At 32.8% G+C, this 72,089-nt stretch overlaps 3 protein-coding genes across 3 annotated transcripts; all 3 read left to right on the top strand.

Annotated features, from left to right (window-relative positions):
• Positions 1-29,952: 29,952 nt before the first annotated feature.
• LOC133188954 (melanocortin receptor 5-like) lies at positions 29,953-49,085 on the top strand. Its single transcript, XM_061324425.1, has 2 exons — positions 29,953-30,008; positions 47,533-49,085. The coding sequence occupies exons 1-2, from the start codon at positions 29,994-29,996 to the stop codon at positions 48,442-48,444; spliced, it is 927 nt and encodes a 308-aa protein (XP_061180409.1). The 5' UTR covers positions 29,953-29,993; the 3' UTR covers positions 48,445-49,085.
• On the top strand, positions 36,108-38,207 carry LOC133188682 (uncharacterized). The gene is made up of 4 exons (XM_061324184.1): positions 36,108-36,152; positions 36,319-37,206; positions 37,321-37,710; positions 38,046-38,207. The coding sequence occupies exons 1-4, from the start codon at positions 36,108-36,110 to the stop codon at positions 38,187-38,189; spliced, it is 1,467 nt and encodes a 488-aa protein (XP_061180168.1). The 3' UTR covers positions 38,190-38,207.
• On the top strand, positions 44,378-45,242 carry LOC133188683 (uncharacterized). The gene is made up of 3 exons (XM_061324185.1): positions 44,378-44,622; positions 44,720-44,874; positions 45,049-45,242. Exons 1-3 carry the CDS (start codon positions 44,378-44,380, stop codon positions 45,240-45,242), a joined length of 594 nt encoding a protein of 197 aa, XP_061180169.1.
• Positions 49,086-72,089: the final 23,004 nt, after the last annotated feature.

A 72,089-nucleotide genomic window follows, 5' to 3' on the forward strand; every position in this document is an offset into this window, starting at 1 on the left:
CCCACAGTAGGATTCGAACCTTACAAGGATCAACTCCCTACTCCGCCACTCTATAGCAAACACTATAACCACTGCCCCACATGGGCGACAGTTTAAGGTTTAAACTCGAACAACTACTTTAGGTACGTATGCTGCGTAAATGGTATTAAAATCTTTACAATTAGAAAGAAATATTACAGGATCCAGTAAATGTTTATCCAAAGTCCTTTTCTTTACTGTTCACAAAATATTGACAGCAGTTGAGAAACTTATGCAATACTGTGCAATAACTTATTTGAGAAGTTATTCGTCAAACATATCTGAAAATAATCTCCAAAGAATTTCTAGAAAATTTAAAATCATAAAACTATGCCTAGACAATTACTTCTTCAATAAATGCTGTTAGTCCTAAATTATCAAATTTTGTCATTGCTTGGTCATCTACATGTAAAAACTTTGTTAAAAATCTATCTGATTTTGCTAAAAAGCAAAATGAAAATATGAAAAAAACCATGCCCATGTATATCATTGACAATATCTTTGTAGTCTTTGAAAACCAGGTTTTTCTCCATAATTTATGTTGAATATATATATATATATATATATATATATATATATATATATATATATATATATATATATATATATATATATATATATATATATATATATATATATATATATATCGGCTTGGCCAAGATCAGGTGCCCATGTTGGTTGCAGATTAACAAAAAAATGAAGTCAAATGAAATGTATTACAAGTATGTTCTATGTAACACTACATCCTTTTGGCAGGTTGTCTGAAATTTCTGTCCATTTCTGTCAAGCGGTTTAAAAGATTTCACTCTTACTATAGCAGAGACCAAAGTGGGCTACGGACTATACATATTCAGGCATAACATTTATTTTTATCATATTCAACTTAACAAAAAAGTATAATTCAAATACAAACTCTTCACAAAATATTGTCTGAGCAATAAATACCACATAATTCATTTCCATTTAAATGTTACCGTACATAAAGGACATGGGTAAATTTGTTAATCTTTGAGAGTTTTTTTACTCTTAATATTTGGACATTTGAAATAAAAATACATGAAAGTACTTTCAATTTTTCTAAAGATACTGTATATGGGGATGAAAATTTCAAACTTATTTGGTAATACTCAGAGAAAAACTGTGTCATATATTTTTTGATTGACTATTCTGAGACCTTGGGCTACGGACTATACATATAGTATTTTCATTTAATGAGAGACCATAGAAAAATAGTTGCCTTTTTCAGTAAATATTTGTTAAAATTATCATCTTGGAGTTCACATGTGTTTAATAAATCCTTTCATTCGGATATTAAATCAATTTATACAAAATACTGTGAAATTTAACAAAATAAAACAAAAACTTTATATAAATTTACAATAAGAGTAAAATATAAATAGTCAGAACAAAATAATACATGTCAGAATTACATGTAATTGGTGTTTTGATTATAAAATATTGTTTAAAACCATCTAAAGACCAAGAATGAGCTTTAATTTAGCATCTAAAAAGGATGAATTTCATGTGAGCATGGGGGCTACGGATTATACCGTCAAACATCTCTATTGTGGACAATCAACTTAAAGAAAATATAATTGTTTAATTAAATTTTGGGCATTTTTTTTTTATTAATTGGTTTTCTATATTAGTTCACACCACTTAGTTTGAGTATTTATAATTCCATACTTAAAAATCAATTCTCTTATGTACTATGTACTTTCAATGCCAAATGAAATTCCAGTTCAACTAATTAAAGCATAATTGGTGTTCAAACTATAATGAATAAAAGCAACAGGAGCTGAAATTAAATCAAGGCATGATTTGTGTATGTGTGTGTGTGGGGGGGGGGGGGGGGGGTGTTACGGACTATATTGCTTCATATTTTTTTTCTCGATTTAATGTAATGCGTATAACTGAAGATGGTCATTCAAAAGGTGTATCAGTATATAATTTATCATAATCATATGGTGTAATTTAAAAAAATATAAATTGCAAAACATGATTGACCATTTGCAGTAAAAAACATAATAGTACAATATTTACCCATAAAGAATCAATGCTTTTTTTAAATTAACAATTCAGTGACAAGTAGATTGGGTGGTGCAATTGTAAGAGTGAAAAGGCCTCACTTTGTACTAAATTGCAAAGTAAAGAGTTGATCCTTATGTTTTGGGATCAAATCCCACAATAGGATGTTAAGACTGGTCGATGAGAACTAATAAACCATTGAATCCCCATTTTGCAGTAGACACAAGTAGGAAAAAAATCTCTTGCTAATACAGAACTACGGTTATATGGTCTGTAAATTTGCTAAATTTATTTGTACAGTCCGTAGCCCTTTTGTAAGTAGGATTTGTGTGACTAAATATTCTTTTAAAAATATTCCAATGCTAATCATTGTAAATGGAATGATAGTATGTATCACAAGAAGGAAAACTTTATCATGTATATTTAGAAATATGTTGTGACCACAAAGATAACAGGACAGACTACAGAAGCAAGCCTTTAGTTAAAAAATTTTAATTTTCAGATATTTTATTTTTAATTACAGTGGTATTTGTATTTAAAAACATTGTATTTGTTCGAATAAACATATTTTTGTATTGTAGTTATTGTATCAATAATGTATATGACTTTTTCTGGAAGTTATTATATTGGGGCTACGGACTATACAGGGCTACGGACACGAATCATTCTTCTATAACTTCTTTTCGTGTTAGTGCAAAAGCTATTTCATTGCTGTTTTTTTACTTTACTGGTAACTGTGAAAATATTAAACAAGAGCATGATTAATTCTACATTCTTTTGTTGAACACAAACTATAATGAAATATGGGGCTACGGACTATACAAAATATTAGACCAGTGTGGAAAATAAAATACAAAATGCGCACACATTTTACAATAGAACCACTATATTTTTCTCATAGAACTTTTTTTCTAAAGTTAAATAAAAAGTTTTAAACAAATTACATTTGCTCTTTAGTGATAGAAATTATGCATTTATTCAAACATTGATAAATCTTAAATTATATAACAAAGATATATCTGCACACATTTATTCATAATTTCCACAATTTTTATCCTTTTTCTTTTCTGTAAAAAATAAACTTAACCAGAATGATTTCTCTATAATAAAGTACTTTTATTTTGGAATGTTTCATTCAAAATCATTTTAACTAACCATTATTTAAAATTTAAAAAATCAAGTGCAACAGCATAACGCTTCAAAAATTATGAATCTTTGACTTAATTTTGTTGTTTTTTCAAAAATGCAGATACTATATATATGATATTATATACCAATGGAAAGCTCTCATTCTGATCTTTGCAATGTAACAAAAGACATTTAGATTAGATGTAACTATAAAGAGTTACATCTATATAACATCATTTAGTTGGAAATGGGCACATGATCTTGGCCAAGCCGATATATATATATATATATATATATATATATATATATATATATATATATATATATATATATATATATATATACAAAATAACAACTATGTTACATGTCGTTTAAGAGAGATAACTCTAAGACTGAATGGATAAAGTATCACTATCATTTTTTTCAGGATAATTTTGCTTGGGCTTATTAAGTGTACCATACACGTGACGTTAATGATTTCTATTTTTCACTCGCTTCTGTTAGGATATTGTCATCGTCGCATTAACTTTCTATTTATTCAAAAGTATTTAAAAAATGTGAGAAAGGAGCTTTGTTTTTCATTGAAACTTTTATGAGTTGTAATGAGACACTCAAAAAAAAAAAAAGGAAAAAAATGAATATTTTTTTTTAATTGTTCTATTCGAGCAAGCACTCTTTTATTAATAATAATAATCTTCACATATATACTGTTTATTTGTTTTTTTTTTTTTTTTTTTGGCTTTAATTAAACTTTTTCCTCAAATTTTCCACATTGTTGACCTTCAAAAAGGAACTAGAGCGTCTGCTCTAGAGTCGCGAGGTAAGGAGTTGATCCTTACGTCGCGGGTTCGAATCCCACTGTGGGACGTGGAGACCGGTCCTTCGGATGAGACCGTATAAACCGAGGTCCCGTGTCGCAGTAGGTGTTGGCACGAAAAAGACCCCTCACTGCTCAATGGCCGTAAGTGCCGAGCATAGGACAAAATTTGCAGCTCTCCACCGGCAAGTGGTGGCGTCTCCATATGAGTGAAAAATTCTCGAGAGGGACGTTAAACAACAAACAAACAAACAAACAAAAAGGAACTAGTGATTGTTTTAACACATTCAACTACATTTTAGCTTATCCTTGACAATATTATACAATTATTGCTGTTTTTTGGGGTCAATACGATAATTAAGTCACCTGAGGATAGAATATTCACTGTGCACTTAAGGCGAGGTGATTTCAATGATTACATGATACAAAACTCATTAAGCAATCATGCAAACTTACAATGAAAGAAGCGGTGTTAAAATAAATATTATCAGTGGAACTGATTTGGAATTTTTATATCTATTTTAGGTTCAAAGTAAAATAAAATATCAGGCAGGTTTATAGGATCGATTCTGAAAAAGGGGGATTATAATGAAAAAAAAATTGACAACTTGCCTTTTCTTTGATTACCCCCCCCCCCACCCCAAGAGGAAAATTTTTCCAACTCCAAATTTTATTTCGGGGTGTTGGTGTTGATCCATTAGCCTGGAGGTCTTTCAATGAACATTTTACACTAAATTAAAAATAAAAAAAAAATGTTCAGGAAAAAGTGTGGGGAGGGGGGCAGACCCCTGTCTCTACCTACGCCCGTCCACCCAACCGTAGATTCTAAATGCCTTTATCTTATGTTCACCTTAGGGAACGTAGGGCGCAAGTGAAATAGCTTTCTTAAACTATTTGTAGAAATTTGGAAATTCTCAATGTATTTTTAGTCCAATGTAGAAAAAAAATCCTTTGTTCATCTGTAAGGCCACGTGCAGGTGAACACAATGTAGTATTTTTTCTACAATGTTGGATCTTAGTCAATCAGATAGATAGGAATTATTCAATCAAATATTAATCATATATTAAGTTTAATGTCAAGCCCTGGTTGCGATAGTTCCATGCCGATAAAGAATTTGTAGCAACTGTTCTATCGCCAAGCGCCAAGCGCGCTGCTCTATGAAGTGAAGTTGCGGGTCTTTCGTTTGAGACCTTAAAGAAGGCAGGCGTTGACACAAGAACCCAAAGATTCCAAAAATTTAATGGACCTGGGTGCTGAATAAAGGTCTAGGTTTGAAGCCCTTCACCGATATCCGACATTCAGAAACAATAAAAATGCTGTTAATATAAATGTCTGCATGCCAATATTAAATGCAAAAGTCTAAGTGAATTTTTATCAAATATGGACATTTTTCAATAATTATCAATTGGGAAAGAAGTTTGATTATTATGAAAACTTTCAGTTGCAAAAGATATTCGTCATTTTCGTACGATTTTCTTTTGAGAAGGCCTATTGTAAGTTATTTTAGGAATTGGGGATAAGGAAAACTTTCTTTTGCTGTTGAAATTAATTTTTTTTATACTGGTTGAAGCTGAAAGTAATTCGATAATTGTATTTTGAAGGCCTGTTACAAGTATATAATCTAAAATGTCAATAATTGGATTATGAATATTTAATTAAGGAAGTGTTCTCATAGTTGGGATTTTTTTTTTGTTTATTGGATAATAATAAACAACGTAACTGAATATATACACTAATGCCTCCTCTTTCCACTACCTACACCTCAAAATAAGACAAACCCATATGTGTATTGAAATAAGCTTATTTATAAAAATGTGATAATATACTGATCAAATATCATAATCACATACAAAATGTTGTTAATTGCAGTTATACAGTGTCTCAAAATGGATTTCACAATGTAAAATTTGTACAATACATTTACAGTATATCAAAATGCATTTCACTATGTAAATCACATTCTGGAATTAGTTTACACACATAAAATAGATAACAAGTACATTGTAGAATAATATTCAAATTACGGGAAAAGAAATGTATGCACCGTGTGCACAAAAATAAGTATGAATAAAACATGTATCAAAAATTTAAGAATAGGAGTATTTACACAAAACTGATCTGTGGAAGCCGGTTGGGGTCAAGAGCCCATCAGCTGAGAGGATTTACAAAATCATCGCAACATCCCCATTAATGTTCATTTAACATTAAAATACATAAAATTCATTTAATATACAGAATCACACGACGAATAATGATGTGCATGTACAGAACAGTTCATATGTGGTATCGCAGTCTTCTACAGGGAGGTTTTATATACGCTGTAGATGGATATGGTTTTGCAGTGATTTTAAACATAGAGAACAGAACACCTAAAATCAGACTGAATTATTAATCAGAGATTAAATATAGAAGTTGGTCATTACAGGAGTATTTTAAAACAGTAGATTGTTTTTAAGTTGTGATCATGACATAGAATTTTTGTTTTAATTATGTTTTAAACTGTTAACTTCAATATAATAGAATTCCATATTTAAAAATGTTATTATCACAGTTCATTATATTCAATTAGATTAATTTACTTTTGACCAAAAGGTGCAAGGAATAAGTTAACTTGGGGAACATTTTATCTAAAAGTCACTTTCATGCAGAGTAGCACTGGAAATAATTGACTAAAATGTCATGATCAATTTATATCCTGTGCATAAATTTTATGAGTGTAAGTTGTACAAATTTTTCAATCTGATTAACTTGTTGGTTTTTCAGAATAAAGTTTAACTGAACTTTAATATTTTCACTTCTGTGTGCGGTAAATTTGTTTTGGTTTTTCATTTTTCAAAAAAAAAGAAAGAAAAAAAATAGTATGAGATAAAAATTTAATGGAGTTTTATTACAGCTATGGTTACATCAGTTTTTCGCATAATTTTGTTGGTTTCCTGATGGGTTTTTCCAACATTATCATCCCTTGTGTATTAAAGTAAAATCTATACTTTTAGGAAAAAGATATCGATTTATTTTAATAGTTCATTTCCCTTACTATATTAGATACATTTCAAAATATTATACCCTAGGGTATTTTCCTTATTAGACATAACTCATTATGTCATTAATAAATGAGCAAAAGATCATATATGAATGAAATGTGCAGTTTCTCATATTTTTGTGACAATTTCTCGATCATTATGTTATACTAAATGCATGTACTTGTTTTGCTTTCCCATTAAAAATCCTTAGACATTTTTTGTGATATTCAGTTAATTATTAACGTCATATTTTTTCATTAATATTTTTGAAGTAACAATTTTTTTTTATAAAATATTTATTTTATATTTATAAAATCGGTTTTAGGTCTGTTTCCCAGACAAATATTTCAACAAATTATGGAAATCTGCTATCTATCTAGAAAGCCATAGAACAATAAATCACAATGACTGTAGAAGTGCTTGCAACTAAGACCTCCAATGCAGTGTGAATAGTTTCATATACATGTATAATATATTATTCTGACTGAAACTTATGATTTCGATGCATGTAATTCGTTTTCGAATTTATATTAATACTAAATTGTATATAAAATTACAAGGTCCAGAAAATCTGAAATTAAATTTTTATTCTTGTGATCTCGATGCATACAATTGTTTTCGAATTATTTCCTATATTGTATATAAAATTACAAGGACTGTCATTTTTTGAAATTAATTAAGTTTAACACACTTTTAAAACACGCATCTTCAAAACTCTAAAACATCAATTGTGAATGCAGACCAAGTGACAACACAGTCATTATTGTTCTCCCACTTTTCAGTTCTTTAAAATGAACAGAGCACACTAACCCGACCTAATAGAAAATAGGAAGAAATATAAAGAAAATGGTTAAAATATTTTACAACACTTTAGTAGTGAATCTCCCCTCTTTATTTTTTTTACTTCTAGATCTGTTCGTAAGAAATTGCAGCTAAATCTTAATCCTTTGTGTGTTTCCTTAATTAAATGTTTCACATTTTATTTTTAATTAATCATTCTTTTATTTAATTTTTCTAAATATAGATCTAGTAGAAATGTCAACGAGTACCAGGTTAACTGGGTAGTCGATCGAAAGTCCGAGTATCGGTTAATTGGATGTATACATGTATAATTTTTTACATTTCGAAGTACATATATTTATCAAAAACATCAAAATATATAAATAAAATATGCATTGTCGATGTCTACAGGCCAATAGCAACAGTTTCAAAAGTGTGTGTGTGGGGGGGGGGGGGGGGTAATACCCCCAAATAAAACCTAAATCACTGTCCATATCCTGGAATTTGCCAGTGATCGTCCATACAGCATCGAAATGTTGGGGAGGAGGGGGGGGGGGGGGCAACCAGCATCTAAAGGATAATTTACTATTATTAGCAAAATATTTTCTTCAGAAAAAGTGGGGCTTTTTCAAGTTCAATATTCAAATATGAAACAGATGTGTCAGACTCTGAGGTACATTTTATTTTAAGCTCACTGGGATATATCGAGTCGACATAATTATGAATGGAAGTAACGTCGTCAAAAAATCAAAAGCTCAAAACCTTGCTACTGCCAGACTCAATAATAATTTAGTCACTGGCAATAATGGATTCTTTATCAATTGCCCAGAAATTACTTGGCATTCAAAGGAAATGTTTAGTAGTGACGAAGTTTATATCTCATACGTCGGTATAGTTTCTTGCTATTAAACTTACAGAGAACACCTCAAAGAAAATGGTTTACTTTAAAATGGTAACTATGTAGACTGAGCTTCATAATGTGGTCACGTCTACACTTATAGTTTATAGTATCTCGCACAGTGATCGGAAGGTCGTGAGTTCGAATCTCGGCGGCGACTGACCTAAGTCGTTAAAAATGGGTAGCAACTGTTCCTTCGCCATGCGCTCGGCACTCTGAAGTGAAAGTTGCTGGTCCTTCGGACCTTAAAAACCGAGGCCCCTTGTCACGGCAGTTGTTGACACGATAAAGATCCCCCACTGCTCAATGGCCCTGAGTGAAGAGTAATGGTCTAAATTTGAAGCCCTCAACCGGTATATGGTGATGCCTTTATATGAGTGAAAAATTCCCGAAAGGGAGATAAAGCAACATACAGTCAATCAATCAATATTCTTCCGTAAACAATCGCATTGTTACATGCATTAGTGTGTTGTTGTTGGTTTTTTTTCAAGATGAAAATGTCATGTTTTTTCACGGTTAATACTTATTCTTCCTTTCTATTTTGTACATGCATTGTTATTATAACATTTAGAGTCATTTTTTGTTTGTTCATGAGATCCGTTGAAATATATATAATGGATATGAAATTGGGCCTATTAAAATTGATAAGGAAAAATATTTCGACCAATAGACTAAAGACCCTCTCTACACTGCACACTAATATAATTTTAGGATATTTTCATCTGTCGTTCGGCATTTCTGATCTTCTATGCATTAATATTTGACACTAATTCTTGTAGCTTTAACATAGTCACAGCTTCCCAGCAAATATCAATTTCATTATTTTCTTTTTTTCATTACTTATTTAATTTTAATTTAAAACAATGTAAAAAAATAAATAATCAATATCATGTCATATTAACTTATTTCAAATTCAGAGGGCTTCTGCGGAAGTTTTGCCTCGATATTTTTCTGAATGCTATTGAAAATAAATATATTGAAAAAAAAAAACTTATTTCAAATGTTATCGACATGCATGTACATTCCACTTACATGCATTCCTGTTGTTTGAGATACAAACAATAAAATATTTGTGTACATGAATTTTGTTCGCATTCCAATAGTTTCCATTCTTCTGATGAGTCGCAAACTATGATGTTTTGTACAAAATCTTCAAAATAAATGGTATTGAAATAGTTCGACCTCCCCACCAAATAAACAAATAAATTGAAACGAAACGTTTATCAATTATCATGCTTGTACCTTCTATAGATATGGATTACTTTAGTCAGACAAGGTTTTTTTGAAGAAGTAATATCCGTTTTATTTCATATTATATGGTTGAATCAGTCTAACTACACAAAAATATAAGTATCTTCCAGGACGCCGACGATTTTACACACGGAAAATTTTTAAGCGATTTTAATTCACCTCCATTCCTCAATCTTCCTTTTATTATGGATAACCATTTCAATTTGTTTCCATATTGCGGTTTTAGACCACAAGAAATAGATGTTTTGGAAGTTATGTAATCACATCATTAATTAGATGATTTATGGGAATTATTGATAAATATTGATTTTAAATATTAATGGGGTAAATAATCAAATATTTATAATTGTATATCAATTTTTAATAAGGTTTTTATTACAAAACCATTTAATGTGATCTACGTAATTATATGTAATCTAAATTTGGGATAATTAATAAAGTCACAGTGGTGGCAAAGTGCAACATAACCTGTTCTTTCTGTGTTATGTATTAATATGTATAAGATGGAGGGCTCAGGTGGTTAAAGGACATTTAGTTACACGAGTGGAGGAAAATCATACAATTGGAATATGCATCGAATTATGCTTTACTAAGAATCTGGGGGATTCGAACATTATCAATTATGGATAAAAGTATTTATTATACAATTTGCAATAATTTAAAGAAATGAATATCTTTACGATGACTGATTTGTAGCTTGTACTTTTTTGCATGATAATTTTACAAATAATTTTAATATCAGAATTTTGAAGAGAAATAACAATGTTTTCAAAAACTTAATAAATAAGAAGTTAGCTAGGACATAAATAGATGTACACGGTAAAATTGAATGAAATAGTAATCACAATGTTGTGTGGTAGGTGCATGGCAAAATGTTTTACACAAGAGAAGTTGGCCAAATATTGATAATCCAGGATAAAAAAGGCACAAAAGGATGACTGCACTTAAGGACATGCGAAAATTGCGACAAAATAAACTTTCAAAACAAGCATTTTTCTTTTCATTGCAAGAATGGCCAACATCCAATCTGCAACTTTATGTAATTACGTTTAATAAAAGTGTGTATTTACGAAGTTCGAATCTGTTTTCAAAGGCAGGGGTCATCACAATTTCTTGAATCTCCGTACGATAATGAGGACGCCCACTTTTTTACTGACTTTATACATAGTCAGCGCATGTTTGTCTATTGTTCTCCGTTTCACAGCAGTTGTATATTTGCATAAATAATAATGTGTCAAAAGGAGATTAATAGACAAACATGCGCTCATGGTTAAAAAGAGAAAAAAACTGCTTCTTCTTACATTCGCTCTCTGTGTTGTAACCAAGGATTGTGACATGTTGAATATTATAATTAACCGCGTGATGTCCTACCTCAGGTAACTTTGTGAATACTAAATTCCGTCACGTGACTTGTAAGGTAGCATGTTTTGTGCTAACTAGGACATTGTGTTCGAACACGTTAAGTCATCTGGCATGGATATACAATGCTTTAATTACATTGACGTGCTCATATTGTTAGTTTCGTTTTGAAACCTTTGTCAGAAGTCTATTTGTGCCATATGGAATGGAGAGGGAGATTGGAAAGAGTGATCACGTTCTTTTTTCAAACATGTCATTGTTATTTATCAAGTCTAATTTTAGACCCATATTTACAATGTTAGCTCCACCTCTCATGCATATCTAATGTTCAATCAAGGGCAGGTAAGTGTAAATTCACTATATTTGGAAAGCACTAAGGACAAAAAACATTGAATCATTTTATTGTATCACAGTCTAAAATCATTTTGAGATTTAAATTTGGTTCCAAATTGGCAGGATTCTTTCATAAACATACAAAAGTGAATTAAGGTTTAGATATAAAAGCAACAGAAGCAACCGAAAAAGACCCAAAAACAGGCGTTAAGTGCAGTCATCCTTTCTCTTGTTGAAATGGATGTTAATATTGAAAATATATATCTAAAGACAAAATTTTCATTTATTGTCTTGGAATGAAAAGAAAAACTATAAATCAAATTTATGTGTCCTATCTTTAGAAAAATACTATGTAACAATTGTAAATACACATAAACTTCAAGAAATACTATTCTATTGTCTAAAACAGTGCAGCCTTAACGAAACTGCTTTGAAAAAGGAAGTCTAACTGGCCAACACTCATACATTTAATGCGTTTAAATGTTTAAAAAATACAAGAGATGTTAAGATGCTTGAAGAGCATATAAACTGCTTATAGCTGCATGCAAAGTTGTAAGAGTGCAAAGTAATTTGCACCTCCTATATATTGTGTAATCTACAGACAAAATTCTTGAAACAAGGCGATACATCAGAATGAAAATATGGATGTACACAATCCTCATTGTTCATTTATTTTATTACTTAAAGTGTACAATTGACTTTCTGAAATGTCATCACCTAAAAACAAATGAATTTTCAAGAATATCTTAGTGCATGTCACTGCAATGTCATTTATAATGTACATATTCAAAAAAAAAAAAGAAAAAGAAAATGAACTAAGGAAAACTTCGTAAATTTGCTTTACTTTTACTTGCCCATTAAGGTGAAGTTATTGAAGTAATCAAAAATAGTTTTAACCCAACAAAGGGTATATTATCTAAGATATATAAAGGGAGAGAACGAGAAGTCATTTAAGAAATGAATAACAAGTTTAAAAACTTCACTGGAAAATGAATTGGGTCGGTCACCTGATCAAATTCTGTGAAGGCCGAAGGTCTTCTCGGTAAATTTGATCACGTATTGACCCACTTAATTTCTCAGTGAAGATTTTGAACTTCTTATTTATAACTTATATATACATTTTAGATGGTTAATCGTATACAAATTATTGCAATAACTGTCCGTTGTAAGTTTTGAGAAAATTGTTCTAGGTGTAAATTGGCTTGAAAAGCAATCATAATTTGCTTTGTTCCATCTGGCGAAGGGTTCTGTTCTGAAGTGAATATTATGTAAAAGGCTGTTTGTGATCAATAATAGTGAGCACATTATTGTCTGGGATTTTTTTTGTTTTTGTTGTTGAAAAGACACAAGAAACTTGTCCGATGTTTGAGAATAAAAAGTTGGAGGAATTTCAACAGGAAAGGTGAGAAGACACTGGGCCGGGCCAGTTAATTAAAATCAAACATAAATTTATGAAGTTCGACCAAAATCATTATATGTGTATGTAAGATTTCAATAAGGTATATTTATTATGATGAAGACAGATAGACACTGGTGACAGCTTACATTGTTACGACAACGCTCTTGATGATGGACTAGGACGTGTTTACAATGGCTGTACTGCCCCCGTAATGACCACAAAACTCGGCAGCTAGTTAACGGACTTTATTTTCATCAATAAGATCGCCGTAAGAACTACAACAAACAAGAAACGCTAATAAGCACTAGCATACACACATACACTAACACACACAGACTCAATAATTGATTTATGTGGCGAGGCTCAGAGTTACAAACTACAGAAAATACCAAAACAAAGGCTGAGGAAATTCGAAATGACTACGAATACAGGCTTTAAAATAATCAACTTTGCGTAGGCATCTCATATCAATATGCCTAACTTTAGCAAACAATAAGTAACATGATTATACACTTACAACAAGGTGCTTGACCAACTTTCTCCGACGCAGTGTGCTCAATCACATGTTGGAACAAAAACAAGCGTGCATTCTTTGCGCCATTTCCACACAACGAACGATAACTCTAACTCAGGATGTAGAATTACAAAATAGATAACTCGTTCCACTACAATGGCAGATTTGCAAATTTATCATGAGTGAAATTAAATGAAGAAAAATATATTGAATACAATTCAAAGTTTAGGATGATGATTAAATTAAAGGTTTATGTACAGGCAAAATAAGGAAAATAGTTGAGACTATGCAGCTGACATAAAACTGCATAACATCCCAAGTCAAAATGAACAGCTTTTATTTAGCCATTATTTAACCTTCTTAGTTCTCATTTAACAGTTGTTCTTTAGCTGTTCCTTAACATTCAAGTTCGCTCACTTTATGCAAATTAGCTACATGTATTTGCATACACAAATTTCAATAGCAGTTAATAGTTGTTATTTAGCATTCCAAGTTCTTTAGCTGTCGTATAGGTCGAAATATTTTAATGAGCTCTGTGGAAACAGCTGTCCAATATGAATATTAATAAGAATTGCTTCAAAAACTGCTATAAGCTAATTTACATTCAGGGGAACTGCTAATAAGCATTTCCTTATATGGATCTTTAAATGGCTTAAAACTGCTAGGAACTGCTATAAAACTGCTAGGAACTGCTACATGATGCATACATACATAATTATTTACAACACCATTAACAATGTGTATAATTATATATAATTTATTATATAAGAAGCAAAAAAAAAATTAAACTAGATGCTGTCATGAGACAGTAATACCCGCACTAAGGTGTTTGCCTCTAAATGCACACTCCTTCATATTGGGCTTACCAAGGAAAAAGTCCAAATAATTCTATAATTTACACAGTACATGTATTCGTCAAATCGAGCATAAAATGCTCAGGTGACCATGTGACCCATGAACCTCTTATACGCATTTCATAATACTTAATTCATTACCAGTCTGAAATATCAGAATTTAATTAATGTTGTAAATTAGGTTTTAATAAAAAGGGGGGGGGATATAAATTTTTGGCCCATAATTGGAACTTTTTTAAATTTATCTTCTCAACAACAAATAATATTATTTTAGTACAAAGCGTTTTTGATGAATTTATCAAAATGTGCAAACTTTTTTTAGTATTTGATTAGGCAAAAACCTCCTTGAAAAGCCATACCCAATCAATTTATATGTGTCCCCCCCCCCCAATACACACATACACACACAATTTGCCTGTTTTTGGAAATAGGCCTAGATGGCAAAGTTATGTTAAAACATCGTTTGTTATGATAATTTAAAATTTGTTCTTGTACTGTACATGTATGTGAACACCTTTTTGAAAATTTCTACATCACATCAGGCTTGCGTCACCCTACCAGTACTAGTACTAGTTTTACCATTATCATTTTTAGATTGCACATGCCATGTGACATGGTGCAGCGTTACATGTATATCAGTGGAAATTAATTCATTTTGTGTTTTAATTGGATTATATTTCATGAAGTTGACAGGACCTATGACAGTCGGTAAGTACAAGTTTAAGTATAGATTGGGGTAAAATAAACCGAAATGCAAATAGTTAGGTTAAAGTTTAAAAAGGATCAAAGATCATCGGCAATCTCCTATGCAGAGTTGTCGTTCGTTTCTCTCTCAGACACTGAATGTATGAGCCGATCGTAGAGAGTGGATCATCGATGCCACAATAGACGAATTTCACATTCTGAAGAGTTATCTCCCGTTGTCGACATTACATTCAGTTACAGGCATAGATCCGGGAATTTTTTTCCGGGGGGGGGGGGGGGGTCCACACCTCGGTCCAAAAAAATTCCAGCCCAGAATTTCCTGAGGAGTAAAAAAAAAAAAACAAACAAACAAACAAACAAAGAAAATAAAAACAATGATGGTGGGGTCCATGTTTTTAAAGGGGGAGGGCATCCAAAGTCATTTTTTATTTGCTTCTGTAAATCAGTATATAGTCCTATTTAAATAACTCTGCAAATTCCAGGGGGGGGGGGGGGTTCCAATCTCCCTAGCCGCTCCCTGTCCCTGAAATGACAAATGATCATGCGACTCCTAAATAGTAGAAAATTTTTCCATTTGACTATACATAATTCTGTTTCTTGTGTTATTATGTTATGTACATCTAATGGTTTAAGGTTATGAACCCTTGAGGTCATCCCCACTCTCTTGTTCATAATATGACTACATCAAATTAAATAGAAGTGCATCAATGATAAGATTACTTGACATTTCATTCATGAATTTGGGTCAACCTAGAATTAGGAATGAAAATCATTCAAAGAGATGGACCATTAAACTATTTGTATGTATTCACATTTTTTTTATGTCAAACCAAAGTATTAGACTAGTTTGCATACATGAACAAACTGGGGTCTGGGAAGGGGAAGGGGCAAGGGGAAGGAGTTATCTCTTTACGTCTTAATTAATTGTTGAAAATTCCTAAAATGAATGTTAACCTCAAATCCAACTTGTACGTCTTCATTATTTTTAAGTGGTGGTGTCTCCGTATGAGTGAAAAATTCCCAAGAGGGACATTTAACAACAAACATTAATGACTTAAAAAACACAATATACCTGTACATGTTTATTAGTCAATGGATATACTTCTGATCATATCTCTAGTTCTCCCTTGAATCAGAAATGATGATATAAATATTTTAAGAATGATTAAGAGTTGAAAAGGTTGTGCATTTTAAAATTCACTAAGCTCTGTGGTTGAACTAGCTATACCAGTTTAGCTTATTTTGCTACTCAAAGCACCTTGATTAACTATTTTTAATCATACTGTTTTCTGAAATGTGAAGTTTTTTCAACATGGATACAAGTCATACCTTTTCAGCTTCTGAAAACAATTAATGCATGAAAAAAAAAACTGCTTTTCAAATACTGTAACTCTTTCCAAGTACTAAATGTGATCATCAGTTTTTAGCTCACTTGAATTTTTCTGGTTTTCTGATCACATTTTGTTTGTCATCCATCTGTCCGCCTGTAAACTTTTCACATTTTTGTCTTCTTCACTAGAACTGCCGGGCCAATTTCAACCAACCCAGCCACAAAGCATCTTTGGGTAAAGGGGATTCAAGTTTGTTCAAGTGAAGGGTCACACCCTCTTTCAAGGGGGGATAATCAAGAATTAGTGAAAATTTGGTGGTATCATTTTAAAAAAGTCTTATCAAGAACCACTGACTGGGCCCAAAAAGTTGAAACTTTCTTTACATAGACAGTGTAGCTTCAAATTTGTTAAAATTATGACCCACTGGGGTAGGATGGGGCCACATATGGGGATCTAATGATTTACATAGAAAAATGCAGGGGATTTTTTCCATCATAAATCTTCTTCTCATGAATAGCAAGGGCATTATTGTCGTCCGTTTTCACAAAAGGGACCTAGGGGACATTAAATCTCATTTGTCTGTCAGTCTGTCCGTTTGTCAGTCTGTCCATCTGTCACAATAAATTTAACCTTGGTCATAACTTCTGAATAATAAGAGATAGGGATTTCATATTTCACATGTACATTACCTACAAGAACTTTCTAAACATACCATGATTTTTGAACCCATGACCTTGACCTTGAAGTTTGACCTACTTTTCAAAAAATTTAACATTATTTCAAATGATCATTTTGAAAGAGAAAAGATAGGGCGTTCATATTATACATGTATATTACCTGTGACAAGACCTTTCTAAATATATCATGACTTTTGACTCTGTGACATTGACCTTGAAGTTTAACCTACTTTTCAAAAATGTTATATTTCCTTATAACTTTTGATTGAGAAGAGATAGGACTTTTATATTTGACATGTACATTACCTGTAACAAGATGTTTCCAAGCATGCTATGACTTTTTACCCCTTGACCTTGATGTTTTACCTAATTTTCAAAAATTTTAACTTTGGTGATTACTTTTGAATGACATATGATAGGGCGTGCATATTTGAAACAATATGTCATAAATAATGGCATCCCATCCACTAGGACAAGGAAAGCAGGGGACCACAATTCTTTGAATTTGCTTGTTAGTCATTTTGATATGGAAACATCCTCATATAGTGTAGATTCAAGTTTTTTATGCCCTGCCATGAATATGGCCGAGGCATATAGTGTTTGTCATGTCCGACTTCAATAAAACGTCATATGCTGATACATACTGATGTAAGCTTTTCAACTGCATCAAAATTTTTGACCTTGAATTTTCCTTTGACCTTGACCTTACTTTTCTTAAATTAGTGTCTAGATCAGTTTTGAATAAACAATTCAAGATATATTTATCAAACTTCATATGCTGATATAATTATACTGCTGAGAGATATCAATTGCATCAACTTTTTTGACCTTGACTTTTCCTTTGACCTTGACCTCACTTTTTTAAATTAGTGTTTAGGCCAAACAAAAAAATATGTGTGGTTCCGGTTACACTTCCAAAAAAATTAGGGTAGGTAGGTAGGGATTTTTATTTTTTTTTTATTTTTTTTTTATTTTTTTTTTTTTTAACAAAATGATTTTCTTAATTTTTTTTCTAAATAATACCTATCACTGCTTTGCAAATGGCATTTAGATGTGGTGTGATAATATACTAGTCAATATTGGTAGGGGACATCTACATGCTAGCTTGCTTTGGATTTAACACTATTAAACACTTGCACTATGTTTTGCAAAGAGGCCGTCATTGCTGAAACTAAAACTTAAACTGGAGCCATTGATGGAAATTGGGGGAAATTCCGGAAAAATATGAAAATTGCCAAAAAAAAGTTTAGGGTCGGGGGTATAAAATAGGGAAGGTCGGGTAACCCGAACCACACATATTTTTTGATTTGGCCTTATCTACATTTTAAATAAACCATTTCTGATATATTTGTTGAACTTCTATGCTAATAGTAAATACATACTGATATAAGTTTTTCAACTGCATCAACATTTTGACCTCAACCTTTCCGTTGACCTTGACCTCTCTTTTCTCAAATAAGTGTTAAGCTCAGTTTTAAATAAATCATTCAAGATATTTTTATCAAACCTAATATGCTGATATTTATTAGTGAGAGCTCTTCCACTGCATCAAAAACTTGAAAATGAAAATTCCGAAACCTTACTGCACATCAACATGACACCACCAACCATCTCCCAAAAGACGATTAGGCTACTGTGTAAAATGTAAGAAGAGTTCTGGGAACCAGGGGTTTTTTGCATAAAAAACGTCATATTTCGACCCTCATTTGACCCTCAGGGTGAAAATTAAAATTCCAAAACCTTACTGCACATCTATAGGACACCACCAACCATCTCCCAGAAGACGATTAGGCTACTGTGTAAAATGTAAGAGGAGTTCAGGGAACCAGGGGCTTTTTGCTTAAAAAACGTCATTTTTTGACCCCCATTTGACCCCCAGGGTGAAAATGAAAATTCCGAAACCTTACTGCACATCTGCAGGACACCACTAACCATCCCCCAAAAGATGATTAGGCTACTGTGTAAAATGTAAGAGGAGTTCAGGGAACCAGGGGCTTTTTGCATAAAAAACGTCATTTTTCGACCCCCATTTGACCCCCAGGGTGAAAATGAAAATTCCGAAACCTTACTGCACATCTACAGGACACCACCAACCATCTCCCAAAAGATGATTAGGCTACTGTGTAAAATGTAAGAGGAGTTCAGGGAACCAGGGGCTTTTTGCATAAAAAACGTCATTTTTCGACCCCCATTTGACCCCCAGGGTGAAAATGAAAATTCCGAAACCTTACTGCACATCTACATGACACCACCAACCATCTCCCAAAAGACGATTAGGCTACTGTGTAAAATGTAAGAGGAGTTCAGGGAACCAGGGGCTTTTTGCTTAAAAAACGTCATTTTTCAACCCCCATTTGACCCCCAGGGTGAAAATGAAAATTCCGAAACCTTACTGCACATCTACAGGACACCACCAACCATCTCCCAAAAGATGATTAGGCTACTGTGTAAAATGTAAGAGGAGTTCAGGGAACCAGGGGCTTTTTGCATAAAAAACGTCATTTTTCGACCCCCATTTGACCCCCAGGGTGAAAATGAAAATTCCGAAACTTTACTGCACATCTACATGACACCACCAAACACCTCCCAAAAGATGATTAGGCTACTGTGTAAAATGTAAGAGGAGTTTGAGAAATAAGAGTGTGACAGACGGACGGACGGACGGACGGACGGACAGACGGACGGACGGACGGACGGACGGACAGACATGAGTAACAACAATATACCAGAACTTTCTTTAGAAAGTGCGGGTATAATGATTGAAAAAATGTGCACAATCTGTCATTATGTTCAAGACATGACCAATGTATTGGATCCTATCTTTTGTCAAACAAACAGATGAGCATATTGTAATAGTTTAAACTCTTCACCCACAAATTTATCATGAAAAAATAAAAATGTGGCATTTTCAGATAATAAATAAAATGGAAATCTATTCATTCTATAAGCAAAAAAGGCAGTAAAAATACAACACTATTAGATATTGGGAAAAATAAAGATATTTGACGTAGTAATATGAATATTTACTAAGATCATGTAGACTTTTTTATCAATCTTGATTACATTACAAACACTTTACAATATATATATATGTAAACGACAGCTACAATAATAAATCATTAGAAAGAACATATTATGGTATCGGTCTTTGCCATTTTCTACCTGCTTGCATTCGTGATTCATTTCTCGCAATTCAATTTATATCCTAAGGCTGTGCTTCACACCCATCTGTCCAATGAAAATTTTCTTGACTTCTTCGTAACTTGTAAGGTCACTGCTTGTTTAATGTCTGACAGCAGCTCTGGGTCAATTGGCAAATCCTATCAGTTTAAAAAAGAAAAAAAAAACTTTTACTTTAACGGTGCAATAAAAATAAAATTTAAAATAATTGCTCACCTTTTGTAATCTTTTTATATATACAATTTTGGGTTCTTTAATTTTATCAATTTGTTCAAAATAAATAATGACAATCATAGCTATTTGATTTACAGTGTTTTAATTAACAGTTTTCTCTAATAATTAAACCTTTCCCTAAAAAAAATTACCTCATACATAAACATCCCTGGATCAGCTTAAATTAAGCCTGTTTAAATCACAATAACCACTAATTCTTTATCATCAGAAAATCTTCTGTACATATGCTAAAAATGTATGGTATATCAGTGTAAGAGATTAACCCCCCCCACCCCTTAAAACACTTTTAATTGTGCTAAACCATGAGTTCTATGAGCTGACTGAATGTTGCTGAAAGGTAGCAGAGAGAGCACTTAATTTCTATTTATTAACAGAAAACATGTATAAAAAATATGATACCTACCGTATATGAAATATCTGCATCTTTTAAGAGATATAGCAATTCCATCTCGGGCATCCTGGTTAGCAATCCCCCTCTTCAAGACATTCTCTTTCCTTCTGTCCAACATGGAAGCCAACATTAAATTTTGGCGGTCTGTTTAAATTAATTGATCAATGAGCCCGACATTTCAAAAGTTCTCTTGATCCCGATCAAATTGTTCATAACAGCTAAGAGAAACAGAGAATTGTTGTTAACTTCAAAACAGTTTGTAAGCCTGTTATGAGATGAACAGCTGAAGAACAGCTTAAAAACAGCTAATCTTACTGCTCTTGAAACAGTTTTGAAAACAGCTATGAAATGAACAGCTGAGAACTGCTCAATAACAGCTGAAAATTTGAAGAACTGGTAAGAAACTTCTAAATGGTATTTTCTATATAACAGTATTGGATATTATACTTGAAGTGCTGATATAAAAATTTTGGTGTTTATATTTTTTAAAAAGACATTTTGCAAATAGTTTCAAAATCACAAAATCATAAGAATTATGTATTTGGTGCGATACGAAGAAATACTTAATCTGATATTCAAAGAACGTCTCGTCTGAACTTAAAATGATATTTCTCCTTCGGACTGACATTTAATAGAATATTTTTCCGAAAAAATAACAAAACTTGTATTTGGATGATAAAGGCATATATATAAAAACCACAATTATTAAAGCTGCTTTAATAATTGTTTCAATGACAAATGTCAGACAAGCATTTAACAATCATTGGGTGCCACACACCTAAATTGGTAACGGGCGTTATGGCATCTCATTTTCTAGGGTAATCTATAGCAAGGCGTAACAATATGTATTAATCGACTCCTAGGGTACCCCTTAGCGATTCAGCTGGGATATCAAAGTAATTGCCTCCTAGGGAATTCTTAGCGAGGCTACTACCTGTTATACGGAACAGGTAAGCCCACTATACCGAGTATGGCAAATAAAAACCACCCGTTATACCGAACGGGGTAAGAGGTTACTGTTATACCAAACAGATCCCTCACACAAGCCCCTAGTGCACTCCATAGCAAACTTGTATTGGCTCATAGGGAAACCGTAGCGAGCCACCACCTGCAGTGTAAAATAGATAATACTAACCCAGTTTTCACTGGTTACAAACCTGAAAGTTGCAAAGGCCAGTGTTAGGATTCTATGCCCCCCCCCCCCCTCCAAGATGGCAGTCAAGGGACATAACTTTTGATAGATTGATTGTATATTGTTTTAAGTCCCATTCTGGAATTTTACATATATATAAATACATCACCATGCATTGGTGAAGGGCTTCAAATTTAGACCTATACTCGGCACTCTACGCCATGAGAAGTGAGAATTCTTTATCGTATCAACGCCTATCATGATAGGGGACCTCAGTTTTTAAGGTTTAATCCAAAAGACTCTTGAAGTTCACTTGTTATGCCGGGTGCTTGGCAAAGAAACAGTCACTTCCTAGGTTTACATCGTAGGTTTGACGCGGTGTGGCGAATGTAAATCGATCCCAACCTCCCGATCACGAAGCAAACGATCTATCAGTAGACGTACAGATTTATATAACTTTGATTATATCTTAGCTTCTGAATCTTGCTTTGCTTAAGGGATTTTACATTGGAATGTTAAGTTTAAAAAGCTTTCAAAACTTCCCAAGAATAATGCAAAAGATATTAATTTGGAAACAACTTGATCTTATTTAGAATCAGGGTTCTTCAGCCAATTATTGTGGGTTTGGAGTGCATATTTGACAAAAGAACATACACGTATGAGGAAAAATGTCTTAAATATTTTGACAACAACATTTGGACTTATTTTTTTTAAGCACTTTCATGTTGAGTAGATTCAACTGAACAAGGCTTCGAGCAGTCAAACTAGCTAGTATAAAATAATTCCTGAGTTGCTGAAGTCATGTCCCTTTAAGCCAGGGAGACAACTGTCGAGTATTATATTTAAGTATTTAGTATTTTTTGTCTTTTCTTAGGCTGTCTCGTATATATGTTCGGTGCATCACTGTTATTAAACATGGTAGTCATTTTTGCTCCGTAACGACACTTCTTCAACGGTACCAATCCTGTTCGAGATAAAGTGATTCTCTCGAGGCCAGTGTCGTTTACAAATTATTGAATTTTTTGAAATTCATAAAATGAGCGCATAACAATAAAGTAATGCATTTCTAGCTCGGCCTATGGCGCTTCTTCTCTATTGATTCGTTTTTGATGAGGGGAAACCGATTTACTTCCGACAGAAATAAAGATGTTAAAACAACTTTTAATACTTTCTAGATGAAATATGTGGAGATAACAAACAGTATTCGAGCTCAAAAGTCCATTAAACATAACAAAATAGGAGCAGAGCAAACACGGACCTCTAAGACATCAGAGATTGGATCAGGATCAATAGAGGAGTGAGCATCAGGTGCCATAGAGGAGTTAGCATCCCTCGCCGTGTGCTCGTTGTCATGATAGGGAAATAACAAATATATACAATATATATATAGTCGAACATACAATTATCTTATGTCTACATTGGTAGTTGTTATTATATACATTACCGTCTGTGCTTACATTGTGTTACGAATACACGTACTGTGTACTTTGAGTACTCTGAGTAAATATCAAAAATACCATAATGCCTTTTCTCAATCTATATCTGAAACATCTAGCTTTCCTATAAACAGAGGGAAGGTTCTCTTTCCACAAGATCAAGTGACGTCAACCAAATGCAATCCCATCCATTTTTGTATTAATTTCTACGCCAGTCCAACAGATGCCATACGGCCAAACACCATTAATTCCAGGACACCAACAGGTTGTTCTTAGAGAAGATGATGTGCTGCGGAATGCTGCTGACGTAAAGCAGGCGTTATAAATCTCTCAGATGGAGCAAAACCTGTGGAATCTCTTGATAACAAGATAACCAATTTGGAACAAGAAAATAAAAACCTGATCCTATAGTTGAACTGTTGAGAGCTGGAAGGCATAGCTTGGCGATTGTGAGAATAAAAACTTGTAAACATGAATTTTAACAATAATTGAAGAAACTTTGGCAGTTTTAGTCTCTGTCAGGATGGTTTATTTATTCTTTCTTATAACGCGTCAGGGAGTATTTTTCTTTATAGCACTTTTCATGAAGGAAGGAAAATCTCGAGTTTTGCTACCTTTCTGATTTTTTTTCACATTTTTTTTACTACATTTTACTAGAAAAAGACGTTAATGGTAATCTAACAACCAAGCTTTATGATAAACATGATGACTTTAACTTTTCAATCTTCAACTTCCCTTACTTATGCAGCAATTGATATACCCTTGTCACCTGCATATGGGGTTGATTCGATAGCAAGAGCATGCTCTACGTACGTACGAAAAATTTCTAAAACGAGGTAAGTTATTCACAAACAAGTTGATTAGACAAGAATATCAACAGTCTCGTTTAAAGTCATCATTTCGTAAGTTCTATGGTTGATACAATGACCTTGTCAGCAAATACAATATATCATTAAGTGAAATGCTGACTGACGTTTTTCAAAATAATTGTTAGGCCATTATTTACACAATAAATAACGGATTTTTCCGTTATTTATCGATCATGACAAGGAGCACACGGCGCGAGTGATCGGTCGGCAGGGGATGCTCACTCCTCCATGGCACCTGATCCCACCTCTGTTTTTGGAGGTCCGTGTTTGCTCTACTCCCGATTTGTACTGTTTTAATAGACTTTGAGCTTGAAAACTGTTCGTTATCTCCATATTTCACTATATCAAAATATCACACACTGTGACATAATATCACTCTTATTCAATAAATAAATTATAGTATTTCACTTTTGAAAATGTAATAATTCTTATTATCTGATTTCCGAACTTTTTTCAAAAAGCTTAAAACATAAATAAACTAAACTCTATACAGTTACTTGATATGGGAGCATTTTCATCTGCTTACAGTTCATGTGTAGCGTGTTAAATTATTAAAGATGACACTTAATATTTTGTTTTGAATTTACAATAACGGTAGGGCAATATGTTTTCATTTTAATAAATTCTTCAACACGAGATAGTATGAAGTATAATAAAGTAATTAATTTGGTTTGCTGCCCCAAGTCCAAGATTATACATCATGAAAAGATGAACAGAAAGTTAATTTCTTAATTCATACCTTATATTCTTGATATAGCTCTCATGTACAGATACGAAATATTTCATGTGCTTCTTAAGTGAGTATGAGATAAATTTTATTTCCCAAACGTAAGGAACACAATATATTCCTAAGAAAAGATATTACATGTATATATAACTCATTACCAGGTTTAAATCATGTGATCTGGAAGCTAAAGCAGAGAATGTCACCATCAGTTAATGATGATTATCATTTTTTTTTTTTTTTTTTTTTTTTTTTACATTTTTCTGCAATGAATTTCATGATATTTTGAAAAGTTGAAAAATTGGACTCGAATTTAAAATGATTACATCAATAGGCAAGTTCGTATTCAATACACTAAATGTTCTAACTGAGCGAGCCACTGGTACAGTAGTTTTTGAAGCTCGGTAACTAGGCCTACAGTATAATATTATTGATTCTCCCGTCATTAATTAGAGGATATATCTCTATTTTAACTAGCAGTGGTATATAATACCAGGTAAAAATAATATCTATCAGATCATTATCATGTATTTACTTCCTAAAATGGTCCGAAAATATTGTATATTGCCATAAAGATTTCAATATCCAAGTTTGACCCTAGAGGTTCGTAATCAAATTGTTAAAATGAATCTTACGTCGCAAGCTAACTATCATATGGAATGTTTACAATTTGAAAGCTTTCCTAACTTTTTTGTATTATATTGAATGGAATGTATTTCTTGACTATAATTAGTTTACATTAAAAACATTGGATTACTTGGTTATACTTGTAACACTCAAGTTTACATTAAGTTTACATTAAGATTTATTGAAAATATATAAATAAACTATAGAAGATAACTTAAGCCTTAATACTACTATTTATTTTCATCTGATAGAAAAACTTGTTTCGATGTAAATCTTATACGTGTTACGATGTGATTATGCCTTCCAAGAAAACACTCGTCACTACATGTTTATGGTTCTTTATTCATGAATTTCCAAAAAGTAACATTTAACTCGCTAAAACTCTACTCTAAGATTCAAAACTAACATACACAAAAATCCATCTCTTTTCCCCAAACTCCTCCCACATTTCTAAAGATATAACCAAAGAAATGGAATAAAACTGAAAATGTAACATCCAAAGAAAGATGGTTGACATTAATTTAGGCAGAATTCTCAAGAAGGAAATGTTTAACCTTTTATCTCTACGCTGGAAGTAAAACTTACAATACTGTCATTGATACCGTTGATCAGGAGGGGGCAGAGATGTCAAATTGATAAATATAACACAGATGCTGAAACATCAAAGTAAAGTAAATAAATTCACTCCTTGACATACAGTACCAATTTAAAATTAAATACATATCCGTATTCAAACAAAAGTACCGAAAACAATGAATAATCCATGTTGACATTAAAATCCGCCATGACAGATAGGGGAATCCATTTATATGATGAGTAAGGCGTGCCCTCATGAAACGTCATATTATTTATACAATTGTTGATGTTTTCGTAAGCTTCATGAGGAAGCAGAGCATTCTATTTTGATGCTTGTTATTATAGCTTGGAATTTTCATTTTTTACCCCCTGGAAACTAAGATTCATATCAAATGATTTCATCTGATTTACTTTTATTAAGCTTTGAATATTTTTTCCTGGAAACCCAGACAGCCCCTCTATGTTGGCACCGTGTAATTCATGGACTGGAAGCATGGAATGGAGTTATGGAGTGGAGTTTGGAGTCAAATTTTGGAGTCTAATATTTTTTTAAAACATGAATGGAAAAAGATGTCCAGGAAATTGCATTAGTATGAAAGACTTTAATTCTTTTTTGAACATTTGTTTGCCGTTTCTTATCTTGTAAATAAACAGATTGACAATTCATAGGTAATATGACTTAAATAAAATTTCTAAGTTTCTGAAACTTAAGTAAGTAAGTAATTAAGTTTGTATTTGTAACTTTAGAAAATTAGAACTTTAGAAAATTACATCAGTATTGAATAGACAGACATGATACTGACAAGATAACCCCTGTTATTTAAAAATAGTTCAATTCAAGTGAAATGTTGATAATAATAATAATAATAACAATGTGTTTACTCCAGTTTATCTTTATTAAACATTGAATAAATTGTCAGTTTTCTAATTGATAGTGAAAGCTATGTAAGAATACACTGGCTCATATAGAGAAAAGCCAGAATCCTCAAACCCAGTTTCAGAGATGCTGATTAAACTGTGAACGATGACCATTTAATTTTGGAGTATGTGATCTAGTGTTGAATTAACTGTATGCATTAAAATTATTGCATTCTTTAGGAGTTTATATAAATATCATTATCCCTTAACTAGCATCACAGTGCATTCCTTCCCATTACCTTCTTAATTGATAAAAATTGTGAGGCACCAATGTATTGTATTCATATTACAATGTACAGTATCATAATATTATTTAATTATTTAAGTAAATGTATGTGAATTATTGATAATCTTTTTTTTTAAAATTCACATGTTAAGATACAAAATTGATGGTTTTAAATCTACAGTAAATTATATAGGTAGAAAAATCATCAATCTTATTCTACAAACAACCTTGTAACAATATATTAACCTACATTGTTCAGCTGTGTGGTCAAAAACCTATAAAATTTTTAGTAGACATAACAAAGATGTGACAGAAAGCTAAAATTTAGTTCAAAAGGTTTTATCACCTTCCAATTATGTGCTGAAAGCTATGGTGATCATTATATGTAACAGTTAAATTTGATTAAAACATAGAATAAACTGTCCATGTTTTTTGACATTGAAAGTGAAATTAATACCCACGACCTTATCTGAAAGAATTTGCGGGAATTTGATGCAGCCACTGTATGTCCCACATAATATGTCAAGAGTTATTTATACAAGAGCATGCAGGCAGTGTTAGGCAATTATAACAGACTCATTTATTCACATCAGTGTGCTATTCATCAAAGTACAATATTTATGGGTAATTCATTTTCGAAAAAAAAAAATTAGCTTCAAGAGTTGGACCAGAAGATTAATCTGTCTAAATAAAATTCAACATTAATATAATATCAATCCTGAGATTTAGGTAATAGATTATGTGATCTTCGACTGACTTGTTCTAACAATCAATATCTTAAATGAATATTTGTTATTATCTCAAATCCTAGAACATAAGCTTTCAAATATGGCTGATACAATGTCTTTCATAAGTATAAATTTGGTCGTAAAAAAAACCTCTAATTGATTTTACTAAGAATTTGATTAATGATTATTATGAAAAATCGTCAAAATTGATATTTTTTAATAATTCAAATAATTAAACATTTAAAAAGCATACAGCTAGTCTACTTCATAATATTTTTTTATGTCCCGCCATGAATATGGCCGGGGCATATAGAGTTTGTCCTGTGTGTCTTCCGTCGTTCTTTCCATCCGTCAAGCTTTGCATTTAGATCAGTTCAAAGCTCAGTTTCAAAGATATTTTTCAAGATATTTTTTTTTATAAAACTTCATATGTTGATAGATATTGGTGAGAGCTTTTCAATTGTGCAAACATTTTTTGACTTTGACCTTTCCTTTGACCTACTTTTCTTAAATTAGTGTTTAGCTCAATTTTAAAGAAACCATTCAAGATAGTGTAATAAAAAAATTCTGTTAACATTTTTTTGACCTTGACCTTTCTTTTGACCTTGACCTCACTTTTCTTATAAATAATGTTCAGCTCAATTTTAAAGAATTCAAGATATTTTCATCAAATTTCATATGCTAATACATACTGATAAGAGCTATCAACTGCATCAACATTTTTTCACCTTGACCTCACTTTCTTAAATCAGTATTTACCTCAGTTTTAAATAAATCATTCAAGATTTGTTTATCAAACTTAATATACTGATACTTATTAGTGAGGGCTATTCAACAGCATGAAATCTTTTAGCCTTAGGCTTTCTGTGACCTTGACCTCACTTTTTTTAATTTGCATTTTGCTTAGTTTAAAAAAAACATTTCAGATATTTCTATGTAAGCTTATGGACTTATACATAATTTGGTGAGAATTTATCATCTATATCCATTTTTTTAGATTTCAGTTTCAATTTTAAAGAAACTATTCAAGATATTCGCATCAAACTTCATACACTAATACAAATTTTCATGTTGCATTACTAATATACACCGTACGGGCATTCATGTCCTATGGAAATATTTCTAGTTTTAAACTACAGATATATAAACTAAAATGTTCATCTACACTTTTCCAAGGAACACACGCATCACTTCTACATGTAATAGCAACACGGGAATATAATAAAACGAAAGAGTTGTCACCTGAAGAATTTTGTATCTTTATTCTATACATCAGTAAGACAAATTAAATCTGATATTCATACCAAGATTGATCAATGTAAAGTTCACATTCAGTAAGTCTTATTTTGGGGGTATTGCAAGAAAGAATATATTTGCTTAAACAATCGGAAAATTTCAGGCAAAGAAGCAGAAAAATACCTTAAAATGGATTACGGAGTATCAAACTGGCATGAATGACACCATCTAAAAAAGTAGCAAGAAACATTATTTGTCTGTTTTTGAGCAGATTTTAAGGTGATTCAACAAGATACTCGTAACCTAATTTTAGTAAAAGGAGTTTTGTTAAACATTGCAATAGCTGGTGCTTTTGCTAACATGGGAATAAAATCAAATTTGAAAAAAAAAACCAGACTCCAAAATTTGACTCCAAACTCCATTCCGTAACTCCACTCCATGCCTACAGTCCATGAATTACACGGTGCCCTCTACGTTGCATCCTCCAGTATTTATAAAGGAACCGTTTATAAATATAACTCACTTTTCCGTGTGAGCTTGTGTGTCGAGCAGATAGTGATTGCATCAGGCCATTATTCTAGTGGTTACATTATTTTTGAAAGCATGATGTATAACAGGGTAAGATTTATTTGTAAAATAGATTTATGGCTACTATTTTGATGAACTACATACTTTAAAATCATACCTGTATTTGTATTTTAACGTTGAAATAGAGTAAAAAATGATAAATATTGAGATCCGATTGGCAAGGATAGCTTAAACCCGAGTTTTGCCTGACGAAATGCTTTGAACGAATTTTACTGCATATGCATATCTGAATTACCGAACAAAAATGCATTCATATTAACCCTTTCGACGCCAAAGCGACATTAATGCCGTTTACTGTGTCAACGCCAAACCGACACAAATGTCGTTTTTCAATAAATATTTTAATTTTTTTATTAACCATATACCTTAGGTGTAGTTAAACACAATAATATCTATTTTTTGACGCAACCATAGGTCATTATTTTTTACATAGGTACTGGTTTAAATATGACGTTTAATTATGACGTCAGTTTAGGAGTACGCTAGCATTGTAAATAAAGTATTAGCATTTTTATGGTTCATTGTTGCCGGAAAGTTTTACACTTGTTTTCCCCGGTAATACATACATTTACATGCATATATTTTTTTTTTCAGAGAGAGAGAGAGAGAGAGAGAAAGCTCTTTGCACATACATAAGCATTTTTTATTTTATAAGTGGTTTTTTTTATTCTGAATAACACCTTATGAAATGTTTTGACCATTTTTATTCTAATCCCTAGCTAATCATATTGTTATACTCGATTAGACAGTCTCGGGGTGTATAGCGTCGATTTCCAAATGGGTGTTGGTTGGGGGAGGGTGGCATGCAGAGATAATTGACAAGCAAAAAAAAAATCTCCCAATGAAAAGGCAACCAGTAAAAGTTCAAAATTAAAAAGAGACCCCATCTTTGTTTGAATTCCGGTAACATGGGATGCTTGAATCAACGCACGGTTAAACATTAAACAACAACAAATTAAAGAGGAGGGGGGGGGGGGCACACAGCTATACTTAATTAACACACAATAAAACGGAGGAGGGGACACAATTTTTTGCAAAAACCTAAATTTTGCTTAAATAAAAAATTGAAATAATCGATAAAATGCAAAGAAAAATAGTAATCCCTGAAAGTAATATGAAATTGTTCTGATAAAAGCCAATTGAAATGAACTTGTAACTTGTTTAGGAAGTGAATGTGGACTGAAATAGAACAAACAATAGAATTAAATTGTAGATTAGGCTGTAAAGAAATCATTATTGAAATTCTGATAAATGTTTATATGGAAACATAGATTGAGAATAAATCAGTGATAGAAGAAAAATATACTATTACATGTAACAAGTGGTTATGGATGTCATTCAGAATTGTGAAAAAGTTCAAAATCATAACCCAAACACTATTATGGAGTCTGTACATTATGGAAAAGATAAAAATAAAAGCAAGGGTGGTGTTTTGAGCAAAAACAAAAACAAAGAACAATAAACAAACAAATCACCAAACAAACGAACGATCAAAAGAAAAATGGAGATTCGTGCAAAACTTTGATGACTGTGAAAAATGTACAAGGAATCATCTTTTTAATTGACTATTGAATTCGTGTATGTAATGATTGTAGCCATGTTTAGCATTGAAATCTGGAACGTCAAGTTTCAACTCTGATATCTCGACACCCCGGATATCTCGACATTTTCTGAAAGTTAAGTTGAATTGTACATGACTTTGAGGAAAAAAAGGACATACACACACACACCTTTCTGCCTTTAAAGGAAAAAGTTTTTAATCCTGTCCTGTGGTAACAGACAAAAATACCAGTCATGTTCTGTAATTTCAAGATTCCACTTTGCCTATGAAGAGAGTTGAGTAGAGCGGTAGAGTTTCAAACATTAAATGGATATTGCTTACCTGCATCGCCTTATACAAAATATTATAAACATTTTTGGACGTATTATTCAATTATTGCTTGAGACATAATTATACATGTACATTTCATTGCATCGAAGTATGAAAAGCTTTAAGATGTCAGATAAGCTGGTGTCACGGAGGAGGATTACTGCGTTAAGATACATGTATATTCAAGTCTTCCAAAATATTCAGTTTCAATTTTAGATTTCGTCGAAATTGTAATGCAGCTGTATTTCACTTTTCTCAGAAAAGCCCAGCTGCGATAATTATGCATATGTAGAAAAGAGCCAAGATCAGTGCAATCATCTCTTTGATCAAACTATTATACTTAGAAAAATTCAATTATAGAACTTTTCTTAAAGCTGAGTTGGAAACCAGACAAACATTGTAAACATATTAGTAATTTATCTCTCGCGAGATTTTTTTAATTCCAGGAATCCAGAAAGGTCATTATTTCAGATCAAGCGCAATGCTGAAAGGAATTCTTTTTTTCCTAGGATTGAAATCTCGAACTTTAGTAAGCATAAACTGACACGTGACTGACGGCTATATTCTATGTCAAGCAGGTGATAGTTAGTATCTGGCAATATGATCGCGAATTTCCTATTCATTCTGACATTATTAACTGTCAAGATTGGAAATATGCAGCTTACGTCATTTTTATCTATTAGAGTCAAAACATTTGAGCGGGTTTGCGATTTTCAGGCAAAAAACGGTGAAAATTTTATCTTGACTTCTTTAATGTATCTTTATTTCTTGGCAAAGACTGTTGAGTGAATGTGTAAAATTTATTTTAAAAATATAAATTGAGACCTATATTTAATATTTCTAGCATATCATAACGGAAAATTTTCTCTAAGTAAAAATATTTGGTGCTATAGTTCCAAGACATTAAATTTAACAAATGTAGAGATTTGAAGAATTTTCTTTTAAATATCCTTCCACCACAAGAAATAGTCCCTCATAAATCTTGCTTCTTTATGAATTTCTGAGCAGTTTTTTCATTGAATGTTGATTAATTTGCATTGTTTGATTTAAATATGTTATAAAAATTGAATTGTTGAAAATAGTTTTGAAGTTAAGGGTTCTGACTGAACTTTTCTAAAAAGCTGACGAGTGACATACCTTAAATTCACCTCAGCTACTCTTAAACGCACAGTGTTAGTGATAGATCCAAAAGACAAATAATGTCAATTTCGGAATAGTTTGACATTTATATATAATTCAGAGTTTTCTGTCCAATGTTTTTGTTTAAAAGAAATAATAAGAGGACGAACATTTGATTCCGGAAAGGGGAGGGGGGGGGTAGATCTTAGAAATAAGCAGAAAGTTTTTGAGTTTGGACAGCCCATATCAGTGTCGATCATAAAATATTTTAACTGTAACAGATGGATATGACGTAAGCTGTATATTTCCAATCTTGCCAGTTAATGTCCTGCGGTCTTTAAAATATATTTTAACGAAACCAATTTCCTTAACGTTTCATTTGAGATGACAGTTTCGGCCCTTTAAAGAAATGTTATACGATTGTTGTGTCCAAGTGATAAGCGTCGAGAGCACTGGTTAAAAAAAAGAAGACCACTTTTGATATAACCTGATTTACTTGGGAAAAACTAAAAAAAATTTACTTAAAGTTTCAATTTTCTTGTATGAAATAAACTGTCACAATACAATCCTGTTACATGTACATCATTATGTGCCTCTTTTTATGTTTGTATTCCATACGTAAGAAAGGCAAAGAAATTGGTTTGTATGAACAACATGGCCGTAGGAACACCCCTCCCCCCCCAATAATTTTGTCGATATTATAGTGCCCCCAAATGAAAATGTATGCCCCCCCCCCTTCAAAAAAAAAAAAAAAAAAAAAAAAAAAAAAAAAAAAAACTGATATTGCTTATTACGGCCCTGATTAATAAAAACTTATTTAAAAATATTCAACGTATTTTCAAAGAATATTAAATTTAAAAAATCCGCTTTGAAGTAGGAAAACAGACCTTTTTTTTTTTTTTTTTTTTTAAATTTATGACTTTATGAACTATATCAACTTTAAAAAAAAAAGGATGATACAGAAAATACTTGGAGTGTTATTATCTTCTCTTTTAAACAAAGTTAAAGGGGAAAAAGTAACGCACTTGTGGGTGTGAGTGAGTGGGTGGGTGGTGGGGTGAATGCGTGCTTTTATCTGAAAGTATTTAATTTGTTTTAAATATCGAGATCGATTTGCTTTTTTGCGAGGGGATGGTCCGTTTTACGCGCTGTCCCCTCGTTTGGGTTGGGATTCTTTTTTTTCTCTATGGGGCATCTGCGATTTTTTTTTTTTTGGAGGGGGGAGGGGGTTATATTTCAAGTGATTTCTATCCTTTATTAGTTGAGCTAGATTATTTTAAATATAAAAAGGAATACCTTCTGTGAAATTGTGGATATTCAATGTTTTGTAGATGAATATGGAATTTATTTCACGAGTGGGACAGGATTTGTTGATATTTTCACGAGTGCGAAGCACGAGTGAAAATATCAAAAAATCCTGCCTCACGAGTGAAATAAATTCCATATTCAATTACAAAACATTGAATTTTCTATTTATTACATTTTCTGTGATTTTCCCTTTGCCTCTGTCTTTTCTTAACACAGTGTCGTAGGCTTGACGTCATAGTTGAGCGGTTGAGACGTCATAGCTTAGAAGTTGTGTGTCAGATTTAAAACATTACATAGCATGGATTTTAGCAACATATTTAGGAAGAAATTTGCAGCTTTAGCTCTATCAAGATACTTAGTTACTATCTCTATCTTATGACAGGCCAGAAATTATTTTTTACTTACTTTGATATCCTTTCACACTGTGAGCGAATATCATTTTTGGTATTCTTTCACACTGTGAGAGAATATCACTTTTATTCAATAAATAAATCACAGTATTTCACTGTTGAAAATGTAATAAAAACCGTTCTCAGATCCTAAATGTCTACATCCCCTCCTCCTCAATTAATGGATCTCTCCAGAAGTATGAAGTAAGGCGTCTTTTCTTAGGAATAATTAAATACTAGTAGCTTAGAAAAAAAAAATGAAATATTTTCTCAAGTTTTTATGAGTCAAACGATTAGGATTAGTTAGATAATTTTAAGAATGTTTAGAAACTGATATTGCTATTTGGGACATCAGTACGTTTTCAGTGAGCAACGTCAGCGCTGTTTTAAAGTGCCTTACTGAAATGCTTATAAAATAATGAAAAAAAAAAGATTTTTCAAAAGTTATATATATATATTTGCATTCAGAAAGGGTCAAGCTATTTAAGGGCCCTTTTCTCGTGACGGCAATCATACATTTGAAATATTATTTGAAAAAGTTTAAACGTCTCTTTTGTTATACATGTACTTAAAGAATTCCCTTGTGTATTCTAGCTACATGTTACAGCAAATTTAACATTACACAAAACATTTTTTCCGGATTTAGCTTGAATGTAAGATTTTTCCGGATTTAGCTTGAATGTTAGATTTTTCCGGATTTGGTTTGAATGTTAGATTTTTCCGGATTTGGTTCCAATATTACAATTTTCGCGGGTGCACGAGATTTTTACAACTTTAGAAATTGTTTACCAGTGTTTACTAGTCACTGTGCTGATTATCATGTTTGTCTTCACTTTTCCCATGAGAGAAAACTTCTAAGTTGGTAAGTTAAACATAAAATCTATTTGTATATCGTTTCATAAGAAATTTTAACGTGCATAATTGTTATCAATTATATGTTTACAAAGATGTTCAATGTTCAATGTTATGGTGTAATTTGTAGTGACATGTTAGAAAGTCCGCATGAAAGATTTATGATTTGATGACTATGTGCAGAAAATTTATGTCATAATAGGTTGATATTTATAATGTGATATTGAAAGTTAAAGATTTGCTGTGATTTCTGCGTGAAATTATTTGGTGCATGTGCACTCTACAATAATCATATATTTTGTTTGAGCATTTTCTAGTAACGGTAATTTATTTGAAACTGTGTGGTTTGATAGTAATATGAATTTCATATGTGCTAATTTACTAGGGTACATGTGCAATATTTCTTGTAAAAATGTTGTTTACAAAGAACATAGTGTTTTTATTTAATAATCAGAGTAATGTTAATTTGTCAATCGCAGAGTGTGTGGTTTATGTGTCATATCAAATACTTGTATATCTGTTTTCTATGTATTTACAGTAAATCACATCACATCACATCATATCGCTGTCACTGGAAGTAAACAATAAAGGATGTGTATTTACAAGGGAGTTAACTTCTCTGTGAAATTGATGATAGTCAGTACAACATTTACAACTTAGAAGATCTTGTCTGTAGAAGTCCAAGAAAGAGGCGTCATGGCAGATGGTGCTACAGGAGGAGAGACAAGACCTCTAACCTTTACAGAAAAAAGGCTTGGAATATCAGCGTGAGAGAAAATTTAAGCATTGACACACATGTGAGTGTAAACTTGTAGCTTTGAGTGATAGTATTCAAGAGTTATTGACTACATCAACAGATGCAAATGAAGTGAAAGAACTCCACAAGAAATGGCTGAAAGCTTATGATGAACTGTTGTTTTCTCATGAAAGTTTTCAGGATCTCTTGAAACTTTCTTCTGAAGATGGAGAAAAAGATGACAAAGAATTCCAGGAAAGGAATGTGAGATTTCAGAAAGTGAAAGATTCTGTGGAACAGTGGTTCGCAAAACATTCAAAACAGCATTCACCAAGTCAAGTATCTTTTGATGTCAAATCTTTGAAATCGAGACTGTCACATACGTCTAAAGCTTCGAGCCAAATTTTCTTGGAGAAATTAAAGGAAGGTCAACGAAAAGCAGAATTGTTAGCCAAAGCATCAGCATTAGATGAACAACGAAAGTTGGAAGCAGCTAAACTAGAACTGAAAATGAAAGAAGAAGAACTGAAAATTAAAACTGAGCTTAAGATAAGTGATGCAAGAACCAGATTACTGGAAGAACTTGAAAGAAGTGAACTGCATGACCAACAACTAGAAAACTTTCTCATCAATGAAAATGTAGACAGAAATGTAACTTTTCATCTTGATCCTATGAATGCTCTTGCAAGTGAGAACTCTACTCCGAATATTATTCATCGACCTGTGCAACATATTGTTGATCCAGCATTGCTAACAACCATACAGGATTCCAAACCTGAATCAAATAGTGGAATACAGACTGTAGCTCGTGAATTGAACAAACCAAAGGCTGACATACAAAAGTATGATGGAAATCCTATGAATTACACAAAATTTTGGAGACAATTCAATGCTAGAATTTGTTCCAACACTGAATCATATGAAGAACGTTTGAACTTTTTATTACAGTTTACTGTTGGTGAAGCGCAAAGATTGTGACTGGTTATTCATATTTAGATGCTGAACGTGGCTACAAAGCAGCACTGGAAGAGTTAAAGGATCGTTATGGAGACCCTGACATCTGTAAAGAAAGCTCTCAACTGGCCTCTAGTGAAACAAGACAGTGCAAAAGCTTTAGATCAGTTTGCTATATTCCTACGAGAGTGTCAATATGCAGTCGAAAACATTGATGCGGGTCGTGTGCTGGAATATTCAGAAAATTTGAAACTGTTGGTCAAAAACTTACCATTTTACCTTCATGATAAACGGCGCAATTGTGTGTATGAATTGAAAGAAAAGAAACTATCTGTGAAATTTCACCATCTCGTTGACTTTGTTCGTAAGGAAGCCAAAAAAGCAACTGATCCCATATATGGAAGAGAAATGATGAGTACTCCAAGTTCAGCCAACAAACGCTTACAAGACCACAAGAAATCAGAAACGCATAAAAACTTTACTGTGAAAACTGACTCAAGATCTGTATGTAATAACAGTGCTACTCAGATGAAAACATTTTCAAAACATTGTATATTCTGTAAGGGAGCTCATTCATTGGATATGTGTTTGAGTATTACTATCTTACCTCTTAGAGACAGATATGCATTCTTGAAAACAAATGGACTGTGTTTTGCTTGCTTAAAATCTGGACATTTGAAAACTAGTTGTCGTGTGCTCACGGTTACAAGTCTCATCCATCCATTCTTCACGTTGATCCAAGACAGAATGAAGAATCAAATACTGCTTCAAGAGAATATAAAAATAGTGAAACTCCGTTGTCAGCTACGCCATCTTCTGTTCATATGGGGGCTGGTTAGCAAGCACTACCAATTGTGCCTGTCCGAGTCAAGTTAAAGTTCAGTGACAAGTACGTAGAAACTTATGCTTTCCTTGACTCCGGAAGTAATGCAACATTCTGTTTGGAGAACATTGTTAGATCATTAAAAGTGGAAAGAAAATGAACCTTAACCTCACAACAATGGGACAGCAGCATACAAAGACTTGTTATGTCATTTCTGGATTAGAAATATGTGACATCAGTGGTATGAATGTGTTGGAACTTCCACCAGTCTACACGCAACCTGTTTTACCTGTGTCAAGGACATGTGATTTCACCAGAGGATCTTAAGAACTATCCATATCTCAGTAATATTGAACTTCCTCTAATTTATGGAGATGTTGGACTTCTAATAGGAGTCAATGTGCCGAAGGCATTGGAACCTTGGGATGTTATACCCAGTATTGATAATGGACCGTTTGCCGTAAAAACTTTGCTAGGCTGGGTGATAAATGGACCTCTAGAAATTCATCCGAATTCGAGTAATAGATTTGTATCTGTTAATCGTGTTGATGCGAAACTCATGATCAACTTGGAGGAACAGGTTTGTGATCAGTTCAACCATGACTTTAATGAAAGGACTATTGATGATAAGTGTGAGCCCTCAAAAGAGGATAGAAGATTTCTAGAATGTGTGTCAAACTCGATTCATTTCGAGGATGGACATTACATAATTAGCCTTCCGTTTAAGTCAGAAAATGTGTGTTTACCTAATAATAGGAAACAAGTTGAACAGAGACTGTTGTCACTTCAGAAACGATTTAGTCGTGATGAAAATTTTCATGAAGAGTACTGTGTGTTCATGAAAAAGATTCTTGATGAAGGATATGCTGTGAAAGTGCCAGATGAGAAACTTAATCAGGCTGATGGACGGGTGTGGTACTTGCCTCATCACGGAGTATACCATCCTAAGAAAAGGAAGCTGAGAGTTGTATTCGATTGTGCAGCTCGATACCAGGGAACTTCATTGAATGATCAGTTGTTACAAGGACCGAATCTAACAAATACTCTGATTGGGACACTCTTCTTAGATTCAGACAGGATGAAATTGTGATTATGGGACACATTGACAGTATGTTTCATCAAGTTAGAGTTCCAGACCAGGATGCAAGTTTCCTTAGATTCCTTTGGTGGGAAGACGGAGATCCAAGTAAACATGTCATTGAATATCAAATGATAGTGCACTTATTTGGTGCGACATCATTACCAAGTTGTGCAAACTATGCTTTGAGGAAAACAGCACAGGATTACAGAGGACTTTACACCGAAGTCATTAACACTGTTCTCAAAAACTTTTATGTGGATGACTGTTTGAAATCAGTGAAAACCGTGTCTGACGCAACTTCTCTTTTGTTTGACTTACAAAATCTGCTAATGAAAGGAGGATTTCATATTTATAAATGGATTAGCAATAGCAGAGAAGTAATAAACTGCATTCCATTTTTTGAGAGAGCTAAGGAAGTTAAAGACTTGGATTTGGACAATGACACCCTTCCCATTGATCGAGCCCTTGGGATTCAGTGGTGTGTAGAGAATGATGTTTTCTGTTTCAAGATGGACATTAAAGACCAACCCTTGAAGAGGAGAGGTATCTTATCCATGTTGAGCAGTGTATTTGATCCCCTAGGATTTTTGGCCCCATTCACCCGAAAGGCTAAGTGTTTACTTCAAGAACTCTGTAAACTTCAGCTAGGATGGGATGAAAGGATACCAGAACATCTCGTACTACAATGGAATGAATGGATACAAGATCTTGAAAAACTCTCTGACTTTAAATGAAAAGATGGTTTAAACCTGTGGAATTTGGAGAAATAAAATCTGCACAGCTACATCATTTTGCAGATACCAGTGAACGTGGATATGGAACTGTGTCATATTTGAGACTAGAGAACTTAGATGGTGCAGTGCATTGCTCATTCATTATTGGCAAGTCTCGTGTTGCCCCTTTGAAACAAATAACCACACCTCGACTAGAATTGACTGTGGCTACCGTTGCAGTTCGCACTGATAAGATGTTGAAGTCCGAGTTAGATGTGTTGATAGACAAAACTGTGTTTTGGACGGACAGCATGGCAGTCATACGGTACATAAGAAACACCGCAACTAGATTTCACACTTTTGTTGCAAACAGACTTGCAGTAATTCATGAAGGCTCCTTACCGGATGAATGGCGATACATCAATACCAAATTAAACCCTGCTGATCTTGCATCAAGAGGCCTGTCTGCAAATGATATACTTCAAGGGAAACATTGGATTATGGCACCAGAAATTTTGTTGACAAAAGAAGAAAATTGGCCTGAAACACCAACAGAACTTTCTGACGAGATCCTTGATGATGATCCAGAGGTCAAAAAGGTTACAGTGAGGGCTGTTATTAAAAGTGAATCAAGTTTATGAACTGAAACATAGTGGTAGAAATCATATGCTTTCTATGTTAAGACAGAAGTATTGGTTAATACATGCACCTTCCTCTATCAGGAAGTTGATTTCGAAATGTGTAGTATGTCGTCGACAAAGATCCAAAGTTGGAGAGCAGAAAATGGCTCAATTACCAGAGGATAGCTTGGTACCTGATGATCCGCCGTTCACTAGAGTTGGTGTGGATTATTTTGGCCTTTTTGAGGTGAAGTTGAAGAGAAGCCACGTCAAACGTTAAGGAGTTATATTCACTTGTCTTGCCAGTCGTGCTGTGCATTTAGAAGTTGCTTCCTCTTTGACTACAGATTCGTACATCAATGCTCTACGTCGTTTCATCGCAAGTAGAGGTCAAGTGAAGAAAATCCGGTCGGACAATGGGACCAACTTTGTTGGAGCAGATCGTGAGTTGCGAAACACAATTAAAGACTGGAATGAATCGCAGATTCATGAAGCAATGCTACAGAGAAACATTGATTTGCAATTCAATTCCCCGGCAGGATCCCATCACGGAGGTATTTGGGAGAGAATCATCGGGACTGTAAGAAAAGTGATGAACAGTGTTCTTAGAGAGAAGATTTTGGATGATGAAGGACTCAATACGCTCATGTGTGAAATAGAGTCAATTCTCAATGACAGACCTATAACCAAGAGTTCGGATCATTATGATGACCTGGAGGTATTGACACCAAATCATCTCTTGTTGATGAGAAGACAGCCAAATTTACCACCTGGTGTATTTACAAAAACAGACAACTACTGCAGACGTCGTTGGAGGCAAGTTCAGTATATGGCCAATCTCTTTTGGAATCGATGGGAGAAAGAATATTTACCATTACTACAAGAACGTCAAAAGTGGCATGAGTTAAAGAGGAACCTGAAAGTCGGTGATGTGGTCTTAGTTGTGATTCATACGCTCCTCGTAATTCGTGGCCCATAGGAGTGGTTCTTGAGACTATTCCTGATCGTTTTGGACTTGTACGACAAGTTAAAGTAAAGACCGCAACAAACATTTTGACACGTCCAATAGATAAACTTTGTCTCATTCTGGAGATGGATGAACCTTGATTGTGAAATTATTTTCATTATTGTTAGAAACTTTTGCACTATTTATTAGTACTCTTATTGAAACTTTTGTACGTAATTGTGTCACATAATGTTCCACAATTAGGGGGCTGGATTGTTACAGCAAATTTAACATTACACAAAACATTTTTTCCGGATTTAGCTTGAATGTTAGATTTTTCCGGATTTAGCTTGAATGTTAGATTTTTCCGGATTTGTTTGAATGTTAGATTTTTCCGGATTTGGTTCCAATATTACAATTTTCGCAGGTGCACGAGCTTTTTACAACTTTAGAAATTGTTTACCAGTGCTTACTAGTCACCGTGCTGATTATCATGTTTGTCTTCACTTTTCCCATGAGAGAAAACTTCTAAATTGGTAAGTTAAACATAAAATCTATTTGTATATCGTTTCATAAGAAATTTTAACGTGCATAATTGTTATCAATTATATGTTTACAAAGATGTTCAATGTCCACCTGTAATGGTGTAATTTTTAGTGACATGTTAGAAAGTTCGCATGAAAGATTTATGATTTGATGACTATGTGCAGAAAATTTATGTCATAATAGGTTGATATTTATAATGTGATATTGAAAGTTAAAGATTTGCTGTGATTTTTGCGTGAAATTGTTTGGTGCATGTGCACTCTACAATAATCATATATTTTGTTTGAGCATTTTCTAGTAACGGTAATTCATTTGAAACTGTGTGGTTTGATAGTAATATGAATTTCATATGTGCTAATTTACTAGGGTACATGTGCAATATTTCTTGTAAAAATGTTGTTTACAAAGAACATAGAGTATTTATTTAATAATCAGAGTAATGTTAATTTGTCAATCGCAGAGTGTGTGGTTTATGTGTAATATCAAATACTTGTATATCTGTTTTCTATGTATTTACAGTAAATCACATCACATCATATCGCTGTCACTGGAAGTAAACAATAAAGGATGTGTATTTACAAGGGAGTTAACTTCTCTGTGAAATTGATGATAGTCAGTACACTACAGGATAAATATTTGCTAAATTTACTTAATGGCGATAAATTATTGGAACAAATATGACTATATTATACGATTTTCCTTGAAAACTATGAACACCCTATTACGTTGTTTAAACAGGTGCTTTTTTCATTATCAGTTTGTCGTTTTTTTTTCTGAAGCAAATTATTTCACGTCTCAGGTGACGTCATAGTACGGCACCCATGACGTTATTGGCGTAACTATATTCGGCGTCGAAAGGGTTAACGTAATCTTTCAAACCGTTACTTCGTTTCAAGATACTTTTCTTTTCTTCTAAGTATCCATTCAGAGTAAGATGGATAAATAGAGATATATCTCCTCTTGAAAATTCGAGTCTGTTTTACCAATGTGTAACAAAAAATTTCTCTGACAAGTTTTTCATGCATTAATATATAGAGAGCTTTAGTTACAAGTTTATTGCGACCTTGTACGTATGACGTCATCAGAATGTGTGTACTTTGAAATTCCTTCGCGTTCTTGTGACGTGTAGTTACCCGTATTGAACGTGTGGCGTTTGATTTACACGTAAGTAAATAATTTGTAATTTTATTTCAAGTCTAAGCAATTTTCTGAGAGTTTTAACAAATGATGTTTATATAAATGATTAAATAAGCATATATAACATAAGAATCATATACATTTTCATTCACAAAGGGACCAAATTCTGTCTGTAATGCACTGACACTCGCTATCATGCAAAACTTGAAAGTAGAGAAAAACCTGAAATTGAGGAAAGTCGGTTGGCTCAATGAAAATTTATATGATAATGTATGCAATAAGATTTTTTTCATAACTTTCGTAGCTGCTATTTAATACGAAACTGTATGTGTCATTAGATCTATGTGTTGGTCCAGTTGTTTGTATGTGTGTGTTGGGGGGGGGGGGGGGGCTGGCAGATTTCAATTTTGGAACTAAGTAATGTTGAAAATAAATAATATGTCTTCCATCTTTAACAAAATAAACAGTATCACATTGACTGATGCAAAATATGATGTGTTGAAGAAAGAAGTTTCATTGTTTGTTTGTTTTGTTTTGTGCGTGTTTTTTGGGGGTGGGGGGGGGGGGGTGGGGGGGGTGGGAAGCTTCTGTATCTGCTCATCTTGGGCATAATTAATAAATAATCTTTCTTGACAAAATTTGCCAACCAACCCACCCCCTTCCCCCATTTTCCCATCAGAATCAACTCGTCGTCCCCTTTATACCTAGATGTTTTTTAAAAACAGTTATAAAGATTTATAAAGCCTAAGTTCCCAGTGTCAAAGAAAACATTACAATCTAAATCAATCATATATTTTTTGCTTACACATCCAAAGCAGAAGCAATTAACCGTGTGTAGCACCGACTCCGCATTTAAATATCAGACATAGTTTAAAGTCAATTTAACAATAGAAACATGGGGTTATTCAAACTCAAAATCGGTGAAAATTTTAATTTGAACGTAAATAACAATTTATCATGTTCACTCAATCTCGTATTTTTATTTTTTTAGCTCAGATACGCCATATATAGCTTTAACTTTAAAAAATAAAACGAACAATCTGCATTTCCAGGTTGGACTACATCAGACAAATATTATTTTTTTTTATTGTTGGCCTAAACATTGTGTTTTTAAACATGCAGAAATAAAAAAAAATCTACAATACATTAATTTATTTCTATGATATAATAATAATAATAACCCGCTTTCATTAGTTAAGACTATGCATACCTATTTAGTCTTAGAAAATTAAAAATATGATAAAATAATAAAAATAAGTCTTCAAAATATTTAATGCAACAGATTTCAATGCAGGTCCTTGACACATGGCAGCAGCTGAAACTCCAAGGAAGAAGATGTTTCGCTTCTCTGTGAAGCATGACATTGACCTCCTTATATGTGTGACTGCTGTAAATCCTTATGCAGGTGATGCTGCTAATAAGTGGTCTGAAATAGCAGAGAGTTTTATGGAGATATATGACGGTGTCGCCATAGATGGGAGAAGATGCAGGGAACGGACCTCTCTTTTATTGTCCTACTTTAAATCAGAAGACCGGGGAAAACTCTACCGGTATGAATTGTTGCATTCGGCTTTGATAAACTTTCTTTTAATATATATTAAGGAATTAAAGTTGAAAGATTTTTAAAATTGTCTTTACTACACACAGATCCGGTTGCGATGAAGATTACAGTAAAAAGGAGCAATTATTGCAGGAAGTTCTGGAGCTGTCAGAGTCACAACATCAGCAAAAGAAAGAGAAACAGAAGGAGAATGAGAAGGGGATGCTGATTCGGAAAAAAGCTATGGAAAATATGACTGCATGTATGTATGTCTGATGGATTTTGATTTAATTAAAATGTTCTTACAGTAATTCACTACGAAAGTAAAAACAAATTAGGCAATTTCTTTAGGTATTTATGGAGTCCGACATACATAGATTCATAAATCATGTCATACTAAAAATAATTCTAAATTACCCTTTGAATTTCATTCTAGCAACTGCCAGTTTGACTACAGATCCTCGTGAGGACGATGAACTCCCTGCTTTGAAAAGAAAAAGATCCACTAATAGTGCTACTAGTATGATTGAGTTTCTGCAGAAGAAGACTGATTCGGAGAACCAGTTAAGCAAAGAAAAGATAGAATTAGAAAAGAAACGGGTAGAAGTTGAGGAGAAAAGACAGGTTTAGACCAAGAGAGGTTTGCGTTGGAGAAGGAAGAAAGGAAAGCAATGATTGATCTGTTCAAAGAACTCATTAACAAAGTAAACAAGTGATTTCTGTTGTAAAAATCTTTTATTGATGTTGTTATGATGTTGATGTCATAAATATTAGAATTAAATAATTACAATTATGACTATCAATGGGTCTTATCTGGTGTTCAAGTTAAATCAATACATAAGAACAACAATGATTTGGGAAGGGGGGGGGGGTAATTGAAAATTTCATCAATTTTTTTCTTTAATCAATTTGAATCTACAAGTTATTAACGTACTCCTCTAATGATGGGGGTACTACTCCAAAATAGTCAGTCGTGACACTTCCATACAGGCACGTATGACAATTTGTCAAGAAAGCCCCAACCAAGTAATACTTCCCTACTGGTTGCAGGTACAGTTTTAGATTCTTTTTGAAGTCTAAAAATGCAAGTAACTTAGAAACTTTATTAAATCCCCATTCAGCACATTGTCGAACGGACGACATTTGTCTGTTGAATTCCAATTCCTGTGCTGTAAGGTTGATTCCTTTGAAGGGACCGAGAAGATGTCGGTTGATGGGGTATGCAGCATCGCCATATAGGCAGAAAGGTTCGCCATTCGGGGAATTCATGTTACGTAAGAGATCATTTGCAAGGTTGCTTTCTCTAAAAATTCCTGCATCATGGCGTTTTCCTTCGTATGGTCCTGACAAATTGGCAATCAGACCATTTGGTGCCATTACCGATTGAAATTTCAACCCATGTGTCCGCTTGTGCCCTGTATTTTAAGAAGATAAGTGTTGATATATTTAAAAAACTAAATTTAATTAAAATGAGTAGTGCATGTTTTCATACATACACGTCTAGTATGACTGGCACGTGAACTGCATCATTTGGAAATTATAAATGGCTTTTCATTTTTAGTTTTAGAGTTCTGTTTTTGTTCTGAAATACCTCGGTATTCTTGAAATGAGTAAGCAAGTATTTGTATATGTACCTGAGTAAATAGTTTCTTGATACTGAGATGGTCGTGATACTGGACGAAGTGTCCCATCAATAATCCCCAACAATTTTGTTGAGGACAAAGCCTATCCACTGAATTCATCAAAGTCTGCAAATCTCTTTGTATCCATCTTTGATTTAGAGACGTCAGTTTATCTCCATGCACATTGTAAATGAAATCCAATGTCTATAAAATAAGTACTTTATTTATTTATACTTAATCCATTGTTAAAATCGTTTATTTTTGTCCTTAATGTTTTTTTTTTAAAGTTCACTTTACACTTTAGATTGATTGAATATCCGTTTACGTTTTAGCCATGAAAAAATATTTATAGGGAATATATGTATTAAAAAAAAAAATAGAAATTACGGAATTAAAGATCAAGCTCATCTCGGGCTCACTTCTTCCAAATATGGGAACAAGATCAGCCAATCTGTTAGGGTACGCTAGTCTGCGCAAAAGTATACAAAGTGCTTCCAGGCTACTGGAAACCGATTTGTTTTTGCAAATTATTTTCTCTGGGATACCCAAAGTAGTCCGTAAACGCAATACATCATCTTTGCCAAACCTATAAATAAATGATATGTCTGCTGATACCTTTCTATTCTAATTTTCAGTTCGTCATTTCCAAGAATTCACAGCAGTCGATCCAGATTTCAAGAAAAAGCAACCCCCCCCTAAAAAAAACAAAAAAAAAAACCATTTTGTTTATAAAATTTATCTACCCTTTACTATGATTTTGATGTTAAGGCCTTTATTAGTTATTACACATGTAACTGAACATCGAAAAACTTTGTTCATCTGTTAGTGCATCAAAATTTAATCTAGGACCATCAGGAGCAAGCTGGGGAGATCGGCAATTAAAAGATGACCATAAAATAAATAATTCTTCTTGATCTATGATCCTCTCATCAAGCATGAACAGCAAGTCGTCATTGCTAAAAGTTTGTAAAATTGAATTTAAACCTGTGTGGATTTTTATTAACAATTAAAAAAAACACTTGAATTTCTTTAAACTTTGTCTTTTTCATTTCTCTTTGTGTTTCTACTTACCTTAATTCACACATGTTTGTGTATGTTTACAGTGTTTACGTCTGCTACAAGTACTTCCGGTCGTACGCGTAACTTAACGCAAATGCATAAAAAGTTGCCGTGATGTACGTGTACGTGTAGGCTACACGTACACCTTCGGAGTATTCGAGTAACTAAAGCTCTCTATTGTTAGAAACTTTCCAGGATCTAAGTTGCCCTTTGAAATTAACTAGTATTTAAACTTTCAGAGAACGGACGATTTTATGCTCAACAATTCTATTGCAACAACATCATCATCAGCATTAGTACAAAAGCCATTTACTGATGAAGATACCCAGTTCATTATACCTGTTCACTTGGAGGCGGAAAATACGTCTTGGCTGCTAATATTTGTTTTCATAGCAGCGTTTGGAGTACTTGCAAACATGACAACAATCGGATATATTCTCCATGTGAAACACTTTCATTATCCTACCTACATGGTCATAGGAGCTCTAGCAATAGCAGATATAGTGTCTCTGTTCCAATATCTATGTCATCTGATTCTTGCAAAGACCAACAAAAACTTTGTCGATAACAATAGTGACATTATAATGACGACAATTTATATAACAGCACATGCATCGGCATCACATGTATTGCTGTTGCTTGGACAGCAATATTATTTGATAGCTGTGCCTCTTAGATTAGTGACGATCAGAAAACGATATGTATTGACATTATCAATTTTAATGTGGATTTCCAGTGTGATGTTTGGAGTTATTTATTATTCTGCAAGATTTCATGTTGCCAAAACCAAGATCGCTATTGTCGTCCTGATATTCAGGGGCTATCTTGTCCTGGTTCCATGTATCTTTATGTTAGCTTTTCACGTGGCAAAAATATATAAATTGAGGACGTCTATTAGTAGATTCAGAACTAGTCAGTACGTTCGAAGGATGTCCGCAATGATTTTGATGATTATGGCCATTTACATTTTTTCTGCTATCATATTCCCTATTACATTTTCTTTAAACTTTTTCAAAGTGCTCAGCGAACGTGAAAGCAAAGTGATTCAAATTTTTGGACGAGTCGTATGGTTATTTAACCTTTCGGTCAACCCCATCATTTATTTCCTTTACAATCCACAGGTCAGACGCCATATGCATGAACTGTGGTAGTCTGACCTAAAGATGCGTAGATCAAGTCAACATTCACCATGCAGTTTATGCGGCAGTACATTTTAACAACAAAAATTCTTTTGAATTGATATCTAGACATTTGTGCAAGATATTTTCGTGTGCTAATCCCCTTTGTATGATACGTCTTTAAAAAAAAAACAACAACAACATTTTCATTTTTATTTTTACATGAACTAATCTGAAAATCAAAGAAAATTATGCTTGAAAACGCTTATCTAAATATATTTATTTAGAATGAATGAATGTGCTACATTCATGCAAAACACTGAAGGAACGACTAAAAAGCACACTAATTGGTATAGAGGACACACGTGCCTTTGCTCTATACCAATTAATTACAGAAACAAATGCCTGTGAAAGGGAGCCTTTTAGACACACATTACTTTTGCAACTGAAAGGAAAAGCTTGAATTTTATAACAATTTTGATTAAAAAAAATTGCTTAAGAAATCATATGTTTTGGTATCACATTACATGTGTTTTATTTCAAATCCTAAATCCAATGACACAAATTATCCTTTAGGAGCCCAAACTTTTATCTAGTTCAGATATATAAATCAATACATTGTACAAGTGGGAAAAAGTCTTTATTATTCTGGCAAGAATAAAAATAAATCTCATGCTTTCTTATGTTGCAGACCCTCTGCTTGAGAGTTGAGCCTTGTTTTTTCATAACAGCTACAATTCTTGACACTGTGTCACAATATCATTTTGATATTCGTTCATACTGTTACAGAATGTCACTTTTATTTAATAAATAAATTACAGTATTTCGCTGTTCAAAATGTAATAAATCCATGTACTTCCAACTGTCTTTATTCCACTTCTGAGGAATATCCGTGTTATAGGTCTAAGGAAATATTGACAAGTTGACCTTGTAGGGATTAGGTTGTAAAAAGTGTGATTCCTTGTTATACCTAGTTATATACTAAGTAATTAGTTACCTATAGATCTGTGCAGAAGAAATGACCCCTTATCCCACTTCGACTTTGTGAAGTTGCATAGACAGCTAAAGTGATCAACACAGAAAAAGTCCGAAAAAAATAATTCATAAAATACATTCTTAATCATATTACATGTAACAAACTTAAACAGGAAAACAAATTGTGTCCAGTCTTTCTTGCGATGCTTTATGTTTTGATTTACAAATGTAAAAGAAAGACTAAATCATAAAATGACAATAATGAAAGATTTTAAGGCTAATTTGCGAATTACATCTCCTAGTCATAAGTTTTTCCTGTTTAAGGGAGGATAGGGAAAATGAGGAAAAGTTGCATTTGGATGAAACGTTTTGGATGCGATCAATACGTAAAGATATTGTTTCAAATTTCAAGTAAATCGTGTTTCATAAACACTCACAGATGGATACAATTTTGGTTTGACATTATGAATTAGCATCCAACTCTTGGCTCAAAAGAATCAAATGACATATTACCACACAAACACATAATGAATACTAATCGGAGAGGAAAATACACTTTATTTTATCCTTAGTAGAGAATTTTTCACACTGAATAGATATGGATACAGAACAATGTCAATATCATGATGATAACAAAATATATTTTGTTTCCGTAATACAGTATGTGTTTGTCATCCAATGGCAGGTTACTGGTCTCTTTTCTAGTGTACAAGACATTAACCCGTGCATGCATGTGTTGAGGAAGATGTGAATCAATTGGCGAAATGAAATCCAAGTCAATTTTGCTGATCATTCTCAACATTTCAAGAAAAGAAAAAAGTTAACTATTTCTAATTGTAATTTTCGAATGTTTTATTGTTAATATAATAATGGAATGCTCGTATACTCTTTAATGATCTTTTATTTCATTCATCAACAGTCAAATACCTAGTATAGTGCAAATATAATGTTCATTCCTGACAGTAGCTACTACTTTATTTCTAGCTAAAAGTCAGTCTTAAAAATTTAGTAGGAGGTTAATAATCGAATATTGGTTAAAAATGTTAAAACTAAAATAAGACATCTTGCATGTACATGTACATGTACATGAACAAACAATGTCTCCAAATACATTATAATTAGAACACAATACAATCTTCGATAATTTTTTATTTATGCGCCGCAAATTCATGTAATTATAATTAGAAACTTAAAATTAAATTACTATCAGTCTACACCTCGCAAATGCGAAAAAATATACTCTGTTACAGTACTTCCAAACTATTTAAAGAAATTAAAGAAAATAATAATATTATCTTATATCTTAAAAATCTTTTTTAAAACCAAACGCGTAGATAGTTTTAAAGATAGTTCTGTGATAATCATTAGAAAATTGCATTTTTCACTATTTATTTATCAAACCAAACATTATTGTTGCTTGGCAACGGATACCATTTTCAATCTACCTTTATGTGTAATACATGTACATGCAACAATTGTATTTTTAGATGCAAATATTAATTTGACCTTGAATATTGATAAAATCACGAAAATGCTTCATCACTAAAAATGCAATATATGTATATCTCCCAGTGTTTATCACATAACTACATGTTTCTTTAAATCTGATATCTTTGTGTTGGGTCGTTAAAACACTAAAATGTGTATCTTTATTATACCAGTGAAGAGGAATAATTTACTCATATTTTCATTTTACTTTAAATCTTTCAAGATAATTGACTTTTTGTCCTACCACATGAAAAAATTGGCCACTTGCTAGGAAAATCTCTTTGGCCATGTTTCCATAATAACACACTCATGCGTGTATACTGTAAGAAGCAAGTCTGTAATTGAATACATAAATTCAAGGGTTCATCCTTTACCTGTTCACAGTGTATTCTGATATTCATTTTTGTTGAAAGTGTAACATTATTCAATCTCTGCATGGTTTACATAGACATTAATATGGACTGCATATTATGTTTATTGCTTTTTGAAACTCAAATATCTGAATGAAAAAGGTTAAGAAAATTCTTGATTATTGTACACATGTATTTTGTTATATTTTTTTCAGGTAAACTTCGAACTAATATTGGATGTATCTGTATGGTTTTTGTACACATTACAACTTACCTCTCCAAATAAAAAAGATCACAACAAACGAAGTTTGGGAACATATTGTTTTACTTTCTTTTTTCAAAATTTCTTCTCCGGTACGTTTTTGTCCGATTGTGTGGGTAAGTGGAAACTACTCATCCGATTGAGATGAATCCTTTTTAGGGTTAACAGGCATGTTGTGTAGATGTACGGAACGAAGGCCACTTTGCGCACACATGCATGCACGGGTGTGCATGTGCAATGAGTGAAATGGCTGGTATACTTAATATAGCCATAACTTTTATATTTTTTGATTAAATGCTTTGAAACTCAAAACATATAGATATATTTGTAGTGTACCGTTCGCATTGATCATTTCCTTCAGGATGATGAGCGGTGATTCTTGATTTTTTAATTGCATAAATTGTACACAACTCTTGTATAATTTCTGCCTCGAAACATCTCCCTTGATTGAATGAATTCTTTTACATATTTCGAACTTGCAAAACAGTTCGTTAACCAACAATTTGGCCACAGTTTGATCAAGTTGATTCCTGGTAGGTACAACTATCGTCCATCTGGTACATCTGTGATAATCAGAACGACTGAACGAAACACTATGTGTTAAGTGATGAAAAATATTTGAATTGACTGCAAAATGTATGTAATTAGTTGATAGACATAATGTTTTAAACATCAAATAGTATAGCATTTTTTTCCAATTCATCTTTCAGTAGATGAAGATCATTGATTAATTATAAAACTTTTTTGTTTTTGTCGCAGTCCTGACCAAGTAAAATTAAAACCATAGAACAATGTTGGCAACATCAAGTGGTACATCTTACGAAATTATGCAATATTTATAGTCCAATAATTCATAATTAAAAACACATGGCAAACTTAAACTTGGCTTTAAAACTTGAATTATTCTCCATTTATGTACTATGAAACATTCTACTCATCAATTTTTTTTTCTTTATATTTATTCATATTTCATTAAATCTATCATATTTGTTACAACCCTGACCAAGAGCATGGGAGTCTTTAAAGTAGAATTGTGAAGTGAAAATTACATCAGAACTTATTCTGTTGTTCCAGTGAAGTTGATGTGGAATTACTTGAATTTTTAGCAATTTTTCAATGTGTTTATTTTTTTATTCATTAATAAATCAAAGAAAAGCTAAAAACACATCTCAGGCATTCTACAAAAGCATGGTCAATTAAGATTTTTTTATGTCGCCTACAAATTTACTGTTGTTATATCTTAACTATAAATTTAAAGATTGATTTCAACTCTACGACTTAACATACACACATGGTTTTGTAATTATTTACGATATATATGCAGTTAAAATTTGATATGAACATAATGTAAAGTTGAAAAACGTATTCCACTGCAAAACTTAATATCGCTTCATTTATTTACAAATTTCACGATAGAATTTTGAGCCGTAAAAGCGTTCCGAATAGATTACAATGAATGTTAAAAAGTATTTTTATCCTATATAGAAAGAAATCAAACCACTTCTCGCAAAGAAATACATGGATCTTCTTTCATGCGAAATCATAAGTATGCCCCTAAAATCGATTTTGTTTTAAATTTTACGCATAGAATGCAGATTTAAAAAAGAACTGAAACTTACCTGAAAGTGACCACGGAACTTATTGTCATCGATTCTATTTGCAAATCAGTTATTTCAGACGATTACATAAGGGTGAATTCATAAAAAATGACCAAACGCATATTTATCAACCCACACTAAAAATACAGGCAATGAAAATTGATTTCTACGCCTCAGAATATGTCTTTAGATAGTGTTTAAATACCTGCTAAATATCTCGTTGATATCTCAATTAACACACCGTTCACGGTAGCTCAGTCGGTAGAGCGCTCGCTCCGTGATCGGGAGGTCGTGAGTTCGAATCTCGGCCGCGACAGACCTAAGTCGATAAAAAATAGGTAGCAACTGTTCCTTCGCCATGCGCTCGGCACTTTGAAGTGAAAGTTGCGGGTCCTTCGGATGAGACCTTAAAAACCGTGGCCCCGTGTCACGGCAGGCGTTGGCACGATAAAGATCCCTCACTGCTCAATGGCCCTGAGTGCCGAGTAAAGGTCAAAATTTGAAGCCCTTCACCGGTATATGGTGACGTCTCTATATGAGTGACAGATTCTCGAATGGGACGTAAAACAATATACAATCAATCAATCAATCAATCTCAATTAACAAAAAAGTTATGCCCAAAAATGATGCTAAAATTGTCAGGAGTGCAACACCTTTTTGTGACATTTTGAAATTTCAATACTTTTTGGAGATCTGTGAAATAAATTATAATGGTTTATGTTGAAAATAAAGACTTTCCTGATAATATTCAAAGTATTGATCTTTAAATGTGGATCGTAGTAACTTTTGTTTAATCAAGTTGTGACCATGGCTGATGTTTAAAAAAATGTTATACCGTGTCAGGAGTGCAACAGAAAAAATGTAGTATTGCCAAAAACATCAATTGTAAAATTCTGAAAGAAAATTAAGACAAAAAAGAATTTTGGAAGTGTAAAACATGTACAATAACTGATATATATGGAAAGCCGTAGGGTACCCCCACATTATTATTATTATTTCCTATATAATTATACCAAAAATAATTATCTCTTCCAAAAATAAAAATCTTGCTTTTTTGACAACATTATTATTTTTCCTGCAACAATTATAATCTTGTCTGTCAAACGTGTACACATTATTTTTATTTTGTCCAAAAATTATAATTATTCACACCTCACAATTATAATCTTGCCAGTCAAAGTAGACACATTATAATGTTTCGCCTCCAAATTATAATCTTGTCAGTCGATGTCTACACACATTATTTTTATTTCGCCTCAAAATTATAATAATTATTCTTACTTAATAATTATAATCTTGTCTGTCCATGTGTACACATTATTTTTATTTCGCCTCAGAATTATAACAATTATATTCCACATCGATCATACAATAATTATAATGTTCAACAATAATAATCTCGACCAGAAAAGATGCAACATTATTATTTAGACGCTTGACAAAATCAAACGTTTGTATGATTCTGATGCACAGCACAATTATAATCGTTCACCAATTTCGAGAAAGATTATTATTTGGACGCTTGAAAAAGGAAACGTTTGTCTGCGAAGATAATCACATGACTCAGGCCATGTGCTAGCATCAACAGTGCGGCAGTGCCAGTGAAAGTCAGGCGGTATGCCGGTAAGTAAAGATGATTTTGTGATATTAATGTACAAGTAAGTGATTTACATTCATTCGATAAAGGAAATGTCTCAGAAATCAGCTGTCATCAAATTGTAATTGAACTACGGCTTCCGAAGAAACTAGTTCGAATTATCTCTGTACCTTTGTATAGGGGATGGAGATTGCATGGTGATTTTATGTTCTATATGTAGATAAAGTGGCGATAAATTATATGATATATCTTTACTAACAGATATATCTTTACTAACAGTATATGCTCGTATTTTACAGTTTTAGCTTGAATTTTCTCTGCAGTAAATCATTTACATTGAGTCTTACTGTCAGTTGAAAGTCTGACTATTGATGACTTGTCTTGATTTGCTGATTTTATGTAGTTATCTATGATTGGACCAAAACATTTCTCTTAATATGGCACCAAACACCTATGTTTGTGTCTTTGTTGTTTGTTGTTTAATGTCCCTCTCGAGAATTTTTCACTCATATGGACCTATACTCGGCACTCAGGGTCATTGAGCAGTGAGGGATCTTTTTCGTGCCAGCACCTACCGCAACACAGGTTTATATGGTCTATTCTGAAAGACTGGACTCCACCTCCCGCAATGGGATTCGAACCTGCAACGTAAGGATCAACTCCTTACTCCGCGACTCTAAAGCAAATGCTTTAACCACTGCGCCACACAGGCGACCCGATGTTTGTTAACATAGCCTATGTTTGTTAACATGAGCAAGAGCTGTTATTGTTAATTTTTACATTTTACCCGGTATATTCAATTAACTACCAGTTAACTACACAAATCACTAAATACAATCAGGCAACACTCGTGTGTTGATTTGGTTTTAGCTCACCTGAGCCAAATGAACATTTTGACCGTCTGTAAACTTCACATTTTTGACTTCTTTTCAAAAACTACTGGGCCAATTTCAACCAAACTTGCCATAAAGTATCCGTGGGTAAAGGGGAATCAATTTTGTTCAAACGAAGGGCCATGCATACGTCTAAAGGGAGGTAAGTACAAATTAGTGAAAAATTAAGGCATCTTTTAAAATCTTCTCAAGAACCACTGGGCCAGGAAAGATGAAACCTGTGTGGAAAGATCTTCAGGTAGTGTAGATTCAAATTTGTTTAAATCATGACCCCAGGGTTAGGGTGGGGCAACAATGGATGATCAAATTTTTACAAAAGAATACATAGGAAAAATCTTTAAAGAATTTTCTTCTCAAGATCAGCAAAGCAATGATTGGTGATATTTATATGGAAGCATCCTTAGGTAGTATAGATTCAGATTTGTTCAAATCATGACTCCTGGGGGTAGAGTGCAGCCTCAAGGAAAGTACCCACTTATAGGGCAAAAAAATCTATAAAAATCTTCAAAAGCCATGATTAGTGAAAGAAATATGGAAGCATTCTCAGGAAGTGTAGTTTCAAATTTGTTCCAATCATGCCAAAGACACTGCTCAATGACCTTTTGAACAAAAAAATTTTCACTTCTGTTTTTCCTGCCACTGCCATTAAAAGTTCTAAATATTAGAATTTCTACATTTCTTGTTCAATCATCAGTCACCATGAGAAAAAGAAATTATGCTATAGTTTTTGAATTATTTGCACATTTAATTTTAGGAGCAACAGTCTTGATTTTTAGAGGCAGGTTTTAAAGAAAGAAATCAGTGTTGTAAAGAAAGAAAAAGATTTTCCACTCAAAGAATTATGGATGACACAGAGGTAAAAAGGACAATAATGGTTAGAAAGAATTAAGAAATTATTTATTTATTACATTGGCAGATTTACCCGGGGGGGGGGGGGGGGGGGAAGAAAATGTAATGGGTACTTGCAAATTTTTACATTGAGATTTTTTCAATTTATTCTGCAAGAAATATAAATTTTAGGATGTACATAATCTAACATAATCTAGTAGGTGCTATAGTTAGATTAACACTCTTTTGATATGTTTAAAACAGACATCTACTTAATAATTAATTATTTACAATTTAGCTCACCTGAGTCTAAGGCTCAAGTGAATTTTTCTGATCAAAGAGTGTCTGTCTGTCATGTATAAATGTTGTGTGTCATCTCTAAATTTTCAACTTTTCAAAGTTTTTGTCCAGAAATCAACCCAATTTATCACAAGGTAATATTAGGTGGAGAGGATTTAATTTCATTCAAATGAAGGGCCAAGGGGAGATAATTAAGAAAAAGTTAAAGTTTGTTGGTGTCATTTGAAAATCTTCTTCTCAAGAACCACTGGGCCAGGAAAGAAAAATGTGTGGAACAATCCTCAGGTTGTGTAGATTCATATTTGTTTAAATCATAACCCCCGTGGTTAGGATGGGGACAATCAAAGTTTTACACAAGAATAGAAAGGAAAGATAATTAAAAATCTTCTAGGGCCATGATTAGGCCAAGATAAATAAATTGTATGTTTCATATTCCAATCCGAGAAAAAATAGGTAGGTAGGCAAAACATTTTTTTTTATTTTAACATTTTATTAGTTAAAATTCAACTTTCACAATAAACAAAATGAGAAAAACAAAGAGTTCATTTCTTTTTTCCAAAAGGTTGGCTTAATAATGGCATTTCTGTTTAATGTGTATAGGATATGCATTTTCCCAAACACCGAAGTGATCGAGATTTGGATTTCTAATAGTGAAAATGGAATTGTTTACTTCCGGAAAGATATCAGCGGATAAATTTTTCAGGGTCGGCTCATATATTTTAGGGTCGGTCTGGGAACCAAAAACACATAATTTATTTATCTAGGCCTTAGTCAAAGAAATAGAAAACATCATCAGTTAGTGTAGATTTAAGTTTGTTCAAATCATGCCTGCTTCCCTCCCCTTAGGATTAGTTCGGACCCAGTATGAATTTTAACTTTTCAATACTGAACACCAAAGAGCTCAAGTGAGCAATGTGGCCAATGGGATCTTTATTTCTATGCAAAATAGCCTAGTGTATGTTCATTATGATTTGTTTTGTTTGTTGTTTTTTTTTGCCATACTTTGCCAATAAAGATACGGTATAAAATTGTCAAAAGGAGTTTAAAGATTTTTAAAAAATTTACAGGCAAGTTACAAAGGATATAGTGAGAACAATGGGGAGGGTTTTTTTTCCATAAAGGGAAATAACTCTTGCAAATGGACAATTTTTTTTATTCATGTAAGAAATGCCAGTTCTATTCACACAAGGAATACCCAGTTTGCTGTCACATTGAAAGCCTTCCACTTGTCATACTTTTCATGAAAAAAATTCTCCATCCTACCCAGTCCCTTGATTGTGCATGATAATTATAAAAACTCTAATTCTGTTTTGGATGTTATTTTTCAGGGTTCAGGAACGAAAAATTTGATGATGGAGTCTTAACTTCACCCTGATAGACTTTGAGCATGTCATAAGTTTAAGACCTATGGACAAAAATCTTGCAATGGGAAGATAACACAGGCTTGATAAAAATCAGAGAAATCTCGATAGAAGAGTGTGCTGGTCTGGACAAAACAATTGCAATGTGAATAACTTTGAAGAAAGAAGAGTCTTGGCGAATTTCAGAGAATTCTTGATGAAAGAATGCATGTGTTGTTCCTGATTAATTTGTACATGAAATTTGTCCTTTTGACATCATTTGACACTCCATTTGAAGTGATGCATTTTTGATAAATTTCTATTTGAAATATGTCCATTTGATACTCCATTTAAAATGTCACATCCATGTCTCAGATTACCGCTGATGAACTAAGATGTGCATGTTTAAAAAAAACTTGAATTTCTGCATTTGTATTGATTGAATTTATTAGCTCACCTGAGCCAAAGGCTCAAGTGAGCTTTTCTGATCAAAATTTGTCCGTTGTCTCTCGTTGTCATTGTAAACTTTAATAATTACGAAATAGCGAAAATTTAATGACACCATTAAAAAATCTTCTTCTCTAGAACCAATGGGCCAGGAAAGATGAAACTCGCGTGGAATCGTTGTCAGGTAGTGTAGATTCAAGTTTGTTCAAATCATGACCCCCTTGGTGTAGGGTGGGGCCACAATGAAAGTTCAAACTATTAGTAAAAAAAGGTCACAGTCAAAAAAAATATGTAAGCATCCTTAGTGTAGATTCAATTTTGTTCAAGTCATACTCCCCCTTTTTAGGGGTAGGTCGGAACCACTTGTGCATTTAAGCTTTTCAATACTAAACTGATTTTTGCTTTTTTCCTAGCCACATTAGTCAGGTGAGCGAGGTGGCTCCTGGGCCTCTTGTTAAATTTGTATATATGTATACCAAAGTAATCGAGGCATTTGCTATTTGAATATTTTGCAAATAGTTTCTTTGCCATTTTCCTGAAAGTAATTTGCACATTTATTTTATTTAAAGTTATCTGGTAATGATGTGTTATTAACCTACCCATTTGGTGACAAGAGGTACATTATTATATTGTAATATTTACTCTTTGTCGAAAAATTAAGACCAAAATTTGCCACTCATGGCGGGGTGGGAGATGGAATGTACTAAAATTATATGAAAATGGGTTATAAATTGTGATGATTTTTTTTATGGTGTTGTCTTGGATTTGAATGACAAACATGCACAGGAAGGCATGTTGGAAAAGCCAGATTGACTTATTGGAGTTCTGTCATATACATGTTATAATCATTGACCCAAATACTGTTCACCAACATTGAAAATACATGTTCATAATATGGGAGCTACTATATGGCCATAAAAATGACAGTTATGCAGTACCTCCATATGCTAGACCTAGAGAAGGAATTTACACTCAAATCTAGTATTGAAAAAACTTACATGTAGGTAGATTTCCAAACAAGAGGCCAAAAGGGCCTTAACGATCACCTGAGTACAATACAACAATTTAGAGGATCCATAAACTGATAAATGAAGCTTTGTTGCCCAAAAGCAAAAAAAAATAGTATGATTAGCATCAACAAAATAATTGGTCTAGTATCTATCTGCCCCCCCCCCCCCCCATTTATCACTATTATCATGCAGACTATTAACAAAATGTCTATTTTTTAACCCCATATTTGCCTCTCTTGGCCTTTAAAGAATATTTAAAAAGATGTTATTTTTGTCTCATTTTTATTCATCCATTATTTCCAAGTCATTAAAACTATGAAAGTACTTTTTATATTATACAATAAATATTCTTGCATAATTCTCTTATTCTATTAAGTTTTCAAATATATTATTTACATTGATTAATTATCAAAGGTGAATGGCAAAGGGGAATAACTTTGCTCAGCAGACTTCAAGTTAATTGAGCCCTGGCCAGGACCAGAACACTTGACTAAATGGTCAAGGTCTTCAAAATTCTGGTAAAAATACCCTTGCATATTAGAACTTTTACTCTGTTTGCCTTGAACATCCCCAGAAGCATAGAAGATTTTCAAAGAAATGCATTTTCACTATATTATTAAATAAATAAAGCCCCATCCTTACACCAGAATATCTGACCCATTTGCCATGAACTCACAATTCTGGAAGAAGCACCCTTGCTCATCATAACTATACACTTGTTTCTTTACTTTATAACCAGTATTAGCAAAAATATTCTTGAAAGAAATTATGCATTTTACTATATAATCAAAAGAGCCCCCCCCCCCCCCATCACCAGAACCCCTGACCCAGGGGCCATGAATTTCACAATTTTGGAAGAGGCATTCTTCCTTTTCATAACCATGCACTTCCTTTGTTTGAAAAATACCCAGGAGCAGTGAAGATTTTGAAAGAATTTATGCCTTTTCCCTATATAATCAATACAGCCCCACCCTAACACCAGAACTCCTGGCCCAGGGGCCATGAAATTCATAATTTCTGAGGAGGCAACCATGCTCATCATAACTATGTACTAAGTTTATTTAATATCCAAGAACAGAGAAGAAGATTTTCAAAGAATTAATGCAATTTTATTATATAATCAATAGAGCCCCACCCTAACACCAGAACCCCTGACCCATGGGCCATGAAATTTCAAAATTTTGAAAGAGGCACTCTTGCTCATCATAACTATGTACTAAGTTAGTTTATTTAATACCCAGGAGCAGAGAAGAAGATTTTTCAAAGAAATAATGCACTTTCACTATATGTTCTACAGAGCCCCACTCTAGCACCAGAACCCCGTCCCTGGGGCCATGAATTTCACAATTTTGGTAGAGAGCTCAATGCTTATTACAATCGTGCCAACATTTTGACTGCTTGATGTCAAGGAGTAAAGAAGAATATTTTTAAAGATTGCATTAATTTTGGTGGTTTTAGCCCCACCCCTCAGGCCCCATGGGGGCAGGGACCATGAAATTCATAATTTTTTCCCTTCACCCATAGATGCTATATGCCAAATTTGGTTGAAATTGGTTAAGTGGTTTCAAAGAAGAAGCTAAAAATGTTCAAATGTTAACACACAATGCACGACGCACACCGCACGATGACGGATGAAAACAGATAGCAATAGGACACCTGATTGACTTAGGTGACCTAAAAAATATAAGCACAAAACAAGACTCAAGTAATTAATTTATTATATTTTTCTGGCATAAACTTTTTTTTCTTAAATCAATCCACACAAGAGAGAAATGAAATATCTCGAAATTCCATTAACTTTATATCAGTGTCCTGCTTGTGTGGGATTTTTATCTGCTATTACATCTGTACATATTCTGTATTGCTAATCTTGAAATGCTTAAAGACTGATATCATGGACTCTGCTCTCTCAAATAAGATAAACCATCAAGTCAAAAGCTTATAGGCTCAGTGTTACAGAACTAATAGTACAGAATTAAGTGATAGCAAAAGGGCTGACAGTCTATTAATCCATCTGAATCTAAACAGATCTTTCTCCTTCTTCAGATCCTTTTCTTTCTAACAAAACTTTTTCAAAGTTGGTTATGACGTCATCAATAGGAAGTACTGAAATGTAACAAAATTAATATTTCACCTGATTGTTGATGAATTAAATAGAATTACAAGGGCCACAGTGCTCACCTTAGTCACCTTGGTCCTGCACATGTAGTGTTCTGGTTCTGAAGAATTTTTTAAAAATGTCCCTTTTTTTCCAATGAAAAATGACCCAATATTGTGGCCTCACCTTAGCCTAACTGTTTATAATTAAATTAATTTTAACCCCAATAACATGTCCTGCTGTCCTTTCATCACACTTGAACTTCATATGCTGATACATATAAATTATTAATGAGAGCTACTCAACAGCATGAACATTTTTTGACCTTGACCTCACTTTTCTTAAATTTTTCTTTAGTTCAGTTTCAAGAGCTATTTAAGATATTTTTTTCAAACCTTATATATGTGCTGATACATATTGATGGGTTCTATTCAATGTCATAATCATTATTTTACTTGACCTTTCCTTTGACCTTGACCTCACTTTCCTTAAATAAGTGAGTAGCTCAGTTTCAAAGAAACTATTGAAGAGATTTTGATTATCTTCATATGCTTATACATATTGATAAGAGCTATTCAGTTGCATGAACATTTTTAATCTTGACTTTTTTCAAATTTGTGTTAAGCTCAGTTTTAAAGAAATAATCATGATATTTTTATCAAACTTTATACACTGAAACATACATGTATTGAAGAGTGTTTTTGAACTGCAACAACAATTGTTGACCATGACTTTCCCTTTGACCTTGTTACCACTTTTTTCTTATATAAGCACATAACTCACTTTCAACAAAACTATTCAAGATACTTTTATGTAAGCTCTGATACATAATTTGTTGAGAATTCATCAACTTTGTTCATTTTTTTTTACCTTGACTGTCCCAGTGACCTTTTCTTTACTTTTATTGTATATGTTTATAAAACTAAGTTTTACCAAAAAAAAAAAAAACAAAAAACAAAAACAAAAAACAAAAAACAAAACAAACAAACAAACAAATTTAAGTTATCATCATCAAACTTCATACACAAATTTTCATGTTGCATTACTAATATACTCTGGGTGGGGATTCATGTCCTATGGACAAACTTCTAGTTAGTAATATATATTCCCATGCAGATTTTTAATCCCATATTTTGGCTCCATCCTCTCAAAGGGGGTTTTAATTGAACATGAAACAACACTATGTCAGGGAACTTTCACATAAGTTTCAAATTTTCTGCCCAGTGGTTCTTGAGTAGAAGATTTTCAAATGACACCACCAAACTTTAACTTTTTCTTAATTATCTCACCTTGGTCCTTCATTTGAATGAATTTAAATCCTCTCCACCCAATACTGCCTTGTGATAAATTGGGTTGGTTTCTGGAAAAAAAATTTGAAAAGTTGAAAATTTAGAGATGACACAAAACATTTATACATGACAGACAGACACTCTTTGATCAGAAAAATTCACTTGAGCCTTAGACTCAGGTGAGCTAAATTGTAAATAATTAATTATTGAGTAGATGTCTGTTTTAAACATATCAAAAGAGTGTTAATCTAACTATAGCACCTACTAGATTATGTACATCCTAAAATTTATATTTTCTGCAGAATAAATTAAAAAAATCTCAATGTAAAAATTTGCAAGTACCCATTACATTTTCTTACCCCCCCCCCCCCCCCCCCCCCCCCCGGGTAAATCTGCCAATGTAATAAATAAATAATTTCTTAATTCTTTCTAACCATTATTGTCCTTTTTACCTCTGTGTCATCCATAATTCTTTGAGTGGAAAATCTTTTTCTTTCTTTACAACACTGATTTCTTTCTTTAAAACCTGCCTCTAAAAACCAAGACTGCTGCTCCTAAAATTAAATGTGCAAATAATTCAAAAACTATAGCATAATTTCTTTTTCTCATGGTGACTGATGATTGAACAAGAAATGTAGAAATTCTAATATTTAGAACTTTTAATGGCAGTGGCAGGAAAAACAGAAGTGAAATTTTTTTGTTCAAAAGGTCATTGAGCAGTGTCTTTGGCATGATTGGAACAAATTTGAAACTACACTTCCTGAGAATGCTTCCATATTTCTTTCACTAATCATGGCTTTAGAAGATTTTTATAGATTTTTTGGCCCTATAAGTGGGTACTTTCCTTGAGGCTGCACTCTACCCCCAGGAGTCATGATTTGAACAAATCTGAATCTATACTACCTAAGGATGCTTCCATATAAATATCACCAATCATTGCTTTGCTGTTCTTGAGAAGAAATTTTTTTTAAGATTTTTCCTATGTAATCTTTTGTATAACTTTGATCATCCATTGTTGCCCCACCCTAGTTAGAATAATCTAACTGTGTCTCGGGACAAGCCCTCACCACAGTTAGAATACGTCCCATATACTTGCAATGTAGCAAATCGGAGTGGATTCACTTCGAAATGATTCTGAAGAATACAAAAGGCACTGAAAATAACAATCAAATTAATCATAACAAATCTTTTTGAGATTGTATATGCCTTTTAACCTAAAATATAATCCATATAAATACGAAAATTAAATTCATTTTCTCATCGTTTTTTCCTCGCTTCAAATTTAACGCCATGTTGACATTCGGAACTCTCTGGATTGTTCATAGAAAATGCACAGAGTACGAGTTATCGCCCGTGTTTATTTTGCAACATTGCCAATACACGGAACGAATTCTATCGTTAAACCGGGTTCGTAGGACAATATCATTTTAACGATAGAACGTTCTATCTAGCCCCACCCTAACCGTGGGGTCATGATTTAAACAAATTTGAATCTACACTACCTGAAGATCTTTCCACACAGGTTTCATCTTTCCTGGCCCAGTGGTTCTTGAGAAGATTTTAAAAGATGCCATTAATTTTTCACTAATTTGCACTTACCTCCCTTTAGAAGTATGCATGGCCCTTCATTTGAACAAACTTGATTTCCCTTTACCCACGGATACTTTATGGCAAGTTTGGTTGAAATTGGCCCAGTAGTTCTTGAAAAGAAGTCGAAAATGTGAAGTTTACAGACGGTCAAAATGTTCATTTGGCTCAGGTGAGCTAAAACCAAATCCAACACACGAGTGTTGCCTGATTGTATTTAGTGATTTGTGCAGTTAACTGGTAGTTAATTGAATATACCGGGTAAAATGTAAAAATTAACAATAACATAGCTCTTACTTATGTCAACAAACATAGGCTCAAGTTAACAAACATCGGGTCGCCTGCGTTGTGCAGTGGTTAAAGCATTTGCTTTAGAGTCGCGGAGTAAGGAGTTGATCCTTATGTCGCGGGTTCGAATCCAATTGCGGGAGGTGGAGACCAGTCTTTCAGAATAGACCGTATAAACCTGTGTTGCAGTAGGTGCTGGCACGAAAAAGATCCCTCACTGCTCAATGACCCTGAGTGCCGAGTACAGGTCCATATGAGTGAAAAATTCTCGAGAGGGACATTAAACAACAAACAACAAAGACACAAACATAGGTGTTTGGTGCCATATTAAGAGAAATGTTTTGGTCCAATCATAGATAACTACAAAAAATCAGCAAATCAAGACAAGTCATCAATAGTCAGACTTTCAACTGACAGTAAGACTCAATGTAAATGATTTACTGCAGAGAAAATTCAAGCTAAAACTGTAAAATACGAGCATATACTGTTAGTAAAGAGTAAGATATATCTGTTAGTAAAGATATATCATATAATTTATCGCCACTTTATCTACATATGGAACCTAAAATCACCATGCAATCCCCATCCCCTATACAAAGGTACAGAGATAATTCGAACTAGTTTCTTCGGAAGCCGTAGTTCAATTACAATATGATGACAGCTGATTTCTGAGACATTTCCTTTATCGAATGAATGTAAATCACTTACTTGTACATTAATATCAGAAAATCATCTTTACATACCGGCATACCACCTGACTTTCACTGGCACTGCCGCACTGATGATGCTAGCACATGGCCTTGAGTCACGTGATTATCTTCGGCAGACAAACGTTTCCTTTTTCAAGCGTCCAAATAATAATTGTGCTGTGCATCAGAATCATACAAACGTTTGATTTTGTCAAGCGTCTAAATAATAATGTTGCATCTTTTCTGGTCGAGATTATTATTGTTGAACATTATAATTATTGTATGATCGATGTGGAATATAATTGTTATAATTCTGAGGCGAAATAAAAATAATGTGTACACATGGACAGACAAGATTATAATTATTAAGTAAGAATAATTATTATAATTTTGAGACGAAATAAAAATAATGTGTGTAGACATCGACTGACAAGATTATAATTTGGAGGCGAAACATTATAATGTGTCTACTTTGACTGGCAAGATTATAATTGTGAGGTGTGAATAATTATAATTTTAGGACAAAATGAAAATAATGCGTACACGTTTGACAGACAAGATTATAATTGTTGCAGGAAAAATAATAATGTTGTCAAAAAAGCAAGATTTTTATTTTTGGAAGAAATAATTATTTTTGGTATAATTATATAGGAAAAAATAATAATAATGTGGGGGTACCCTACGGCTTTCCATAGATATACATTTTAAAACTAGAAAATGTTATATAAATCACAAGCAGCATTAATGAGAGTCAAGTATATGTGCATACCCAATAATGTCAGGAGTGCAACATTTGATGTTTTGCTCCCAAGCATAAAAAAAAAACTATTATCATTATATTATTTTCTGATTTTTATTTTGGAAAATAAAGACACGAAGAACATTTTTACCAAATAGATTTATCAATTACAGGATCTGTCAGTGCTTCGGATCTATATTTCTATGGTCAGGAGTGCAACACATTTTTAAAGATTCAAGCTGTGTGATGAAAACACTTCTGTTCATGCTTAGAAGTATTCATAAATTAATAGTGATCTTTTTGTATGATTTGATACTAAATTATTGACAGTTTTATTTAAAATCCTTCCTTTTTCAATTTTATCAAGTCAGATGTGTTTGTCTTTTTTGTAATTTTTTTAATGAATGTTAAAAATAAACACAATAAAAATTGTCATAAAATTCAAGTAATTCCTCCTCAACTTCACTGAAACAACAGAACAAGTTCTTATGTAATTTTCACTTCGTAATTCTACTTTAAAGGCCCCAATGCTTGTGGTCAGGAGTGCAACAAATATTGTAGAATTATAAATCATCTAATAAGAATGAAAATAAAGAAAAAATGATGAGTAGAATTTTTCTGGTGGGTTACTGTGTTTGTCCTCTAAAGGAAAATATGCTATAAAATATATTTTATCTTGTAACTATACATTTAAGCTAGATTATTGGCATAAATAGTGAATAATTCCAGATAAAATGCAAATTTTGAATACTTTCATCTGTTTTGATTATGAAGTATTGGACTATAAATATTGCACAATTTCATTACCACTTGATGTTACCAACACTTTATGAATTTTGTGTCCTATTCCAAGGAACTTTTGGAAAATTTGAAATCACAAGATTTTACCAAAATCAACAGCTTAAAAACTTACGACTTTTCAACTTTATACACAACCCCACGATAAATTAAAGTCCAGGCTTTTTGATATCATTGACAGCTGCTTTTTCAATAAAAATGGAATTTGTAAATATACTTACCTTGTCATGGGTCATTTGCCAAATTATTTTATTTAAAAACATTCTGATTGTACACACAAGTACTCTGAAGTTGACATTAAAAAGATGATTGAGTTTCTGATTGACAATGTCTATGTGGTTTTTGGAGACCAGGTCTTCCAACATTCTATTGGAATTCCCATGGGTACCAATTGCGCCCCGTTATTAGTAGACCTTTTTTGTATTCATATGAAGCAGAATTTGTCCAAAATCTTGTACGTGAAAAGAAGAAAACACTTGCTTTGGCCTTCAACTCTACAGTTAGATATATCGACGACGTATTGTCAATTAACAATGGCTATTTCCATTCTTATATCGATACGGTATATCCTAGTGAGCTTGAGATAAGATACCACAGAGTCTGACACACCTGTTTCATATTTGGATATTTTACTTGAAAAAGACGTTAATGGTAATCTAACAACCAAGCTTTATGATAAACGTGGTGACTTTAACTTTTCAATCGTCAACTTCCCTTAATTATGCAGCAATATACCTTCATCACCTGCATACGGAGTATATATCTCTCAATTGATTCGATTCGCAAGAGCATGCTCTACGTATGTATGATTTCTAAAACGAGGTAAATTATTGACAAACAAGTTGATGAAACAAGAATATCAGCTGTCTCGTTTAAAGTCATCATTTCGTAAGTTCTATGGTCGATACAATGACCTTGTCAACAAATACAATTTATCATTGAGTCAAATGCTGACTGACATTTTTCATACTAATTGTTTGGCCATTATTTACACACTGAATTGTCGACGGATTTTTTCATCATTTCCGATCATGACAAGGAGCACACAGCGGGTGTGACCGGTCGGCAGGGGATGCTCACTCCTCCATGGCACATGATCCCACCTCTGATGTTTGGAGGTCCGTATTTGCTCTGCTCCTATTTTGTATTGTTTAATGGACTTTTGAGATTGAATACTGTTCGTTATCTCCATATATTTCATGGTTTTAATTTTACTGCAATCAGGAGTGCAACAAAAGTGCTTTATAATTACTAATGCTTTTTAACTATCTTTACTAAAAAATAAATTGAAAAAATTGTTTGATACTTTTTGATGTTCAGAACACTATATCTATCAACAAATAACAGAAATCTTTTAATTCAGGGAATAGTTTCCATCATTTCACATAAATTTTTAAATACAATATATATACATTACATTTTGCAAATAATCATGTATTAAGGTCATCAAAATATGAAAAACCTGCCATAAACGATGAAATATATCAAAATGACTAATTGATTTACAAAGTAAGAATGGGTTATTGTGTGTTATAATTTTTAAAACACTGTTAAATAAAATACATATCAGATGTCAGGAGTGCAACACAATAATGTAAAATAGGGTCACTTCAAAATCTAGTATTTTTTGTAAGACAACTCGTATATAAAAATTCTTTTTGGCTTAGATTTTAAGAATTGACTTGAACGGACGAAAAAGTGAATTTTGGGGAATTTTATTGCTTCATATTTTTTCATATTAAAACTTTTCAAACCAGAATTGAAAAAAAATGTACAATCAAAAAGTCAATTTTTTGTCACAAATACAAGAGAAGATACTCAATCAAGGTCTAGTTTTAATCATTTAAACCCCTTTTACCATTTTGAAGCATAAAAAAGTATAATTTCTTGTGATTATGTATTTTAGAGAGTCTTTTAAGGTGCAATGATATTTTTTTTTTCAAAAGAAATTTTACTAATAAAAATTCTGAAACTTTTTACATGTAATCCAATTGTCTATTCTATTGCCACTTCCGAATTTTAAACTAGAATGCATGTGCAATATGATGATATAAGTGAAATATATGTTATAAGTAGTTGAATTTTTCCCTAAAAATTCAGTTTGGTGGTCATTTTTTTTAAATTCACCCATAGCAAAATGAATTAGACAAATACAGTTGTCTCTCTCAATAATTTAATTTCCGTAACGGTAATTCAGGAAAGTTTTTGCATTAAAGATGCAATTTTTTTTTTATTATTTTGGGAGCGAAATGATTCATACTTTTGTTCATTATCCTAAAACGAACTTTAACTTTAACTATTGCCGAGAATTTTAACTTTTATTGCTGGGAATTAACTTCCGTAACGTTTAACCTCCGTAACGATATTTTTCCCGAAATTTTAACTTAATTACGGATTCATGCGAGACTTCATGAATCATACCTTAGCGTTCTATACTGAATATCAGAAACGAAAAATTGGTCAAATTAAGCTTTCTTTAAAAATAATAAGACTTGATCAAGCATTAACTTCTGTAACATTACCTTAAAATCAATGGTATATTGAAATTGTTGTAAAAAGTTAACGACACAGATTTGTGGACAATTCTTTTTTTTTCAGGTTTTCTGATATGTCCTTTAGAAAATAGTGATGTTCATTTTGCTATTCTAAACAATTATTTTTTTTTCATATTTTATATCCTGAATTGGTCCATTTATCATAGAATGATTGATCTGAATTGATAAAATTAAAAAAAGGATTATATTAATATTTTCATGTTGGAGAGCAAAACATCAAATAATGCACTCCTGACATTATTGGGTATGCACAGATGCTTGACTCTCATTCATGTTGCTTGTGATGTATATAAAAATTTTAAGTTTTAAATTATTTATCACTATAGGTGAATAATGTATCTTTTTAAACAGAATTATTTTATTTAAAAAAAAATGGGTTAAACATTAAAATCTTTTTGTTACTGGTACTTTCATTTTCAAATTCTATAAGCTATTATTTGCTAATTTATACAGATTTATATGAAGGTCTGTGGGGTAGGTTTTTTTTCACAGTTCACACATGTATTGGAAACATTCTTTTTTTTTTTTTTTTTTTTTTTTTTTTGGTTTTGTTTTACATTACTCGATACCAATTAATTGTTTTTATTGAATATATGTTTCAATTTACCAAATAATTAATTAACACTAGTGTTAATTAAGTATTTGGAAAATTGAAACATATATTAGGAAGAGTTGTGTGTTTTTCAATGTACTTAGTGTCATTTAATAATCGCGAATATCAGCACAGTCTTGCGCCAAAGTAAAATTTGAAATGACGGAAAAATCTGACTTCAATGCTACTGTAACACTTTTTCAGAATAAAAGTATAAAGAGTATGGTGAACTCTCGTGTTATGCGGTTGAGAAGAAATTTCAAAATATAAGAGTCCTTCTGTGTTCTGTAATTCATGAGTGACTGAAGAATAATGTATATTTAACGACCAATATGTACTAGCCCCAGCTGACAAATAAGGTAAAAACGTAGTAAAATTTGAAATGATGGAGAACTCTGAATTCAATGTTACTGGAACATTTTTTCAGAATAAAAGTATAAAGAGTATGGTGAACTCTCGTGTTCTGCGGTTGAGGAGAAATTTTAAAATATGAGAGTTATCTATCCTTTTGTGTTCTGTAATTCATGAGTGACTGAAGAATAAGATATATTAAATGACCAATTTGTACTAGTCCTAGCTGACAAATAAGGTAAAAACATAGATTTGTTGTAATACTTAAAATTACGTTTGTCATTTTAGAGTATTTTTCACTTAATCTTACGATTGGTAATCCAAATTAAGCTCATAGTTTCCTTTCTAAGGAAAGTATTCTTCAAAGTTATAATAACGGGAAAAAGTTTTTTTTTAAATTTATTTCATTTTTATTTGTTTTAATTACATAATGCATCTTTTATGCAAAAAACAAATATTTCATAAACGTTTATTTCAATTTGAAATATACATTTATAAGCATTGTTTGATTCCTTACTTGATTTGGTAGAGACGTACCAGTTCAAATGGAAATAAATAATTTTTCTTTGTTTTGTTAATAAGGAAAACTACGAAGCATACATATAAGCGGATATATAGGATTTTCATTGACAAATGGTTAAGGAGTTTAAACACCCAATTTTATGTTAACGCCCCCAAAATCTACCTCATTCAAGATCAATAATATACCGCCTGTCAATCATTAAAAAACAATAGCTTCTGATTTGATTGACGGGCCAGCTACATGGGCTACCTGATAATCTGAGTTTGCATGTTTTGAAAACAATTACCTGGTCACGAGTCAAATGCTTTCATGTACCGCGTGAATGGTCGCTTTGTATACACTCTGGTTAAAAAAAAATCATGTCGCTGTTATATTGGTTGATAATTTTATTTTAAAAAATGAGAGTAGATAATTAAACAGTTACTACGTGATTTTTTTTTCTATCTCCACTGCTGTTTTATACTTAGCGGATATGGGCCCTCTCTTCCTTCCATAACTGAGATCCGGAGAGAGAAGAAGTTTCTGTAGCAGCACAGACCGATAATTCTTCCGAGCCCTTTATTCAACCTGTGCCTTGATTTTAAGAGTGTACGTAATGCCTTTGTCGACCTTGCACTTGGGTACACAGAAACTCAAGAATTCAAGTCCCTCTCGAGAATTTTTACTCATATGGAGACGCCACTATTTGCCGGTGGAGAGCTGCCAATTTTAACCTATAATCGGCACTCAAGGCCATTGAACAGTGAGGGATCTTTTTCGTGCCAGCACCTACAGCGTCACGGGACCTTAGTTTTTAACCGTCTCATTCGAAGGACCGGACTCCACGTCCCACAGTGGGATTCGAACCCGCGACGTAAGGATCAACTCCCTACTCCGCAACTCTAGGGCAAACACTCAAATCACAGCGCCACTTGGGCAAGAGTTTCAGGTTTAAATTTGAACAACCGCTTTAGGTACGTATACAGCCTAAACATTATTAAAATCCTAACAATAAGAAGGAAATATAGTAGGATCTAGTAAATGTTTATCCAAGCCTTTTTCTTCACTATTCACACAACATTGACAGAGGATGAGAAACTTA

Source organism: Saccostrea echinata, unplaced genomic scaffold (assembly GCF_033153115.1).
Source record: "Saccostrea echinata isolate AGI-Se365-2 ecotype Australia unplaced genomic scaffold, CSIRO_AGI_Sech_v1 ptg000016l, whole genome shotgun sequence".
Taxonomy (NCBI): domain Eukaryota; kingdom Metazoa; phylum Mollusca; class Bivalvia; order Ostreida; family Ostreidae; genus Saccostrea; species Saccostrea echinata.

Excerpts from the sequence above, each read along its gene's own strand:
- LOC133188682 (XM_061324184.1), top strand. The coding sequence starts at position 36,108 with ATGTGTATTTACAAGGGAGTTAACTTCTCTGTGAAATTGATGATA. Across the intron at positions 36,153-36,318 it reads TCTCTGTGAAATTGATGATA|TGTAAACTTGTAGCTTTGAG; the intron begins GTCAGTACAACA and ends CACACATGTGAG. Across the intron at positions 37,711-38,045 it reads TGAAAACTGACTCAAGATCT|CAAGCACTACCAATTGTGCC; the intron begins GTATGTAATAAC and ends GGGGCTGGTTAG.
- LOC133188683 (XM_061324185.1), top strand. The coding sequence starts at position 44,378 with ATGGCAGCAGCTGAAACTCCAAGGAAGAAGATGTTTCGCTTCTCTGTG. Across the intron at positions 44,623-44,719 it reads GACCGGGGAAAACTCTACCG|ATCCGGTTGCGATGAAGATT; the intron begins GTATGAATTGTT and ends TACTACACACAG. Across the intron at positions 44,875-45,048 it reads TATGGAAAATATGACTGCAT|CAACTGCCAGTTTGACTACA; the intron begins GTATGTATGTCT and ends ATTTCATTCTAG.